Here is a 72,089-nt window from a genome sequence, read left to right on the forward strand (position 1 = left end):
CTAACAGATATAGGCATATATGGAGATGTGTGTGTCTGTCAGTCCTTGTCCCTTTTAAGGCCATTCTGGAGATCTCTGTATTTGGCAGTACTTATTAGTCAGATCCCTGATGTCATGACTATATGCCAATGTGCCCATATATGGGCATGCTGATGGCAAAATAGCATATCACGTTTGTTTGTGAGGCAGAATGACGATCCACGATAGTATCACAATTTATCTTTCATGTTGGTTTGTAGGATTACTATTTTTTATCATGATCTTAATGTTAATGAAATATATGATGCTGCATTATATGTATATGATCAATAAGAATATTGTTATTGTTATTGTTATAAGATGATATATATATATATATATATATATAGCGGAAGGTGTTATGTTGTTGCTAAACAGAGTGATTATAGAATAGAATAGTCCCCACTCCTTTGGGGTGTTATTTTGTCACATTATGTGTATATATGTATATATATGCCCATAGCGTGAAATTCGTCCTCTGCTTTCAACCCATCCTATAACAACTAGGAGCAGTGGGCAGCCTTCTCCCTCCATTGGCGCCCGGGGAGCAATTAGGGGTGAAGAGTCTTGCTCAAGGAAACACACAGGTGGTTAATAATTTAAAGGGCATGTTGCTTAGCATCCGGTTCCGACGGAACCAAATGGAGCGGGACTATTTGGTTCTATATAGATTACTTGCAATTATTTGTTTACTAACATTGCGACTGGACGCACAGGTGATTGTTTCACGCAATCAAATCCCAACCTGTTGTTTTGGGGTGCGCTGAAACGCGAAACGTTTCAGCGCACCCCAACCCCCTCTTGTGTGTTGGCTAGTGAGGCGCGTCCTAGCGAGACCTGACAGAATGGGTTTCATTGCGCGCATACTGGTTGCGCGCATACTGGTTCTTATCAGTGTGACGTTGTCTGTTAAGGGGTCTATATGGACCTGTCCACTGGCCGCTGGCGCATAGAAGAGGATCTGTGTGGGTCATGGATTGTATTTTATAGGGGTGCTGCTCGTTGGACTCACCCAAAACGGCAACCAATGGAATCCATTATGATCCTTTTTTTTTCAGCCAACAGGTAGGGAACTCCCATTCAATCTGCTGCAGCTGATGCTTAAATCCAATCCAAACAGGGCTTGTTACTGTGAAAGTGTTGTGACTGACCGCTTGTCTTAATGTGGACATGGAAGTGCATGTGTTATTATGAGGAGTCTCTCGTGACTCCTGCAAGTGGAGTTGTGCATCATATGCGCATCCAATAATAAATTAATAGTACCACCATGCTACAATGAGGTAGGAAATCTCACGTTCTAAACCGAGTCATTGTAAGAGGATAAGTGGTTAATATTTTGAAGTGCAGTTGCTTATCGTGAGGCGTTGTGAGCTTAGATCGGCTGTTTTCAAATATAAATATGAATATCACATTTACATCTCAAATACTTTGTGTAAAAGGTCCATCCAGAAAGTCCTTGTGGTGTTGTTTCCATTGAGATCCTTGGTATGCAATTCATTGTCAATGTATGTGTTTGAAGGGCGAATGGATCTTTTTTTTGGGATTCTTTTCATAGACCTGGGTGCTTGTTTCTCTCGCAGAATGTGCCAACCTCAGTTTTGGTCACACAGAATAGACGTCAAGACGATAGTGTGGGTAATAATGTCTTGTTTGGGATGTACATGGCACTTAAATGACGGACATATTAGCGTGACTGTGTTGGCAATAGGGACATGACCGCGGTGGCTGCAAAGACATAATGTGTAAGTAGCCTACTATGAGGCTTTTGGCTAACGCTAAATGGTGTGCTAAAGGTTTTCCCCTTCCGGTGTGGTTGCTAATGTGGCGAAATGGTGTTGGACGAAAATGATTATGCTCCAAAGAGGCAAATGTGTAGTGAGCAATGAAAAGTAAACAAAACTATGTGTAAATGAAGCGCGCACGTTGTGGCTAGTGTTCTGGTGGCATGTGATATGTTGTTGTTTTGTGGATACCGAAACAATGGACTGACATCAGTTACACCAGTGAAAACCACCGGAAGGGCTGACTTATTTTCTCTAAGTAGTATAAGATGTGTAAATTGGCTGAGGTTTGGTGGGTGGGAGGAGCTCCCCTGGTGTCTTTGGCAGTGACCCAGTCAGCCTCATTCTCCTGGGTGCTTCCCACTCAACCTTCATATCCCCCCTATGCAGATGGTTGTCGGTAACATGCTCGTTCTGGTTGATGTTTGGTACTGCACGACATTCTGGTGTAGCAGCAGCACCCTGCAGGGACTAGTGGAGGACAGAAGAATGTAAACATACAATTTGGGGAGTTGCTTCCTTGGCCTCTGGCAGCATGCACAATGTTATTATTATTATTTTTTTTAAATATATTTTTGGAGCTTTTTCTGCCTTTATTTGAGAGGAAAGTAGGCTGACAGGAAATGGGGAGAGAGATGAGGGGGGTGACACACAGCAAAGGCCGTCGGGATCGGGAGTCGAACCCGCGACACGCTGTCAGGCTGGATTTGTGGTTTGTCCAGTGGTTTGTGAAAGGAGTCCCAGTGACACAGACAGACTCACACACACAGACCCTTTTCCAGACAGCTTGGCCCCTAGGAGCCAGGGTGTAAAAAGCTCCCTGAGGAAAAACTCTACTCTTTTTGTGTTCCTTACTTTTAAGCTGCTGGATGAACTGTGCACAGCTCAATAGCTTTAATATGTGTTTTGCTGCATTAGAATCGAGGAGCTTCATTATTGTTACCTTTTTTCATAGTTTTGGGCCATTTTCAAAGCCCATTCCCTTTTTGTGGATGACACAATGTTTTATGCCTTTATTATTAATTGTGCTTATCACTGCCTTATCTTTGGCAACATTTTATGTAAACGTCTGGTGACATCTAAAATGTAATGTAGGGGCTAGAACAGTCTGAAACAATTCAGAGATTTAAAAACATAACTGCAGAGCAGAACCATTGCAAAGACTTTAGGACGGGCCTTCATATTGGGAGGGAACGATATCAGGATTGGCTTCCAAAGCATTATGCATTATGGTCGTTGTTCTAATCTAGTCCTAGATTTGTCTCCAAGACATTTCTCTTGGCGGAGAGCCCCAATCATCTGGCTGTGAGACTAGTATGTTTATGACCGTGCATTTATTTCATTCTTATTTCTCAGGTCTTTGGTTAGTGCATGTGATTCTCAAAGTTGGGTCTGTGGATCCGCAGGGGTCCTTGAGGGGGTTCCACGGGGTCCGCAGCAAAATTTGTTCATATAGTCTCAACATCTGTTTAACCACTTTAACCCTATATACACTGGCTATTTGAAAATAGCCGATCTACAAGCTCACAAAAAGCCAAAAAAAAAAAAGTCTTGAAAACTTTTGAAAACGTCGGAATATTTTTTGAAAGATTTTAACAACACAAACCTTGTATGGAGTATCCCTGGCAAAATCATTTATTCTGAAGGGTTTCTGTGGCCAAATACATTTGGGGGACCCTTACTCCTTGGCATGAAAAAGTTAGAGAACAACTGGGTTAGTGTGTGCTTGCACAAGGCCATGCCCTGTCACCTCTATGATGATCCTATGATAAAAAAAAAAAAAAAAAGATCCTGATTGAGATCTAGCGGTCAACTAAGGTCAGATGACCTCTGAGAATCATCAGTAAACTGGACATCTGGGTTTCCAAAAGAATGTGCCTTATCTCGGCATCTGGGTATGTATCTGGGTTTGAGAGGCTTCACTTCAGAGGAAACTAAATGGAGCTACTTCAGAGATGTTTACATACCCCTGGAATCTGTTAGAATGGTGGAAATAGAACAATAACAGCCAACGTGAGTACATATAGACCTTCTGGGAGGTGCCCCAGAATACCAAAGTTTGCGGGGGAACGCCTCTTGCCTAGTCCTAAATCAGATATTAGTGTGTTTAGCAAACTCGCGCCTGAATAGAGCGGTATTATATTGTAATGTGAGGGCATTACAAAATGGCTACTGGTATATTAGTGTATAATGGTATATGATATTATATATGGATGCATGTATGTAAGTACAAAGACCATGTGCTGTTTAAATGACTCATTAATCATCAGAGATTTCGGTGTGTGACATCCTGCGGGGGATGAGTGTCTCTAGGTCTGTTCTTTGTGTGGTTCAAACCCGGCCCTGTAAGTCCTTTTTTGTGTTCATATCAGGCATTTCTAGAACTATGCTATTTTAATATACCACACTGGTAACTCCATGAACTGTCACAGAGAATAGAGTTAAGGCCTCACCTTTTACAGCAATGAAGACCCATTATGCTCACTTCTGAAATGTAAGTTAAGCTTTAATAGCTTTTTGCTGCCATTCGCTAGTTAACTGAAATATACAGTATGACTGACTAAAGAGTCTAAAAGCCCTGCTAGATAGATATCTTATGTGCAAGTGGAAATTGTGTACATGGGAGGGACATTACCAAACCTGTCTCTCTGGCCATGTCTATAATGTTGTTTAACTACTTGCTCATACTTAATTGTACCCTATATAGCAAAAATACCTACATATATAATATCTACAGGCTCAGAACGTGACTTTTTTATTCACGCATGGGAGCAAATAGGGCAAAATGTTGTGGGCCTCGAGGGGACGTGATGAGCTAGCTGGCAAGCTGACACGGCAAGGCAACTGGCAGGCAGGCAACAGAGCAGGTGGGTATGGATTCTGAGGCACAAGACAAGAGTGAGTTGAAGGCAAAAACAAGGAGCAAAAAACTAAAGGGTTTCACTGGAAAAACTACAATTCACTAAGAATAGTTTCACTAGGAATAAACTGGTTTAAGCGTTAGCCTACTACCACAGCAGGATGTACAACGATCTGGCCTGTGCACACACACACACAGCCATACACGCCCATACGCAGAAAAAACATAGACAAACACAAGGGCACTGACAGGGACCATGACCAAAATGACATGCCCAAAATAAGGACACCAGGGGGAAGCCGTTAACAGAAACTACTCTACTAGTTTTTATACTTCCAGCTGTCTGAAGCAGTTCTTGGCTGACTCCCCAATTCTCACAACCGTCAAAACAGGCCCTTAAGACAAGTTTCATACTTCACCACGCTTGCTTTGATATACTTCAGCGTGACCTAACCTCACCGCCGAGGGGACACGACAAGATAGACATTAACATGTTCTCACGTACCTTGCCTTAGATGCACTGTCTTGTAAAGGAATAAACCAAAAGGGCTACAAATGTATATGCTCAATAAGCATGTGTAAAATAATAATATTATACCTTGTATTTTTACAGAGCCTTTCAACAGACCCAAGGACACTTTAAAAAACAAAGTACAAATAAACAAATAAAACCAAAAAATGAAATATTTTTTAACTTTTTCATGGCTGACTTAAATGTGCCTGGGCAGCATTAGCAGATCTCTGTCGGGAGAGAGTTCCAGAGGGTGGAGACTGGCACACTGAAAGCTCTGTGGCCAAAAGTTCACAAGCTGATGCGGGGGTGGATAGGAAACCCCTGTCTGAGGGCCGCAAGTTCCCTGATGGATTGTATTGATGGAGGAGATAAGATACATACTGGGGGGCAAGCAAGGGCATGGAGATTTGTAGCTGAGGAGGAGGACTGATGCAGAATTTAACTGGAAGCTAGTGTAAGTGCTGGTGGATGAGGGTGGGGGTGATGTACTGCCAGAGGTTGGTGTGGGTGAGAGCCCTGACAGCTGACTTCTGCTCATACTGAAAGGTTGTCTACTGAAGCGTTTTTATAGAATATCTAGCATGTTAGGGCTTCAAGGCATTTTAACTCATTCAGTGCCACATGACGTCTAAGACGTCACGTGGCCTGACGCCCTGAGCGCCACATGACGTTTAGAATACGTCATGAAAAAAAAAAAAAATCTAAATGTTTTTTTGTTTTTTTTGGAAAAACATGTTCAGAACCCAAGATATGATGATTTTGAAGATTTGCTGCTCCATTCACTCTTTGTTAAACTTCTTACTGAAAAAGGCTGTATCTCGGCTCCTAAGCACTTTTTTTTTACAATGAATTTTGGCTGTGGCCAAAATTCCATAAATAAGCTTGGCACTGAATGAGTTAAGAGTATGCTAATTAATGATAATAATGATAATAATAATACGTTTTTGCAAATCACAAAGTGCAACAGGCTTTAAAAACAATAGCATAAAAATAGCAAAGGCAAAACAAAAAAACATTCAGCAACAACATAAGACCCTTCTTGGGGTAAAAGGTAGAATAACAACTAATTAAGGCATAGAGTAAAAGACAAGGGGGTAAGACTAAGCAAAAGCTTTGTAAAAAGGTATGTACCGATTTGCTTCATGTTTGGACAAAATCTGTAGAAGTAATATTTTAAAAAAAAGCAAGGCATTGTACCGATCAGCACAGTAAAAATCCTCAGTGTTAACTTAACCCAGACTCGAGAGCGTAAGCACACTGTTAAACAGTGGTCTCCGCTTTGTCATTGCAATACTATAGGAACAAAGATTGCTGCCAATATGTATGGTTTTATGTTACTGTTGGTTCTGCTTGTGGCAATAAAGCACATCAGGCAAAATAGCTTGGTTTACCTGTGGAGCAGACCTGTGGGCGTAACAAATAATCAAATAATGAATCACAGGAAAGAAATTGATTCAAGCACACTTTGAGTCTTGAGTTTATATCTATTCGAAAATAAAAATGTGTCTGCATTTGCCATTGTCTGTCTCAGTTCCCACCACATCTACCGGCATCTAAACAGGAAGGAGCAGTGCGACTTTGCGCCTCGTGCTGAAAAGCTGAAAATATTTAAAAAAAGAAAGTTTAACCACAAGAAACCACTAGACAAATGTGATGAAAGAGAGGAGTGCACACCAGGCTATAGTACCATAGGAAAACAATAGCTTTGCTTTTGACACGTTTCTAGCGATTCATCTCGGTGTGATCGCCCCCTTACTTTGTGGAGTTCAGGAGGAAACCAGTGGAAAACTGGTTCAGCCGTGGTTTAGGGTATGCCACTTGAGAGTGTCATTAACTGACCCATAATATGGGTCAGTTAATGACAGGGTATCACTGCGACATATTATGTCGCAGTGAGGGCAACAGCCACTTATTGCTGTGAATACCTACAAACGTGCACACTTGCCCATAGGACCCTCATGGACATGCAGTACTGTACACAGAACACAACTAGATCTCTGCCAGCAGTTGATATGCAAAGACACTTGTAAATTAAATTTGTGTCCTTACTTGATGCAGTGCTTGAACATGTATTTATGGGCAGCATCTAGACTAGGCCATTCTCTTAGCATGTGCAGTTGTAGTTCACCTTCACTTTAGAGCCTATTTAGCTTTTGTTGAGACCAGGTTAGTTCTGTCTGTTAGAGTCTGTCTGTCTCCCTCTCATGACTATTGAAATACAGTATATTGTTATGTTTATGCGGGACTCAGGACAAACGTTCCATCCCGTGCAGTGCTGCAGTCTCTCTGTCTCTATTTGTTTAGCCAGGCCACTTGCACGGGTGCCATAGCTAAAGGGGTATTTTTCCACTTTAAAACACTGGCCCCAGAAGTGTTTTACAGTGAACTACCCCTTTAACTGTGTTCAGTGTATCTTGTTTTTTGTGTGTGTGCTTGTCACTGAATGTATGTGTCTATATTTGTCTGAAGAATTGTAAAACTGGTGCCGGAATGTAATCTTATATAACCCTATCCCTAACTCTAAACTAAAGGTAGGGTAAATGACATGATCATGGGCCTCTCCTTCCTATTGTAGTCAGAAGGGACGGTAGATCTGTGTTAATGCATTCACAAAACTATTAAAAATAACATACTTGTTGCTGACGGAATGGACGAATATTCAGGTATTGTCTTCCTGGGATGACACCATGCACAAAAGCTTTGCTACTGATTGTTTCAGTGGTTTGCCAGATTAGCCAGCCAGACAGACAGACAGACAGACAGACAGACAGACAGACAGACAGACAGACAGACAGACAGACAGACAGACAGACAGACAGACGCACGGGGGAAAACATTATATGTCGCCCCGCCTTCGGCAGCTGGAGATAACAATGACACTGGAGTGGTTTACTGTACAGGGAAAATAGATCAGGTAACTGAATCCATGACACATCCATGGCTTTTCTTTTTACCTGCTATTTTACTGTACGTACAGTAGCACACCATGACAGAACTAGTGATCTGTTAATGAAGGGCATTATATTCTATCACTTTTCTATGAAAAAAGTACATTCATCATATGTAAACATTTACACCCCCTGCTGCCAATTCGCCAGATACTTAACTTTAATTTTCTAATCACGATAACACACACCCTCTTGTAGTTTATTTTAGTTTTATTATTTTATTTATCAAAATGCACCAACAACCAATCTACAAACTTCACAACGCTTTGCATCGCGACGCGTTGTGAAGCATGTACAGTAGACCAATGATTTTCGCTATTTTGATTTAACGTTTTAACCTATATGGCATGTTCAAGATAGGGACACCAGGTTGAAAGCGGTTAACTAAGCTGCTGAAATATGAACCTCTCTTGAATGCAGCCTCACAGCTTGGGTATCAATGTACTGTAGGCTTCCAGTCTTTATTGGTAGCCTGGTGCATGTGCACAGGCCGGAAGCAAGACATTTGCAGCTGGCAGGGCTGTATAAAAAGAAGAGGTTTTGGTCTCTGTGGCTATATTTGGAGAAGACGCTGCTGCTTTGATATTGTCATGTGTTGCTGTACCCAGTCTGCTATTGTGACTTGTTAAGCCAAATCTGTGATTATGCCATGAACTTGAAGTGCAATGTTGCTATGTGACCACAGTTTTTGTGGCCTTTGCTGGTTTACAGTAAAGGCATGAATAGACATGGGACATTGTTGGCTCGACGGTGATGGGAGGGAAGCGGGCGATCTCTGTGGCTCCCACGGACTGGGAGCGGCGCCTGTCAGCGGGGTTGTTGAATGGGAGGAGTAGGATGGAGACCCTCCGTCCATTGGGGGCACCTCACTGGGGTGCGTGAGTGAGTGGCATTGCTGTAACGGCGGCGTGTTTGTTTGTGTGTGTGTGAGTTGTTGTGGGGGTGGGTAGGAGGACATAAATGTTTTCATGTGGATGGGTGGAGTGTAGAAATGCCTTTTTGGGGGGGTAATGTACTTGGCACATCTGTTTGCACTTCTTTATTGTTGAGCCACAAAGCTATGTGAAACTTTGTATTGTGCTGTTAGTTTGTACTCATGTGACTAACAGCACAATATGTCTGTACTGCATATTTATGTACCAGAGGACGCTCAACTATGCAAGTTCCATAAAACCTCATTTTTGTTTTGTGTTTTGTCTTCCAGTGTGAGCACATTGAGTTTATTTTGAATGAAATGTTCTAAACAAATACAACTGACTTGACTTACATGTCCTAACAAACAACCCAGTCATTTAGAAACAGAATTTATTTTCCTTTTTTTAATTAATACATTCCTGACTGTCGTCATTATTTTGTCCCCGACTTTACTCATTAAGGCTGACCTGAAATATAGCCGCAGGGTGTTTTGATTAACAAAGCTTGAGATACCTCTGCTTTTTCACATGCATTTTACTTGGGATGACTTCACCCATTTTCAACCTAGCTTCATATAATTGGTCCTCACTAATGCTCTTTATAATATGGTACAAATGTTGTCATCACGGCCTGTGTCTCGGCTGTTGACAGTTCAGAAACCCGCCATTGTTCTCACTTTAATACAAATAGATTTTTTTTTAAAAATCTTGTTTGAAAAAAAAAAAAAGAAACTGCCTATAATAATGATGATGCTGGTAGGCGGGTCCAACAGCCCTCCTATGAGACACAGACCGAGTAGATTTATTTTTTACCATTTTATCATGAGCATTAATGAGGACCAATTATATGAAGATAGGTTGAAAATGGGTGAAGTCGCCCTTTAATGAAACTCCAAAACTGGTAGAGCAGAGATTGTAGCCACTGTATCAAATCTGGCCCAACATTTCTGTGTCTGTATCTGCAAATCCTTTAAGCCGTATCACTCTCCGGGGTGTACTTATGAAGATAAAGCATATCCTTGAGTGTAATCTTATGATTATACAGCAGTTACCTACAAAATAAAAATCTAATTCATATTATGAAAAAAAAAAAAAAACTATATGAAATACACGGGGTCTAACTGGGACATTAACTACTCCTTGTTGTCAACCAGCCAACTTGAGCTAATGAGCCAAATAGAGATTGTTGTGAATACCACTCATAGAAACTTCACTGTCAGGTATCTTGTTGTAACTGAGATATCTGCTGAAGAATAAATGTAGCTACTACGTCTCTAAACTTTACATGCAGTCTTTAATTTTAGCTCTAGCACTGTGTAACCGACCAACCCAATTGCCAGAGAAGAAACATTATAGTTAATAATTTACTAATTTCTTTACTTAAATAAAAGTAGCAATACCACAGTATAACAATACTGTTTAAAACTGAAAACAATGCATAGTGCACTAGACTAGTCATGCAACTCCGGAATACTGTTTAAAGCAGGTGCTGGACCTACTGAAGACATGCAGCAATGAAAGCATAAAGAAAGCACACTGTAACTCCCTTAACCACTGTGACCTGCATCTCTATTTTGGGCATGTCATTCATTATCAGGTTGACCTTTTCAAATGTATTTTTCTCTTACATAAAAGAAATCGCAACTTAGCAAGATGTGAGCTTGTAGATCTGCACTTGCAAGTCTGAAGAAGAGCATTAGCTCCAAACGTCACTTGTGTATGTGCCAATAATGAATAAATTACACTAAGGGAGTTAAAAGAAAACTTTATATTTTATGTGCAGAGCCTCTTGTAAATATAGATAAGGCTATCACCATACTAATTGTGTGTGTGTGTGTGTGTGTGTGTGTGTGTGTGTGTGTGTGTGTGTGTGTGTGTGTGTGTGTGCGTGCGTGCGTGCGTGCGTGCGTGCGTGCGTGCGTGCGTGCGTGCGCGCTCGTCGCCCCACACTATCACCTTGGTACAGTTAGCTACATGAATTTGTACAGTTGCTATGTTTACTGTGTGTATCATGAGAGTCAAAAGCTAGGGAAATACCTGCCTTGATTTTCCCTTACTGGTGTGTGTGTGTGTGTGTGTGTGTGTGCGTGTGCGTGTGCGTGTGCACACGTGTACACATGAGCGCATGTGTGTGTTTGTGCACACACATGCATTCATGTGAGCAACTTTAAGGGAAGTGACCCAACGTGTTCGCATGTCATTTCACAACTATGAAAACAAGTCCCAGTTCAATTGTTGTGCTTCAGGCTACTGTGGATCGGTATGTGTTGCTTTATCTAAATAAAGTTATAATTAATTATAGATTACACAAAGGGATTCACGTGGGAACAAGACAATGAAGCAGACATTGTACAGACAATAACACCACCCAAATAAAGTTCGGGCAGGGTTAAGATTAGGCATGAAATGTTGAGGATTGTTGGAATTTGGGAGTTTATTTAATCATTTGAATAGGTATTGTAATACCTTGATATATAAAATCATGAAGAATCAAACCACCTTCTCTAGATTCACATTCATAACACGGTTATCAAACATTGTCATGTCAAGAACCCCCAAATTGAGATAGATATATCGATATAGTTTTGATATATATTGAAAAATATTTGAATAAATATTTTTTATTTATTCAATAAATCTCCGCAATTTTCATAAAGCATAAAGAGTATAGTGGTTAAGTAGTTAAAATTGTTGTAGGATGCCTTGGTTAACAGCAAACTACCTGACATGTATTTGACATGACGTATACATTTATTCCTATACTATAACATTGTGTTTTGGACTATGCTGTTATGAGGTCCTTTTGTATACGTCTCTGTATATACTACACTACAGTTATGCTAACTGTTGCTGCTGTAGGACCAATTCATGAACCTTTATTGTGCCTGCATGCTTGCAGAATAACTTAATTGGCATTAAACGGAAAAAAACTGAACTGAAATTTGAGTTGGGGATGTAGGTACTACAAGGACAGCACTATTACATGCCATCGTTCAGGAGCAGCAATAGACTAACGGTTAGAGGAGTCTGCTTGTGGTCAGAAAGGAACCCATCTTCGTGAGGAAGTGACTGAGCAACACTCACTACCCACCCTCCCTCACAACCCACAGATGACGTGACCTTGAGTAAGGACACTGACTGGCCCAGGTCACTTTGCATCTGCTACTTATACTATTTCTGAATTTGAATATATAACATACGAGATGTACAATACAGATTTCCCGACAGCGACAAATGATATATAGGCACTGCCTGAGTGTCTGGCAGTGGCGGAAAGTAACCAAGTACATTCACTCAAGTACTGTGCTTAATTTTACTTGAGTATGCAAATGTCTTGATTGCGAACGCAGCGGAAGGAGGCGCGCCAAAGTTTGTTTTGGTTTTAAAAATATATATATATATTGGTTACTTTTTTTAAAATATTTTTTTTTGCGTTCGCTTCCCGCGTTTGCGCGTCTTACTTGTACTTAAAACTTGTACTCCACTGCATCTCAGACACACTGCGTGGCACTCGGTGCTGCGCTATGAGCTTGTATATCTGCTATTTTTGAATAGCCCAAAGTGTAAAATAATGCTTTTTAGCTCAAATCTAAAAATGACAGTTCCAGGTCTAAATGGGTTAACAACCAGGCTCCCCTCTACCTCTCTGAACTCCTCAAACGCCACGCCCCCTCCTGCTCCCTCAAGTCGGGTGATGCCAATCTCCTAGATATCCCCAGGACAAAGAAACGAACCTTGGGTGACAGGGCGTTCTCATTTTCCGCCCCCCCCCACCCTATGGAACTCACTCCCAGCTCAGCTGCCCCCACCCTCGCCACGTTTAAAACCACACTCAAAACCCACCTTAATCCTAATCCAAATTCCCATTTTGTACCTTCTATTTTTTTGTGTGTGTTCTGTTTCTGTTGTTTTTGTATTTAGAAAAGCACTATATAAATTGTATGTATTATTATCATTATAAATGTATCTCCATCAAAATGATAGCTCTGAAAACAAGAGAGCTCAGCTTCGCAATGTTGCACTCTGAAACTGTGTTATTTGACTTGGGAATCCGGTTACATGCCTATGGTGATTAATGTTGTTGATGTGTCCTACAAACATTACTGATTATGAAACCATGGATGATAGGGGTAGTTGCAGTACACCCCCCCCCCCCCTCAGTTAGATGTCCCACCCACATTTTAAGTGCTTCCTACGCCCATGTAATAAACGGTAAAAGAGGCAGGATACAGACATCTGTCATTGGTTGTGAGTTTGAGTTTGGGTTTGGTTTTTCACAACTGTCACTGGGATGACTAAAACCCTTCAGTCGAAATACTAGTGCTCTTACATTTCTAATCATCCTGCTATAACTTCAGAAACGTTGTGAAATCAGTGAAACATATCGATTCTTCATTGTGTTGGGGAATCCCGGTGGGACTGATGGGGTTGCCGTAGAGTCAGTAAATAGAATACTGTAGTACTACTGCCAAAGTGATCAAATACTGCAATCTGGGAAATGCTGCAGTCTGTCTGTGGGTGGAAAGCACCAAAATTATCTCTTGTCAAGTGACATGCTGTGGCTACTCACCACATGGGTTGTTCTCGCACCCTTCTCACTGCGCTTATTTCCTCAAACCAACCTCCCCGCTGTTCTCATTCTCTTGACATTTATTATTTTCTTCAGTCAGTTGCACTGTTTTACTTAATCTGTTTTAGTGATTGAGAGACCATCTTGTAACAGGAATGCCTGTTCTGATGAGTATCTTTGAGCAACATACTGAATGTCTACCAGCTGTAGGCGATACACTGCTTTGTCTTCTGACCTCCCAGATGGCGTGTTGCATACAAAAGTTGAATATAAAATTGTATCAAAAATGTACATTTTTTTAAATAGCCGACCTTCAAGCTCACAACGCATCACATTGTGACGCATTTCTGAATAGGGTGGTTAAAGTGGTTAACCCAGGATATCAATTTAGTACACAAATTTAAAAATATTCTAATTTTTTGTTGTTTTAGTAGATCAATTATTATTGTGGATCTAGGCTCACTTGAAAAGGGGCTGGGCAAGATAAAGGATATTGTGATATGAGACAAGATATCATCTGGGATTTTGGGTATCATAATATTGTGATATGGCATAAGTGTTGCCTGGTTTTACAGACTCCATTGCAGTACAGTTATGTCATTTCACAAATTTTATCTTGACTGATTGTTCTAGCTCACCAATAGTCAAACCCCACTATACATATTGACACACATTATTTGCTGAACAATATTTGATTGTCCATATGGCCCAGCCCTAACTTGAAGTGTACACCAATTCCTCCTAACAGCATGATCAGGTGACATCCATTCGTCACACTATGGTATGTAGGCCAAAGAGATGTATCATTCATCTCCATGATGTTTCATAAAGTTGTACTGTGAGTGCACCGGTTCTTTTACCCCAGCAAGCCTTTGATGTTAACTATTTAAGCCCTTTTTTCTCAAATATTCGATAAAAAAAATGGATCTTAAAAATGTGTGGCATTTTTAACAAAAATAAAATGTCTAAGCATTTTCAAAAAAATGTAAAAGTTGAACATTTTTATAATGACATGACCAAAATAGGGATGCCAGGGTCAAAGTGGTTATGCTTATATTATGAACATGATTGGTGACAAATTTAAATTATATTCCTAAATGTACTTTTATAAATGTAAAAACCTTTTTTTTCTCCATTGAATTTGTTCAAATCTAGCCTTCCAATTCTCTAAAGTGCTAAATGTTACATAAACTATGGCTGTAACTCTTGGAGAGATATGGGACCCTAAGCCTGGTACAGGCATTCTTCTATCTCTGACAAACACAGTAAGTGGTGATATATTTGTGTGAAGATAATTGCAGTTCAAAGTAAGCTGGTAAAGTTCACTGTGCCAAGATATCATGTGTGTGTGTGTGTGTGTGTGTGTGTGTGTGTGTGTGTGTGTGTGTGTGTGTGTGTGCGTGTGCGTGTGCATACGTGTTTGTATGTCTATTAACCAAGTTGGCAGTTACTGTGTGCATAGCTGGCTCTAGAACATGGAAGGGACAGGGTGCGTGTGTGCGTGCCCGTGCGCACACACGCACTACACACACCCGTACCGTGTGTGTGTAGCTGAATGCATGGATCTAGAACATGGAAGGGACAGGGTGTCTGTGAAACGGGAATCTTGGGCCTGCCACCTGTTTCTTGCTTGGCATGTATACCCACACGCAATTCATCTGTTTCAAAATTACTTTTTTCACTCAAAGCAATAAATGTAGAGGACTTTGTCTTGGTGCAGAGGTGTAATTTATTTGCCAACTTACCTGGTGACACTGGTAACTTGGCATATGCTTAATATTTTTATAAGATGATCAGATCATCCGTGATAGTACATTTTCGGGTCATGCTGTGCTGTTGTCTCCGTTGTGCATTGTTTATGTACCCAAAAGAATAGATCTATAAGCTGTGTGTGTGTGTGTGTGTGTGTGTGTGTGTGTGTGTGTGTGTGTGTGTGTGTGTGTGTGTGTGTGTGTGTGTGTGTGTGTGTGTGTGTGTGTGTGTGTGTGTGTGTGTGTGTGTGTGTGTGTGTGTGTGTGTGTTCTAAATCTTGTATGAGGGTCAGTAAAATCTTTTAAGATTGTGGTCCGCAGCCAAATGCATATTCATTTGGCTGTTCTTCACATGAAAAGGTTTGAGAAACATTGGTTTGACTTCACTTCGATCTTCATGTCTTTGGCACAGTATAGGCTTCTTCTATCTTTTCCCTCCGGCTGTTTGGTTTCTAATTGGAGATTATACTGGCAACTATGTAATTAGGGATTAAATGTGACGATTTCATTATTCTCTGTTTACCTACTGGGTATCTTGTAGCAGTTTATTTGAGCTAGTACAAGCTCCAATATAATGCCAACACCACAAATATTTGTATGTGTTCGCCCCCCGTGTGGGTGTGAGGCGGATGCACAAATTCAACGTGTGTTCGGGGGATTGTATGCATCCGCTTCCCTAATTGGCCAACCCAAATATTTGTATGTGTTCGCCCCCCGTGTGGGTGTGAGGCGGATGCACAAATTCAACGTGTGTTCGTAACTGATTGGCCGAACTTTGCATAACATATGTGCCGCATAGCCAATATAAATGGAACAGAAAGTGGAAAAAAGTCATAATATGGAAGAATGTGGTAAAAGAATGGCAGCAGGAAAAGGAAGGCATCTTTATCAAATTCAAAGAATAATATAGCTGCAAGCAGCGATACAGGGGCCAAGGAATGCAACAGGAAATGTGGAAAATGCAATATATGCATCAAGCCATAGAAACCGAATGGATTGAACTTGAGAGAAAGGAGCCTGTTAACAAATGATTATTCTAAACAGCTGAGCAGAGTCGTGTCTCTGTAGTGTTGCTTATAATTCAGATTTCAAACTAGTAGTTCAGTTATCTTGACAAAGGTTTGCAATTTTTGTACTTCATCTAGACAACACAGATGGATTATATCATTCTAATTAGGCTTTTGCATTTTATCACCACAGCGACAATATGTGATTAGTCGGCTTCATATTCCAACAGTGGATGTCGGGGGTGCCCTTCTCACACTGTAAAAAGTTAAAGACGGGGTGCCGTGATTTTCAGTGATTTTTTCCCCCCCTAAAACATAATCATCAGGTATTATGGTTATACTAGTAGGAAGATTCTTTTCAAAAAAGTGTACAGAAAGTGTTAAAATTATGTTTTTATGTGGACACGCCTCCAGTTCATTAAGTATACCTGGTTCTCACCTTAGCACCTCCTCCACCACCTTAGCACCACCCACCTGTCCTAGTCCCTCCTCCTCCTCATGCCCACACCTGTTGTGTTATGATAATGAGGGGGAGGGTATGTTTTTACTATGTCACTAAAGCGCTGTTTTTCTATTGGCACGTTTGACCCTCAAGGTTTCAGCCTCCAGGTAGAAACTCAAAATAGTCAGAGAAGACATAAAACACCATAAAAACACCACCAGGGGGCTTAATGAAGTTCTATCAACCTCATAGACACATGAAAAACTGAAAAAGTGCAAAACCATGGCACCACCTCTAACTTTAAACCTAAAATATAGAATAAGCAACGTAGCACCGGCATTTTGTTTTCAAAGTGTGTAACATTTTATAAATGTCCATATGACAGTTCTATTTTTCCCAACATTTTGGCATTTTTATAAATGTATTCCTAATATTTTGGCATTGATTACACAGCTATCCGTGTTTATTCTTATTTAGACTAGCCTACTATTCTTTGTGTGAATGTATGCACATACTGCCTGTCAGTAAGTAAATATGATAATGTCTTAGACCTGGTAAGTGTTTTTGGAACATCATTTGTAGTGGTAGATCTCGGCTCACACATTGAAACAAAAAGTGCTCATGGGCTTCCGTTTTGTCAATGGGGGGGGGGGTCAGTTTTGTCAACGGGGGGGGGGGCGCCCAGCACCTAGGTTTTGGTGCTGGCCGTTTTTTTTCTTTTGGTGTAGGGTTTTCCAGCGCACTGAGGCCTCATCAACTAATAATTGGGCTGCGCGACCCGTTTTTTTTTTTTTTTTGGGGGTGGTGGCCCATCGGCCCACTGACCCAGCGGCCCACCGGGCATTTGCCCGGTACGCCAAATGGCAGTCCCCTGTTTCAAACGATTGCTATAGCGCTCCCCCTTTGGCCTATCGTGCGTGCGTGCGTGCGTGCGTGCGTGCGTGCGTGCGTGCGTGCGTGCGTGCGTGCGTGTCTGTGTCTGTGTGGGTTTCTAGACATCAGCTTCACCCAGCTGATGGCTGCTTAGTGCTTAGATAGAGAATGATGCATAATGACGAGTGCTTGGGGGTGGAGGGGAGGGGCAGTTAGGGGTTAAGTGTCTTGCTCAGGGACACTTGAGGACTGGGGTGCGAACCCAATAAACGTCTTTGTGTGTGTGTGCGTGTTTGTGTCACAAGTTTTAGGGTGGTGATTCATAACTACATATTTCACGTCTATGAAAGCAATCTCAGTTCAGTCTTTGTGCTTCAGGCTACTGTGGATGGATTGGTATGTTCATCAGTGCAGAGCTGGCTGACACGCGTGCGTGCGCGCGCGTGCGTGCGTGCCTCGCAGGCGCATGTCCAAACCTGAACTCTCCTTCTGGAGTCCCACAAAGCATTTCCTGCTTTTCACCCCACACTTAACACGCCACCCAGAGGAAAGCAACCAGTGACGTCATCGTCTCACACACAGTGGGATGTTTTTCCCCTGTCAGCTTTCTTTGGACTTTTTTCAGACTTTCAACAGAGAATCAAACAAAACCGAACATACGGGATTAAAAAAAGAACACTAGAAGAGAGATTCCAGAGGATAGTTCAAGGATTTAGCTGACTGAACTGTTAGTAAATAAGATGTCGTGACAAGAACCAGAGTGAATTCCACAGCTGTGTTGAATCATGATTTGGCTGTTGTCCAAACTGTCCTTAGCTTCCCTTTATCACATAGCTTTTACAGGCTGCAGCACCACAATGGATTGTGCACTGACTCGCTACATTAATGAACTGAGTGAACTGAATATACATATTGGAAAGCAAACCTGTTTTTTTGTTGTTTTTCTTAGAGTCAAATTTAAGTCGCATATTGTAAAAGCTCCGCTTGAACAGGTTGTGTGGAAATACAAAGCATGTTTTTTCATAATGCTTGAGCACCATGACTTAAGCACATCTCAAGTCAGATAACGTATAGATGTATTATATGTTATATTTGATCCTGGGGTTCAGGCTCTACTATGTACAGTATACTCCCTGCTCAGAACAATTAGAAGACAACCAATTAGCAGCAAAATACAGCATATTGCCCCCAAGGGGAAAACAACCCCTAAACAGAGCCTACTGGTGGCACCGAGGGTGCAAAGAAGCACACGTACCAAGCTGCCACCCACAGTCTGTGACGGCCATAGAAGCAACAGCGGAATGAGGTGAACTTAAATAAACCGGCAATGTCACAGTTACATAACCCGCATACGGGTGCGCGTGCATGTGACCCACATGAGTGTACCGTATTTGCCTGAGCTAGCTCGCCAGCTACGCATCGTTAACATAATGGAGCCCAGACCATGACAATAAAAGCCCAGAGCATCAGGAGATGTCGTCTTTGAGCTCAAACTTGGAATTGGTGTGTTCGTGTTTGTGGCTTGATTCAGCCGAGATAATTAAAAACACCTATCAAACCGCCCGTTTGAAGTCATGAGGTCATGACTCATGCATTTAGATCAGAATATCAACAGTCACTATGCAATAACGGAGGCAGCAGTAATTATATATTTTAATATATATATATATAATGTACAGTACATTAGACTATGTTTTCTGTTTGCCCATATTTAGCAAATCTGCTATTTTTTGCGGCCAAATGTACACCCCCAGAATATGGACACTAGGGTTCATGTGGTTAAAGTAGCGTTTGTCTCTTTGTCTGACAGGGTTTCACTCAGCAGAGGACCGCAACCCGTGATGGCCTGTTTTGTGTTCATGATACCCCACCTGGAGATATCTTCTTCACGTGTGACGCCTTGCAGAGGAAGGAACAACTTCATATAGTTTCATAGAACATATTATATACAGTACCTATATACAAAAGAAGGGTTGGTTCGGCCAGTTCCAACATGCTCCTTAATGTCTTGCATGTCTCCCTTTCCTGTCACTCTACACTCTCCTATCTAAATAAAAAATGGAGTGCCAAAAAATACATTAATCTTAAAAACTAAATACATTAAAAATGTGTTTGATCAGTCTATATAGAGGAACTACTTTATCTGGCTGAAACTTGCTAAGGAGACCAATTATTGTGGGAATTGCACAAGTGCAGTGCACATACTGCACAGTCAGCATAAAAAATAGAGAATTGAATTCTGTGGGCTGCCTTCTGTGTTAGAAAGACTTTATTTCATTATGAGTGAAACTGACTCAGGAATGTTTCATTACACTGCCTAGTGAGTTAATAATACTTGATATAGAAAGTATGTATTATTTACTGTTTGTGGTCCTCTTTCCTGTTTTTTTCTCTTCCATACAGGAAATGTTTTAAAATATTTCTATTTTTAAGTTGCCTACTATGTAAACTATGAAATAAATGGTGAAGAAAAAAATGTTTGCAATTGTCTTTTATTTGGGAAATACCTAAACCATTAAAAAAAGTCAGCACTGTATTTATTTTGTTTATAACTATAAGTGGTATTACAGCTATACTGCATGAACTCTTGGCTCTTCTTGTTACCATATCATATTGCTTAAAGGAGCACTTCACCCATTTTCAACATTATCTTTATGGTCCTCACTAATGCTCTTTATAAAATGTCTGTCTACTCACTGTGCATCTCATTGGTGGGCTCTGGACAGTTCAGAAACCTGCCTACCAATGACCTCATCGATGGGGATTCCAAGCTAATAGAAACTACAGTCTGTCTCTTCCTGGGAATTTAACATACTGAAATAGAAGCCATTGTTATTGCATTAATAGCCTGCCGGCTTGTCCTCCCTTAAGCCAATTTTAATATAAGATAAAACTATTAGCAAGAGCTTATGACTCAATAATAACATTGGATCCATTGGAATACTGGTTCTTTTTCTGAAAAGCAACAATATTATTTATAATACATGTTTATGGATTAGAACACTACAATTGGATAAGTAGGACAACTTGTAAACAAAAACGGAGTGATCAAATGTTAAAACTATACGTCTTATGGTTTTCTTATGTAATAAGATAACAGCCTCATGGCATGCCACATTCATAATACAATATAATGTATTTTGCAATATAACTACAGTATGTGATCATGACAGCTTATGGTGACTTACTATGCCGTGGCCCGTGTCACCTCATGGCCAAACCTTAATGTTATGTGTAACCATGGATTTCTGGAATCCTAAGTCACATTTGAGTGAGAATACACATACTATAAACTATGTAGTGGAAGAATGTTTCTGTGCATGTTTTGGATAGTTAACCACTCCAGTACAGAAACTAATTTATGACCAGTCAGTGCTTAGAGCTTTAATTACATGAATTATTATGAGGAGATGTGTAATCATCCCACGTATCGTATGGTTCTTCAATCCTTTTTAAGCACGTCTTTCAGACCAGAAAAGCCTAATTATGCTTCATAGTACGGCAGTGTGTCGCATGCCGATAACAACAACGATCACACGTTTTCACCTTGTACTGTTGAGATCAGTTCTTTTTTGGCGAAGCCGTCGCTCAATGGAACAGCAGTGGTGTAAAGTAACTCGCGACGCGTTGTGAGCTTGTAGATCTGCTATTTTCAAACATTTTAGCACTTTTACTTTTGGTACTTTAAAGGGTAAGACCACTTTGGTAGAGGTTTGGGTTGTGTAGTTACCTTGCCATGATGTAACTCCAAAGGTGGGCAAGAAATCAAAAATAATTGCTCCAGTGATTAGAAATTGATAATTCAAAATATGCTCCTCATTGACTTACATTGTACGGTAAAACAGCTCTCAAAGTCACTCTTTTAGCACATAAATGAACCCAAACATAGCTGATTCAGACAATATAGAACATCACCAAACCCAGTACTGTTTGTTTTTTTAATAAAAATGTCAACTTCCTGTTGATTTTACTATTTGACGATCTGGATCCGCCGATCCAGTCCGGGTTTTCTATTTATTAAAAATGGCAAAATCAACAGGAAGTTGACATTTTTATAAAAAAAAAAACAGTACTGGGTTTGGTGATGTTCTATATTGTCTGAATCAACTTTGTTTGCGTTTGTTTTTGTGCTAAAAGAGTGACTTTGAGAGCAGTTTTACCGTACAATGTAAGTCAATGAGGAGCATATTTTGAATTATCAATTTCTAATCAATGGAGCAATTATTTTTTATTTCTTGCCCACCTTTGGAGTTACATCATGGCGAGGTAACTACACAACCCAAACCTCTACCAAAGTGGTCTTGCCCTTTAAGTATATTTTGATGCCAATACCTTTGTACTTTTACTCAAGTAACATTTTGAACAGGCATTTTACTTGTAACAGAGTACTTCTACATTGTGGTATTGATACTTTTACTTAAGTAAAAGATGTCAGTACTTTTTTCCACCACTGTGGAACAGGCGTCTTGAGTGCCATTCAGCAGCTGCCAATTTCCTTCCCGCTACAATGCTACTGCAGAAATAATGTTCTGCGATGATAGTAGCATGTCTCATTCATCATCACATATTCATGTCTAGAGGAGATAGCATCTCTGTGAAACCAACACTTTGTTGTGGCTTTGCAAGCCTGGACACTTAAAGGACTTCAGGGGAATGCATTACTGCTTGTTCTACTGTCTCACTCTAAAATTACTGTGGATATGCGGAAATTGTTGGGTATATTGCTCAAAATATAAAAAGCAATGTATTAAGATTTCTTATTTTTTTCTTAATTAATTAACAGTCCTTAATATTATTAACACGTCTGGTTTTAGAAGAACCTTCTAAAACCTCTATTTTGTAGCATTCAGTTGGTAACCATGGGCACTTCTCAGTTTACTTTTAAGTTTACAATAAATATACTGTATATAAAATAGTATAATATAATGGTTAATACAAAACTCGTTGTTTTTTCTTACAACTCACGTTTTTATTTTGTAGAAAAACAAGATGAAAACAATCACAAAATGGAACATTATATACAATAGAACTTTGTACAAACCCATGACAAAAGGTCATAAGAGGAACTTCAACCAGAAACAAAGCAGTTAAGTTCTTGATAGCCAGGCGTTGTTGCTATGATACATTATTCAGAGTTTTCGAACTGAGATGAACAATTAACGGAACAGTTTATTCTTCTCACAATCATTGGAGCTTTTGCTGTATTAACTGATGGCTAACGTACCAAAAGCAATGAAAACCAGAAACTATGTTTAACCACTCTCACCTTAATATGTGTGTTGATCAAAGTAATTACATATGAAACTATTACATGTAAGGTTTCTATTGTGCACTGCAAAAACACATTTATGAATCAAAATGTTATAGCATGATTGAGCATGGCAAAAACGGAATTGTAATCCTGTTACAATTCACAGTAAAATAAAACCTGGGAACTGGCAAAAAACACCTGAGCTTAATGATGAAGACACTGGTGACTTCGGAAAAAAAGTGATGCCATCGGCCTGCTGCCGAAAGGGCTCCAACAGCAAACTCAAGACAGTACGGCATTGGCATTGGCATCGGCATTGGCGTGGTGTGGACGGTGGTGGGTAAAGTCCTTGGAATAGTCCACGTAGAAATCAGGAAAGGTGCATGAGGAGCTTTGAGGTCTTTTTGGTGTCTATGTACAAAGTAAAGTCCTGTCCTGTGGTCCTCAGATTGAACAGCTCTGTATCTGTTGATAAAAGCTGTTGTGGATGCTCCAGAAATCGTCTGGCGTTGCCGATAGCGGGACCCCCAGGTCTGTGTACATGGGCAGGTCTAGTTCATCTGAAACTAAACAAAGCAGAAGAACGCGGTCAGGATTGCACACAAAATCAACAGACACTTTTTGATATCATGGAGATCACAGATCAGCCCTGCAGATGCTTCACACTCGTTTTGCTAACAGGAGTACTTTGACTAACAAATTAGCCTTTGTAGGCAAATCTCTGACGTCAAGCAGTCCTACAAAACATGTGTGTGATGTAACCAATCACAAACCGCTAATTAACCACTTTCAACCTGGTGTCCCTGTTTAGGCCAAGTCATTAAGTAGGCCAAAAGTTTCAAGTTTTTCAAAAAATAGCAGGTCTGCAAGATCACATGTCAAAAAATAAAACACGCTGTGAGCTTGTAGATCAGGTATTTTAAACTATTTGTCGTGCGACACCAAATCTCTTCCTCGAAAATAGTAGATCTACAACCCCTCACAACGCATCGTGAGCTTGTAGATCGGCTATTTTCACCCACATGAATATTACAATACGGACACTAGGGTTCGTTGGTTACTTTATGTATAATTGTCCTATCTAATTGTCCAACTGTGAAAGAGACTTTTGCCTCAGATCACTGCACCTCCGACCAATCATCTAGCAGCATTATTTACCTGAGGAAGTGTCACTGCTCCCTTGGCTCCCAGGGCTTGAGTAGGAATATGGATCTATGCATGCTTCATTGCTCAGGAACCCCTTGTCGTCTAAACTGCTTGGCCACTGCTCTTGTTCCAATTGCTGGCAAAGCTGAAAGAGCAATGCTGGAGTCAGTATGGTTGCATTTTGGTTGGGAATTGACCAATGTTTTGGATTAGTAACACAATGTAAAAAAGCAGAATATTAGGCCAACATGGGCATTCCTGACAACGACAAAAGCATGCTAGTAACCAGGAAGGAGAATAAAAGCCAAACCTACCTTAATAATTTCGTCGGTGTCATCGTATTCTGGAAGATCGGAGGGGGAGAAGGAGAGACAAACAAATACATGAGTATGGCACGTTTATGACGATACAGTTTTCAAATGGTGTTAGATCTCCAAGTACCTGGAGCTTCATGACTGCACACGTTTTTGTTTGCGCTGACCTTAAATAACATTTCCATCAAGCCAATAAATGGCACTGTATTTGTTTTAATCTTAAAACTTTACTTGTAAACGTTTTTTTGTTGTACAACTTAAGTATCCCTATTGGTTACAACACTAGCATGCTAACCATCCAAGCTAAGCACAAGATACTGTGTGACTCTGAAAACACCTCCAGTGACAAAACAGTAAATATATAATTTGAGTTTTTTTTTATCCAAAGCACTCTTTATGGGTAAAATAAAACACATCTGGCTAGGTTAAGGTGGAATTAAAGCCTCTGCCAAAACCAACTGTTATAATGTGTGGTATCACAGTAAGGTTCTACTATAATCTTACCGGGGCTGTGTTCTGGTGACACTTCGAACCGTCGGTGGTACAGGTCATTCGTGCTATCTGGACCGATCTCCACTGACGTCGCCCACTCAATCTCAGACTCCAAGTATTTGACTTGATCTATGAGGCAGATAAACATTAAATTAACATGGTGACTCCAACTTTCTCCACAGAAGCACACTTTAATGAATGAAATTGTTTTTGCCTTTTGCTTTAATCTAGTTTATTTTTTTAAGAACAGAAAAAGACTACGCTTTCATAAATACAACTCAAACGCATGCTTGAGAAAGATCATCTTTGTCTTTTGAAGGTGTTGTACAGTAAGTAAACATTACTTTAAAACTGTTTGGTATAACTTGACACTGATTCTATATTTTCTTCATTTTGGTGTGGTATATACCGTTGGTTCTCAAAGTGGGGGCTGGGGACTCCAAGGGTCCTTGAGGGTGTACCAGGGGGTCCCCAGTTAAATTTGCATCACAATCATTTTAACTACTTTAACCATATTTTATACTTTGGCTTTTCAAAAATAGCAGATATACAAGCTCATATTGTGACGTGCTATGAGATTGTAGATCTGCTATTTTTGAAAATCTTTCAAATTTGTGAAATCCTTTGAACATATATATTTTTTCAAATGGGGATCCGCAGCCAAATACATATCATTTGGGGGTCCTTGACATGAAAAGGTTTGAGAACCAATGTTATACAGTATAGCGTGCTTTATTCCAGTATATATATCTTTCTTACCTTGGTGCTCTGTGCTGTCCACCGTGTTCTCCTGTGTGGAGGAAGAGTCCTCATGCATCTGTGTATAGCGAGGAGAAGGAGACTGGACGGGACTGCAATCCTCAACTTCCTCTGTCTTGATCTTCTATCAAGAGGAAACAGCAAAAAGGGACATGCAATTAGTTTACACTGATAAGTAAAACAACAAGAAATATGCTTCGTTCTACTCATTGAAAGCTGAAACCATGTCTGTAGAGTAAGTGTGTCTAATCGTTTGCACTGTCCCTTTGCACTTTATTATCTGGTCTCTGTAGCATGCTTGTCAGTTATATTGGTACTATATAAATTGTTTAGGTGGTTTCTGCACCAAGACACATTTCTGCAGATTTACTGTAACTTGATTCTAAAATGGTTTTGATTCAAGACCCCTGTGAGCTAGATTTTTGGGGTCAGGGACGTAATTTCAAACATCTCACAGGCTGCAAGCCATGGACACAGGACAGTTGTCAGTGAGCCAATGTATTGAGGATACATTCCCAGAGATATTAGCCATAAGCCATAGCCTGTCTCATACAGTATAAACTAGGCTTAAACTAGGCTTTGTGTCTAAATAATATTTAGACACATTTTACAATAATTTGTCTACATACGCAGTACTGTAATCATATTATGATTACAGTACTGTATGTAGACAAAGGATTGTAAAATGTTCCAGGTGCTCTGAAAAGGGACACGGTACAATGCTGAGGTCATAAAACATCTATTTACCTTGTTCTTTCCTCGTCTGGCTTCCCGCGCCTTGCAGCGATCTGCGCCGATGGGGTGGAGGAAAAAAAGTTGATTATTACACTACACTTAATTTGTTCAGTTAACTGTTAGTCACATGCTACCATATGGTACTGGTTCATATAGAATGAAAGCAGGCACACAATTGACATTTAAGACTTGCATGTTGTGCATGTTTACTTCCTGCTAGATATCTCACCTTTAGATTTTGCGGTGGCTGCCAGCATCCTGTAGACACGTACCGCCTGGTGGCCTTTATTGACGCTCTTGTCTTTTACCTCCTCGATGTCAGGCAGAGAGTTCATTGCACAGCGGAAGTTGGCTTTCCATGTCTTGGGGTCAGGAGAGCTCTGGCCCTCGTTGTATTTCCCTGTGGAATAGTAAAGTTGAATATGAATAATTAAGCCCAGGCTGCCGTGTAGGCCTTGTGTCTCTCTCTTGTTTGTTGTGTGTGTGTGTGTGTGTGTGTGTGTGTGTGTGTGTGTGTGTGTGTGTGTGTGTGTGTGTGTGTGTGTGTGTGTGTGTGTGTGTGTGTGTGTGTGTGTGTGTGTGTGTGTGAGAGTGTGTGCACTTGTAAATGCACGTCACCAACCCACCTGTATGGACGGCCCACAGCTTGAAGAGGCAGGCGTCCTTGTCCACCTCCCAGCCGTGGCGTGCAGCATGCTTCCAGGGAATAGAGAACATTCGCTTGTCCTGAAACCATAAGCAAGTACTTTGTCAAAATCAATGTTGCAAAAAATATACATTCAAACATTTACGGTAGAGACTGAGGCAAGGCGCCACTCGACTGAATCAGAACAGCAAAGGAAGACCATCTCTCACCTTATCAACCCACATCAGACCAGAGACAATGTTAGCGTCGATCATGTTCTCCAGCCAGGGCCTCATCCTCATTCTTGACACAGGCATGGTTTCCTACAGGGGCACATTAAACACACATTAGACATATGTAATGGCATCTAATGTACACGAGGAATGTGAAAACACTTTTAAGGGCGACGCCTTCATCATTTATGTGTTTAGATTTAATGTGTATGCCAGCCGCCCACCAAGTAATGTCCTTGAGAAGAGGTTTAAAACCACTTAAACCCCAGCATCGGTATTGTGGGGAAAGCTTTCGCTGAAAATAGCAGATCGACAAGCTCACAACACAAAAGCTTTGCCCACAATAACAGAAAAGACACTAGTATTGAGCCTTGGAGTTTAAATGGTTAATTTGTAGTGGGGAGGAAACGTCTCTGATTGCAACCATTGCAACCGATGACGATAAGGCTCATTTTACAACAGCATGGTTAAAATGTTTTGAAAGGAGGCTACAGTTGTAGTAAAATGTAACTTTAGAAATATGGCTTTCAAAACTTATAGCACTGACTATAAACCTTTCTTTTCAATACAATAGAAAATACCACAATCAAAAAACCTTTCCAGAGCATTTGGGGAGAGCAACTGTCCCAAGGACTTTTTTGTTTGTTGTTTATTTGTTTGTTTGTTTTTTCCATCGTCACATGCATGACGGCGTCGCTTGCCGACAAGTAGTACAGATCGTCAATCTGACAGACGTCTTGCAGATCACTTCTTGTCGGCACGCGATGCGGTCGAGCGATGGAGAGAGGCACACCAGCCACACCTGTCACTCAGTATCACTAACATGGTATCCTATGCAGTGGTGGAAAAAGTACTCTTTTATTTTTTTTAAGTAAAAGTATCAATACTGCAATATAGAAATACTCTGTTACAAGTAAAGGTCCGGAATTCAAAGTTTACTTGAGTAAAAGTAAAAAAAAAAAAGTATTGGTATCAAAATGTAAAATAGCAGATCTACAAGCTCACAATGCAGCAAGGCATTGTGAGCTTGTAGATCGATCGGCTTTTTTCAAATGGCCAAAATATATATAGGACCGAAGTCGTTAATGCATGTTTTGTGATAATAATCTAAATCTGCAAAGTAACCAGTAAAGCTGTCAAATAATTGTAGTAAAAACACAACATTTGCCTCTGAGATGCACCTAGTGGAGTAGAAGTAAAAGTATAGAGAATTGGAAATACTCAAGTAAAGTAAAAAATTACCTCAAAATTAAGTACAGTTCTTGAATAAATGGACTTAGTTACTTTACACCACTCAGCCAGTAAGTAACACAGTATCTGTTTAAACACGTGAAATGCAAAACACATGTTCTCCGCCTGGTAAATAAATAGTAGCCTATTCTTTAGTAGTAGTTGGCGTGTGTGCACCGGGTCTAGCGGTGCCAAAAAGGCTTGAGGGTTGCAAACATGCAACTTTAGAAATAGTGATCAGAAACTTACAGTTGCAGTGTGGTGGTCCGCTTATATTCCAATATGCCCAAGGGGGGGAAGAAGAAATGACAGGTATTCCGTCTCTTCTTAGTATATTCAAGAAGATGCTGTTGTTGCGATGTCTGATTGATTGTATCCAGTGAGAGCTGTGCAGAGGACTGTAGTTGGAGAGCATCAGAGAGCTGACTTTATAGGATTCAGGTGGCGGGTTTTTCCCCAGTGAGCCCTGCTCTTCTACAGCCAAACACCATTCAGTGCAGTTGTGAAGCGCCGAACAGCGCCAGCTGTGGCCAGTCGGCGCGGCGTCTCATTTCCCCGAAATCACACGACCTAGTAGAAGAGGCTGGAGGAGGAAGTCCCGGCTGCAACAATAATAATAAACCATGGCATGGCATGCATGCAGGTCCAACCTGCTTGCACGTAGTAGAAAGGTTGGGTCCAGTCTGCTGCAATTTACTGTAAAGTCTTATCACATAGGTAGGTAGGTACAGTTAACCTTTTGCAAACTTTTTTTTCCCTCCCCACCACATAGCCTATTGTACTTTGTAGGCCACTCTGGCACATGCCATACTTGTGCAAAATTCGACAGACGAGATTGTTTTTACTAATGAAATAGCCGGCCACGTTACAGTTGCCTACATGATAATTTATTTGATATTTGTATTTTCTATATTCTTATTAGGCCTATCTATTATCCATGTAATTGCGATTCGTGGGTATAGCTTGTAGCCTACAGAAAATAGTTTTACCCACTCCACTCCTATACACCTTTAAACGTATGTGAATTAAAAATAAACTTGAAGTTGACGTTGATTAGACGGACAGCAGTGCATGAATTAAATAATTTGTTGTAATAGCCTGTATCATTTTTATTTTATTTTTTAAATAATAAAACATTGTGCATATTTGACACTGATACTAATCTGAACAAACATCTCTTTCACAAACATCTCTTCCAGAAAAGCCAAAGTCCGTCCTGGCACTGTGTGGTGGTGATGATGATGATGACGACATCATGTGTGTGTGAGACACACGAGACAAGCCTTTTAGAATAAACTGCAACCCAACAGAGAAACCTGGCGTTTACAAGAAATGCTGTAGTAGCCTACCAGCGTCCGATAGGGGGAGTCCAAAGCTGTCTTTAATCAACCTGCTTGCTGTGCTTGGCCTGGGGACCATGACACAGCTCCAGTGAGAGAGAGAGAGAGAGAGACACATGCGCACGCGCGCGCGCGCACACACACACACACACACACACACACACACACACACACACACACACACACACACACACACACACACACACACACACACACACACACACACACACACACATACATGCTTTGGTGACAGTGCTTTGCTGCAGGGCAGGCTGCTGTGTGAGTGACAGTGACAGACAGTGACACTGCCATGGCACCACCACTGTATATATTTCACTTGATTAACCGTCTGCTGCCGAGAAACAAAGACAGCCGAGCTGGTATGTATGTATGTGTATATGAAAGCACGACGTGTCCTTAAAAATGTGGCTGGGTGGGATTGGTGTCACTCAGTAGTGTAAGTAACTATAAGTACATGTACTCAAGTACTGTAGCCTACTTACGTACAATTTTGATTTTTTTTTTTTTTTTACTTTACTGGAGTATTTCCAATTTTCAGTACTTTTACTTCTACTCCACTAGACTACATCACGGTACTTTTACTCCACTACAATTATTTGCTAACTTCTTGAATATTATTACAAAACGTGCATCACCCACTTCAGCCCACATTTCGGCCATTTGTAAATGGCTGAATCTGCTATTTTCAAAAGATACATTTGAAAAGTTGTGAAATGGGACATTCTGCATAATGAGTACGTTCTACTTTCGGTACATTTTGATAACACTTCTTTTGTACTTTTTTTATTATGAATACTTTTTATATTTTGAATACCGGACTTTATATGGTATTAATACTTTTACCAAATAAAAAAAAAGGGAGTACTTCTTCCACCATTGCACATAATTAGTGAATTTCTTGCACATGGGAATCTAGGCGACACCGTTGTACTTGCGGGGTAGCCCTATAGTATACCTCTATGGGGTAGCCAGTAATAAGTGAGGTTTAAATGGACAGCATCAACATGGTCGCTTGTCACTAGTCTATCATGGGAGTTGGGAAACTCCACCGTCTCCACGTGAAACGTCAGACTATGCTGCCTGCTTCCATATTGGGACTTCCCATGCCTGAAAGCATGAGAGGGGAGGGGGGAGAAGAGAAAGGGAAAGGGGCGTGCATGTGTGGGTGGGTGTGTGTGGGCTGGCGGAACTGTGGGTGTGGGTGTGCCTGTGTGCATGTGAGGAGGAGGAATCCAAGGGAGTTTTGATGCTGGAGTTTACCAAATGAAGTATATGTATATCTTTGGGATTTTCCAGCGACGACAAGTCTCTGGATGTAGGATATTGTTCAGGGAAATATTAACCTCTCCAAAACAAACTTCATCACAATTTATTTTATTTAGGAGCAACCAATGACATAGATATAGCAGAGTGAAGTGCAAGCATTTACACTTTACACTACAGTACCATATGCTATTGTTCTGACTCTTTATTCGTTTTTAACGGATTGAATCAGCATTTACAGGAATTCAAGAGATTAGGCTTTTGTCTTGAGCCTGGAAAAGAGATAATCCTGTGTATATTAGATAAGATAGGAAAACTGTATTGTCCATAACATTTGCATAACATTGCCTGCGGCACTGGCTGGCACAATGTAAAACAGACAGTAAAAACAACCAACCAACCAAACAAACAGCTAAAATACATACGATTCTATATACTTGTTAAAATGGATAGGTGATGGGTTGTGTGTCCCACCGCAGGGTGCCGACAAAAACACACAGGTATACACACATGATATTTGAATTTCCTTTGTGCACGTGGTTCTGAAACAAGCAACATGACATGGCATACAATCATGACAGTAATCTCACGTAACATATAATAATGCACACAAAAACTGTCAAACACACTCAACATGTATTTCACTGGCAAAGACCATACCATCAAACAGAGAATCGATTGGGTTGTATTTATTGAATGGAAATTGGAAACAGAGGAATGCATTGGTTATGTGTATGTGTGGTGCCACTGTGGAAGGAAGAGAAGGTTAGAAGGTTGTTGGGCTGAGGGGAAGGGGCGCCTATCGTGGGAGGGGGGGGGGGGGGGGGGGTTAGTTCAACATTATACAGTGTGGTTAAGTTAGCCAATAGAATAACTGTTTCCCACCAGCCCCATCAGCCTCACATTCCCTTAATTTATTTAACACATGTAGCCTATTGTACATGATGAAAGGCTGTAACCATGAAAACACATTTCATACTTACTCATCCGTCATCCTTTCATGACAGCATGTGGCATCAGAATTTACAAAGAGGTCCTTGTGCCATTTTCTACAAGTCGAGTCACTAAGCATGTTGCATACTTACTGTGATTGTTACAAGCAGTTAGACTTTTTTTCTGCCTGGTGTAGGCCACCTTGCTATTTCCAAAATGCAGATCCTTTATTTTTCACTTACTGTGCATAGAGTTTATGCCAGCCCATTATATCTAGCATAGTTGTTCCCTCTGTTGAATGTCATGCACTCTCAAAATGTATCTCCTGCTAACTCCCCCCCCCCCTCCGTCTCACAGCGCATATATCGTGATCTCTGCACTGGTTCCTGTTTTTCTTTTTTTTGTGCTTTTATAATAAAGTGATATTGATTCTGTTTTATTGCAGGCCTCCGTGGATGTAAAATAGAGGGCAATGTGTGCACAGACTGGGTGCTACAATCTTTAACCAGTTTCAACCTGGCATCCCTATCTTGGGCATGACATTATAGGTGAACAGTTTCCCCCCAGTTTTTGTTTTGTCTTCTGATTTTCTGAAAGTTCTAAATTCTCAAAAGTTTCAAAAATGGCAAAAAAAAAGGCAGTTTGCAGATCGACTATTTTCGCTATTTCGCTAGCGGACAAGACAGGAGGTTGAGGCTTTGGGGAGACGCAAGGCCCAAGCGGCTTGTAAGCACAATCTCCCCTGGACCATCTGCCTGTGACAGATCAGTTGGCACTGGATCAACGCAAAGCTGTTGCCGGTGTGTCCTGTAGCTACTGTTACTGTTTCCACTTCCTGGTGGGGGGAGGAAGGTGGGGGGGAACAGGGAGGGGAGGGGAGCGGGGAAGCCATGAGTAAGGGTTGAAGACTGAATGAGTGGTAGATGGATATTTACTTTATTGATGCCCAGAGAAATTCAGGTGTCATAGCAACACCGCCGACACTTGAAAAAAGTTAAAGCTCTACATTCAGATAGTAATCATTGCTATATAATGTTTGTTCAATAGCAAGGGCCTCCTTGTTCTCTCCAGCTCTTTAATAAACAGGAAATTTCAGATGGTTTGCCAATTTCATCCATTTAGGAGAGAGTACACATTGAAACTGTGGTTATAACCACAAGTCATAGTACAGTATTTCGCTAACCTGCACTTACAGTGTATAGTACAGTATATCACTAACATGCAGTTACTATAATACATTATATCACAACCTTCAGTTATATAGTACAGTATACAGTATCGCTAACTTATGGTTATGTAATACAGTGCGTCACTCACAATCTTTTACAGTAAGACAGAGGGCTTATGCTTTATTTCAGACAGCAGAGGGCAGAGAGAAAGGTACTGTAACCAAGGCAGTTGGAGACAAGGGGCATGCGAGACAAGACGGGTCGGAATCTAACCCGGGTCCTTCTTGTGCTCACACATATGATATGATTACATTTATGAAGGATCATATCATGACTTGAATTAATCTTAGATGAACAGTTAGATGAACAAAATTACACTGTAGTCTATAAGGCCAGTGCTCTGTGTCAGACAGCACATACCGTACGGTCACTAACAGGCACAGTTAGATCTCTTAAATCACTATCTGTGGTGTATAAAGGTTATCTACTACATAAACTACCTTAAAGCAAAGAGCAGACATGGACCAGGAAGAAGAGCGTGGGATTGGAGTTAGATTGATGCACTGCGGCTGAGATCTATCTTATCTCCGGTGTTGTAAAAAATAAAAGCTCTTAAAACATGGGCAGATAAAGCACCTGGGAGAGACAGGGAGGCCAGTGCCCTCTGCCTTTTCTCGTGGTTTTGAATACGCTTTTTAAACAGGTCTTTTGTTTGTAGCTCGACAGGTTTATTTTCTCTCTTCAGCACAGCATAAGTGAATAACTTTTAAGTAATTTGGGAATCCCTTTAAAAGGTCCTTTAGGTATTAATCACTTAGTTTCTTGGTTTAACTTTCCTCTCAGGCAACATAATATTGTCTGTAATTTGGTGATGATCATTGCATTGATTGGATTAGCACTTATTTTGCAATATCTACAGAGCCAAATCTCTCATGGGGGAACAGTATTCCTCCATTTAAAACCTTTAGATGCACCCATTCCTCATCTCCTTGTCTTCAGAGGTATATGGAATGTTAAGCTTTTGACCTCTTGTGTATGAAGGAATGAGAAATATTGACATTCATAGCTGAGAATGCCCATTACGCCTAATTTATGCTCCATTGTTCGGCAGTGTCACTTGCCAAAAATAACCGTTGCATCTCGGAGCTTGTAGATCTACTCTTTCTGGCATGCAACGCCGGTGTACAACAAAGTATAAATCGGGCTATACAGTGCACTGGTATTGTGCATGTATTGATTTCTCAAAATGGTAGCATTGGGAGCTTTATCAAGTACAGTACCTGCTCTGCACCAAGGGTAGGCACCATTTGTCAGACATCCAATAGTACCATGGATACATATGGTGTAACTAGAGGCAGGGCAACAGTGCCATGTAGATTTAAGACATAAAATAACCTTCTGTACAGGACAGTGGTAGAGTGGAATAGACTTCCAGTAGACGTCAAATCGAGTTAGTCCTGTCATTGGTTTAAACATGCAGGTGGCAAATGGCTATTTGACCATTATGAGAGAATGCATGAGGGTGTAAGGATGTAGGTACAATACGGAGGTGACCGCTAAGTGTACTGTGAAGGGGGGCGCATGCTACCATTTTCGGTGATCACCCTCTCACCGCGGTGGTTTGAAAACTACAACATAACGTCACTGAGCCGCGGTGATAATCGATTCACCGCTCACCTCAACACATCTCTCTGTTTTTACTAACCAAAATCACCGGACTATGAGCGCCTAGTATCCAAACCACCGTTTCGGTGGTCACAAACCTCATTCACCACCTCATTTGGTAGCATCCTGGGCCTTAAGTGTGTGTATACATTAACGGATGTAATATGTGGGAGTGAGGGAAGGTATATACTGTATGTCAGTAGCCTATGCATGCAGGAACAGTAATTGTGTATCCTTATAGATGCAGTAGATACAAATATATTAATTTTATTTTGCCTTGTTTAAGTACAGTAGGTTATGTTAATGCAGCCTATGTGACAGACTGACAGTACGTGGCACCGTGGTCATCTGTGACTTGTATTGCAGTTTTTGACTTCAATGGAAATAATTTATCTTTTATCTTTATTGAAGGTGGCAGTAGCTGAGTGGGTAGAGAGGCTGCCTGGGAGTGGTAAGTATCCCTTAGCAAGACACTTAACTCCTAAAAGTGTGTGTAATATTTACAGTTTGCATTATTTGCTCTTATCTCTGTGTTTTACAATTGCATTTGAGCCAAGTTAACACCCCTGCATTGCACCATTATACATACATACACTGTACGTAATTAATCACACCTATGTAAACAATTTCAATATGCAACTGCACTATAGGCTATTTTATTCCCTGACATTCAGGTGACAGATCTGGGATCCTGTGATTTATGACCAGATCTCCCACTGCACCTGTAATTATCCAACTGTATACCTGTCATCATTATTATTCTGTTTAGCTAGTTACATTCCTGTCTTCCTCATTTGCATTGTGTGTGTCTGTTATTATCGACTGCTTCTCTTTCGTCTCAGTATCATTTATTTGTCATCAAGTTATGAAGGACTATTCCTTTTTTTTTTTGCCAAATTACTCAAGGCAACGAGTCTGTCTGGATATTAAAGGGGAATACCACTCATTTACGTCCCCTCAGACAAAAGTACACCCTGCGTATGTCACTGAACACATGACCTCAATTAATTATCCAGTTCTAGGCAACATAGAAGGGGGGTGGTCTTTTTTCTTATTTCCACGCAACAGCTCTAAGGTGTATTAAAGACATAGTTTAATGTTGAAAATGAGTGGTATTCCCCTTTAAGTCTCACACATACTGTATATAGGCCCATACACATTATGCAATTGATTAGAGAGGTTGTGGTCTCTGGTAGTGCAGGTCTGCTGGAACAGTTGAGTCTCGTTCATTTACTTTCTATCTGAGCGATGGGCTGGAGCTTCCAGTTGCAAGACAGAGAGAACGGCAGCCGGCCAGAAGCGCGATGTGGTCTGAAATAGCCATTGACTAGGTTTACTCACGAAGGTTACACTGCTGCTATAGTGGATTCAGCATAAAGTGGGCGGTTTTGGTTTAGGAGTCCCCAGCAAAATGAGGAACATTACCTAACCCAAACACTATTTTTCATTCAGAAATAGCGACAAGCTCACAACATGTTGCGAGGTGATGTGGTGTGAGCTTGTAGATCTGCTATTTTTGGGCGGTGCAACCGCCCCTATATGTGGGGTTTGGACATCGACCCAATTGCACCCCCCCAACCCTGCGCTGTGATTGGCCACCATTGTACCCCCCTAACCCTGCACCGTGATTGGCCACCATGACTCTATTCAGGACTGTGATTGGCTAGAAACACATGACACATGTGCATAGCCCTATAAATAGGACTATGCACTTAAAAAAAAACACTTTTATGTTTTTTTTAAGTGAATCACTTCCATCACTGTGATGACCACTGTGACCACACCGCCCACTTCACACTGGGTGTGATTTTTGAGTGGTGCCGAAGGCAACCACTCCTATACATGACTTTGTCCGTGTGTCCGTATGTATGTATGTATGTATGTATGTATGTATGTATGTCCACAAACATTGATGACAACATCAATACGGGGGTCAATACGGGGCTTCAAATGGGGCTTCTTAACCGGTTACCATTAGTCCTTACTGGTTAAAGTTACGGGTTGCGGTCGTTACACTGTTACCCAGGAACCCAGTATAATCCAAATAAACAAAATAAACAACAATAAGCAACAAAAAGCTACAAAAAGCAACTAAAATATTGATTCAGATCATAATTTTATAGCAAATTATGATGTGAGAAGAAAGTTTTGTAATGTAAATCCCATGGCTACCACTTCCTGTTTATTTTTCGCAGCATAAAATCAGTACCATTGCCAGCAATATAGCAGTTGTACCTTTGTACCATGGTGGCTGCTTCCAGGCCTCATTTTAGGGGTAACCAAAGAAAGTACCTTTGCACCAAAAAAATAAAATAAAATAAAATTGACCGTTTAACCGTTTTAACGGTTACCTGTTAAAAGGGTTAACCATGGCCATCGTTAGGCTAAATACACCAATTTTGGGGTCCTTGACATGTGATGCGATGTGAGAGTGCGGACTAGCCAACACCAACTTGGGACTCCTCAATCGCTGCCCTCCATACCCTCCTGTCTAGCATTAGGTTCTTGAGCTCTGCAGTGTTCTTAGCGCTGCTGTCACTGGAACCCCTGGGGGTACCTGGGGATACAGGTGAACTGGGCAATGGGAGAACTGGGATTCTTTTCCCCGAAGTGGGCACTGGAGAACTGTATTTGGATAACTTCCCCACTAGTCTTACACCCATGATTCTGGGATGTGTTCATTCCCCAGTTTACCAGTAGCTAGTTGGTGAGGTAATAATTAACTGGACACATGTACAGTATGTACACCGTTTTGATAACTCAAAACAATTACGGAGGGCAGGTGTCAGCTAGGCCTACTATGTATACGTTTAATTATAGTAAGTGCCCAGTTCATTAAAAAATAAGATAAAAAACACTGGCCTAATTCAATTCTCTCAAGTGCCCATGAGTCCTCTGGTATACCGTCCTGGACCCCCCACTTTGACAAATGACAACCACTGCCTTTCTGCACGATGACAGCCATCTTTACTCTTACTGTCTGTTTCCGTCCTGCTGCTGCCAGCCGCAGTCTCATTTGTTTACTGTGTGTCATGGGCTTGGCAGGAGGGGTGAGGAGGGGGAGACAGACAGACGGGCATGGATGGTGGAGTGGAGGGAGCCCGGGGAGGAGGATGAGGGCATGACTGCAGGCACTGGAAGGACGTGACAGATGGGACGTCCTGACTGACCACGACCCCACTTGATAAGGTCAGTCACGTGACGGCACCACAAATAAGGCAATTAACACACATTTAGCAGACTCTAGAGGTGTGCATACTGACACACAGAGAGGATATTAGACACGTTTGGGGATCTCATCTTACAACAAGCTCAGTGCTTAATGAGTCTCCCAGTTTAGTAGACCTTGTATTGTGAATTTGTACTTCCATGTACTGATGTTCTCATGTCTTACTAAATAAAGTACATCAATTAATGGTCGTTTGGGGGTGTATGTTATTTTAAATGAACGTCGTGCTAGTAGATTGGTTAGATAAATGCTGCAGTCAATGAGAAGGTGCGTTTTTTTTGTCATAAGTGCTCTGTACGTCACGCTTTTGCACTACGTAATGAGCGGACTCTCTCTTTTGCTGGTGTTTTGACCAGGTGGGCGTGGTTTTGAGGTTAGGCATAAATCCTGTGAGGTTGGTTAGGGTTAAGGTTAGGCATAGTTTGTGTGAGGTTATGTTTAGGGTTAGGTTTAGGCATAGTTTTAGTGAGTTTAGGATTAGGGTTAGGGATAGCTAGGCATATAACCGCGCCCACCTGGGCGAAACACCAAAGAAAGAGGGAGTCCTACGTAATGAGAGGGAGAGAGAGAGAGAGAGACGCGTTTCTCAAGGTTAAGTTAGTTCAGTGGGAGTGTCTTACAGCACCACGTGACAGTGGTGCGAGGTTACTGTGTGTCAGAGCTGTACTCAGTGTTGCCAGGTCTGCTTATTATAAGCGACTTTGGGCTTCTTTTTCTGTTAAGTCGCTTTTAAATATTGGCTTGTTGTGTGTAGTTGCTTATTTTTGGCATGTTTCATAATGTTGTTTAAACCAGTTGTTCTAAAATATTTCATGTCAAGGACCCCCACATTAATATGTAATAATTATCCAAGGACCCCCCCCCCATCTAAAAATATTCTACATTTTCCACATTTTTTCAAGATTATTATTTTTTTTGTAGAGCTCATCCGCGTTGCATCGTGACGCGTTGTGAGCTTGTAAATTATTTTCAAACAGTCGACTTATATAAGTTTAAAAGTGCTCATGTGACATATATATTTATTTTGGGCTTGTTCTTATAGACCTGGTTGCTTTTTTCTCTCACACAATCTGGCAACACTAGTTGCGCTCTCCTTCTGAAGGGACGATCAGCTGCAGAATGACGGTCTAATGTACACCCTCATGTCTGCGGTGGTCCGATCACCACTGCGACCGCAATGACCCCAACAAAACATCGTTTATATGGTGTTTTATTTAGACTTATAGCGGCTGTCGTTCGTAGTTTTCAGTAGAATGATTTGATACCACTTGCCTAGAATTGCATCTACAGGCAGCATATTGTACCGTTGCCAAAAACAGCACTAGCGGCCGATTTTATTCATTTCAAGTTTAATTAAATGTATAGCCTACCGTTTGTTATATCACAGTAAAATCATCTATGTAAGGATATTGGTGACTCTGAGACTATACAAATGTAACCAAATGGACCCTCCTTCGGCCATGCTATGGGTCATTTGGTTACATGTGTAGGCTTACACTCAAAGTCAAAAGAACCCTCGGGATTTGCTAGCGATAAGACGTTTTTAAAATAAGCATCAGCCATATATTTCCTTCTGGTAACCTTCATGGCTCCCTCCTCCGTACCGTGCATCATCCCACGTCCATCTAGTCCTGAAAACCCTGACTGTCATATATTATGCGACAGTCATGGATGAACTTCAACCTTGTGTTTGCACGTTCTCCCTTTTTGGCCCGTACATCTACTTAAACGTTCATATTTCAAGTCTAAAGTGTTGACCCCATGGTTACGGATGTTACAATTATGTACGGGCCCTCATAAGTACCCGTATCGTCCGTATTGTTCAATAAAAAGCATTGTAATCTGATCGGCAGCCTTTTTCTCCGTATTTTCTCCATGTGCTTTCAGTCACGTGACCCTATTGGTTGGGAGGTGTATTGCACTCTGATACATTATAACTCTATGAGAAAATGGCCACTGATCGGATTAAAATGCTTTTTATTGAACGATACGGAAGATACGGGCACTTATGAGGGCTCGAACAGAATCTTAATATCCGTGGCCATCGGGTAAGCACTTCATATTTGAAATTTGAACGTTTATGTAGATGTATGGAGCAACAAGGGAGATAGTGCAAACACTATGTTGAAGTTCATCCATGACGTTCGTGACAGACTACCGTCGTGCATCCATTCCATGGCTGGTGCTGTTCTGTGAGTGAGACCTCCATGTGAGTGAGACCTCCATTACGCACCACATAGACACCCACCAGGTGCAGGTGGACGGATCACCAAGGGACGCTGCTGCTTCTATTTTCTAAAACGCTGTTGGAACAATTTCTATAGGCGACACACACACGACACGTCCATTTGTTTTTCATGCAAAGCCAGCAGCAGTGTGTGAAGCGGTTGGACGTCGTGTGTGAGAGAGAGAGAGAGAGAGAGAGAGAGAGAGAGAGAGAGAGAGAGAGAGAGAGAGAGAGAGAGAGAGAGAGAGAGAGAGAGAGAGACACACACACACACACACACACACACACACACACACACACACACACACACACACACACACACTGAGGAGCACAGCAGCTCTCTCTCCCGCTGTGGCTCGTCTCAGATATATTGTAGCTGCTCTTTATAATCTCATCCCAAAGCTCGTCGGCCGAGTCGCTGCTGCTGCTGCAGAGTCGATGCTGCAGTTCTGACTCCTGCAAAAAAGGAGCGCGGTGGGTTGCGCTGCGACAGACACACACACACAGACCCGATGAGAAGAAAGACATGCTCGCCTTCGTTCTGGTGTCTGGGTCGCTCTGGATTATATTAGGTGAGTTCTGAACAAAATGCCTTTTTTTCCTTCTCCGTTATAAGCTTCGGTCTTCTTGGTGATGATGTCATCTAAGCTTATTCTTTGCATATGGGTTGATGATGAGGCGCAGTGTCGCTCATTCATTCATTGCCGGCTTCTTATTTCCTATACAGACCGTTGGTGGATTATTGTTATTATCTCTTAGCATCCGTGAATTAGCTTCGGCCATTCCAATATAGGCTAGGCTACACAGTTGTTTTTGGCAGATTGCTTAAAATTGCCACGTTTTGCCTGGAAATGTTGCGGTTGGGTTACATGGACACACCAACCGGTGACATTTTGATTTAATCCACGATGCACGTGTAGCCCAACCTAGTTTCAACAATATGGCATAATAATAATGATGATGATGATAATAACAATAATCATAATGATGATAATAACAGTGGCGGGCAGCGTCTGCTAACCTGCTACAATGTTGACTCTATAGCTTAGCCTTAGAGCAATGCAGCCTACATTTTCTTTCCATAAGCTATAGGGATATTTGAGATACTGCCTTCCTCAAACCCTTTACTGCTTTCACATAATAAAGGCATTATGTGCAATGTGCTGGCTGGTTACTGTAATAAACATATAGTTCTATTTATCTTGGCAGATCGATGCTATTATTTTCATCCCCGTGGAAGTAGAGGATTATAATGCTGGTGGGGGGAAACAAACCACGGAGGCCCGTTGCCATTCTAAGCCAAACGGGATAAAGTGCCGTGTGTCGGCCAGCTGCTATAAGGTCCTGTGACATTGTGCATATGAACCGAACCGGACGCACGTCAAAAATTGTATGCACGCATGTCTGCCAATGACGCGACGGCGTCGCTTGCCAAAAAAAAGAACAGATCTACAAGCTATGGGGTTGCTTTGCTAGGTTTTAACCACTTAAACCCCAACATCGGTGGGGAAAGCATTAGCTGAAAATAGCAGATTGACAAGCTCACAACATCGATCTGCTATTTTTATATGTCGATCGGCTATTTTCAGCTAAAGCTTTCCCCAAAATAACAGAAAACGGAAAATACACTAGTATTGAGCCCTGGGGGACTCCGGTTACCCATATGGGATTTAAGCGGTTCTTTAGCTTAATTTGGAATGTACAATATAAACGTGGCAGCAACAACAAGGCCAGATAGCAGCGAGGACATGCCATGGTTTGCCGGTGGATGTGGGGTAACAATATTTTGTCCTCCATCACTGATGGAGAGGAGGAGGAGGAGGAGGGACGGCCCTTTATTATTCTTCTCATGTGCTGATTGGTTGAAGGGGCTTGGCTCCTACCAATCAGCCGCGGGAGCGCTGCAAAGGCCCGCTGGTGATTGGTGGGAACTGTCCAGGGGAGAGGGGTGCTGAAACCATAACGGCCTACCGGCAAACCACAGCATGTTCATCATCTCCAGCCTCCATCTTTTCCCTGAAGCAAATTCCTCTGTGTTTATGAAACCTCTTTTTCTATACATATATATATATATATATATATATTTTTTTACAACCAGACATATTATTGTGCCCTTAGTCGTTTTATAGATGTAAATAATAGTTTGTTCATTTAAAAAAAAAAAAAATAGCAAAGTGATTTGATTGGGGGTTTAAGTCTCCAGTGGGACACATTTACAACACCCCCCCATGAGGACATGTGCTAGCAGTACCGCTCAACATTCAGCTAGTCATTGTACCCTGACCTCACCACGCCACACCTCACTATGAATAATACATTTTAATCACCATCTGGTGTAGCCTACTACAACACACAGACATGTAAACTTATTCCTTTTCCTCCTTAATAATTAATACAAAGGACAGTCGTGAAGCTCCACCTTAGAAAACCACACACATGCACCTAAGAACAGGCTGTACTCCTAAAAAAAGAATTGTATAAAGTATCAAACAGACAATCATTAAAATGATCGTAGATTGAGTTACCTGACACCTAATCATGTTGACAATAGGGAATGGGAGGGTTGCTGTGGCCAGGCAAGTTATTCAAAATTGTTTCCAATAATTAGGACAGGGATGCCAACCCCATTATTGAAGATGACTCAACTAATTTAAAGCACATTTGGATGCCCATATCATGGATGCCAAGTAAGGGAAAAACTATAGCTGTCAGTATTAATCACTTCAACCCTCTAGATTTAGTGAAATGGAACTGAGTTGGCTCTGTACTTTGGCCGCTTTTTTCCCTCTACACCAAATCTCTTCAGCAAAAACAGCCAATAGACACAACTTTAGAGCTTGTTGTGAGCGTGTATCTGCCATTTTTGTCCAATATTCCCCCCAGAATATGGATGCTGGGGTTAAGATAAAGTGGTTAAAGTGGCTAAGATATTAAGAACGCATAATGTTGACATCAGGTCTTTTTACTAGTCGATCTCAATACATGTGTAATCAATAATAATGGCCTCACAGTGTGCACTCAGATAACACATGACATCCGTCTCTTTGTTTCTCCACTACCGACTGAGTGGCTCTTAGCTGTTTCAGCATGCAAGTGTGTTCTCACTTCTCATTCTTTTGTTGTGCTCTATTGGGCTCTATTGACTTATTAAGGCAAAATGCTGAAACAGTGATTCTGCCTCTTCTGATGCATATCACATGTTCAAGTGGTTTTCTTTGGTCATTCTTCTGAGAACATATTGTACTGGCTGTGTAGTAAACGTGCACAGTGTTGTGGTTGTGGATGGGAGTCGCACGGCCCTCTGTGCATTACCATGATAAATACCCCAATTCAAATCCCTATGTATAATTTTAGCATTTTTAAAAAGTCACGGTTGACAGTTTAATAAATACATTTGGCTTGTTTTTTCCACTTTCCCGAAAGCTGACATTTTGACGAGGCCCCCACTTGACAGCAGTGGGATGAAGTCTGACCACAATCCCTTTTTAACAGTCAAATGTATCAGGGAGGGGCATTAAGAGCTGTGTGTGTGTGTGTGTGTGTGTGTGTGTGTGTGTGTGTGTGTGTGTGTGTGTGTGTGTGTGTGTGTGTGTGTGTGTGTGTGTGTGTGTGTGTGTGTGTGTGTGTGTGTGTGTGTGTGTGTGTGTGTGTGTGGTTACTTTGAATATGAACACATGTCCATCATACAAACCACCAACAGCCATAATTTGCATATGTTCTGTGGGTGTACAGTAAACATGTATGTCATACCAGGTATGTCTGTACTGCATTTGTGGTGTGTGTGTGTGTGTGTGTGTGTGTGTGTGTGTGTGTGTGTGTGTGTGTGTGTGTGTGTGTGTGTGTGTGTGTGTGTGTGTGTGTGTGTGTGTGTATTAGTGTATTTGTGGGTCCATTATAGTGTAAGCTGAGAGACCTGTGCATCTTTTAGCGGTGGATGAGATGAGATGACACTGTGGGTTTATAGGAGGGGGGAGGAGGGCAATCAAGAGATACAGGGAGAGAGAGAGAGCGAAAGGGAGGGGGATAGAGAGAGGGATGGAGGGAGGGAGGGAGGGGGTTAGCGTACAGCGTCTGCTGAGCTGAGGGTGGTGTGATACGGAGGCCTGTGAGGTAGAAAAGAGGCCGCGGCGCTTCTCCCTCGTTCGCCTCGGCTGTAATCTCGCCAGTGGCAGTACATATAAGAAGGTAATCACCGGTTCTCCCAGGGTGACGTGATAACCGCCCGAGGCCCCCTAGACAATACAGACACACACCACCACACCGGCTCCCAGCTGGCCTGCCTCCGACTCCTTGTAAGTGCTAACCGGTCCCTGCTAGCATGTACCGTATAGCATGCCTCTCTCCACTGCCTGGCCCACAGCTGCTGCTCTGCTGTAGTGGTCTCACTGCAGAGCGTTCGCAGTCTGCATCTCGCTGGTACACTTCCTCCTCCTCTCTGCTCCCTTTCTCACTCGCTTTCTGCTCTCTCGCTCATTCTCGCTCTATCTTTTCACACGTTCTGCTCTCCCTTTCATTCCATCTCTGTGTTTTTTTCCCCTTCTCTCTCTCTCTCTCTCTCTCTCTTTCTCTCTCTCTCTCTCTCTCTCTCTCTCTGTCTCTCTCCCCCTCTCTCTCTCCATTGGCAATACGATGTATGAAGCTACCATCATCACTGCTTTCCATTGTCACACTGTAGCAGTGTCATGTGTGGCTCATTTAACTTCATTGTTAGTGACGAATGATCGCATTTAATATGACATAATAGTATTAAAATATAGTATAGCCAAGGTATAGTATTGTATATTAATGATAACTCAGGTACTTCTCAACATGGGGTCCGATGACCCCTAGGGGTCCTTGGGGGGGGGGGGGGGGGGGGGTTCCAGGCGAGCCCCAGGCTAAATGATTGATAGATAGGAACCAATTGGACCCTTATGGGTCATTTGGTTTCCATTTGTATACTATCAGAGTTAAATTAACACTGAGGATTTTACAGTGTAGATTGGGGTCCCAGAGATACGAAATAAATCATATCAAATGGGGGTCTGTGAACTAAAGTTCCACGCAGCACATAGACATACGTGGGCTGGTGGTTATAACTGAGGCTCCTAGTGACAGTGACAGGAACAGTGGTGACAGGGGGAGTGGGGTCTTATCTCCTGGAGGGTGGTCCCACTTGGGGGGGGGGGGGATAAAGAGGTCAAAAGGAGAAGGGTTGCACAGAGGGCTTTGCGAGACAGATTTATAAGAACACACACTTGAATGCAGATAGAAAATATGTAATATCAAGTTTTTGTTCCTGTGACAAAACGGGTGACAAGAAAGAAAGCGAGCAAGAGAAAACGCACTCAGGATATCTTTAAATAGAGAGAGGAAGTGGCATGGAGGTGGGGGGGGGGGTGGGTTACTCTTGGCCATCCGTCTCTCTGGGCTAATAGGCCTGTAATCTCCAGGCAGGTCTAATCGCCGGTGACGCTCCGCAGATGGGGAGAGGGGGCGGGACCAGCGGACCGTGTGGTGACGTTTCATCCTCACTCGAGTCACTGAGGACACAGGAAGTCTGGCTCGTCCTGTGCACAAAACGCAGCTCCCTGAGAGACGCTGGGTTTCAGTGGCATTCAATTTGTGACATTTTACAAGCCGTCCCTCTGGGGGACGAGAAACTGAGCCCTCAGAAGCACTTTCCATTTTGATTAGTTAAGTCACTTGTGGGAATCCTAATGCATTGTGGGTGGTTAGACGTCCTCTTTATCGCATTTCTAAACACATTTGCTTCTGTGAAAGGCTTGACGATCCCACCCGCTATTAATGATTCATTGTCAAACTCTAAGTTTGTCGTTGATCCTACTCCATTCATCATCTTTGCTGTCCAATTCAAGAGCATCTGTTGCCATTTCAAGCGTTTCCCTACACTGTAAAATCCTGAGCTTAATTTAACGCTCTCAGTGTTAAATTAAGCTCAGGATATTATTGTGCAGGATCTCAGGTAGGCTTTGAACATTCAGGGGTCTTGCATGGATTGCTGTAAAGCTACAGTTAGTCATTCAAATGTTCATTCAATTCAATGTTCATTCATTCCAGTGCACAGTATATGTGCCCTAAATGTTTATCATTGAGGACATTAGATATTATATTCCATCAGTGTTTGACTGTACACATATGTAGCCCAGAGTGTGTGTGTGTGTGTGTGTGTGTGTGTGTGTGTGTGTGTGTGTGTGTGTGTGTGTGTGTGTGTGTGTGTGTGTGTGTGTGTGTGTGTGTGTGTGTGTGTGTGTGTGTGTGTGTGTGTGTGTGTGCGTGCGCGTGTGTGGTGTGCGTGTGCGTGTGCGTGTGCGTGTGCGTGTGCGGTGTGGTGTGGTGTGGTGTGTGTGTGTGTGTGTGTGTGTGTGTGTGTGTGCACGCACGCGACGGTGCACATAACACAAACACACATTAAGTGCAACGTGAATTCAAAAATTAGACCATAACCATAATTGGGATCATGAGAAAAATGCTTTGCATTGTAAAGAGCATGGTCACCAGTATCCACATTACTCATTCTACTGTAATGCCGTTTTTTCCCACAGATTGATGTGCCCACTAGCTTGCCAAAGGCCACTTCAGATAAGGGGTTGTGCCTAAAGTTTAGCTGATATACGTCCGTCTGTTTCTCTTAGTTTGGAAAAGCATGATAGAGTGAGACAGCACAAATCAGTCACAGAGACGCAGTGTCTGGTGAAAAGCCTGACCATTGCCAGAGTTTGGCGTCTGATGCTGATCCCAATTTTGGAGAGTCTACTATTACCAATGTTTTGACTGATATTTTGTCATAAGAGTATAATGTTCTAAACTATTTGAAAAACTTTGATTGAAGTTTCTATGTCAGAACATTTAACTATAATATACACGTAAGTAAATATACATGTAAACTGAACTGAACCGATCTACAAGCCTGTAGATAAACTCTTTAAAAAAAATCTTAACCTATAATGGCATGCCCAAAATAGGGACGCCAAGTTGAAAATGGTTAAAAATCGTGACACATTGGCTGCATACTTGCCGAAACTGATGTTGTTAAAAACTCAAATAATGACAAGAAGTGCGTTCGGAAATACAGCACTGAGCGCACTGGCCACTGGTGCGCAATTTCCGAACGCACCCAATATATATATCGGCCGGACCAATATATCGCTCTGGCTGTACTGGCTCGCTCAGTCAGTTATCTCACAAACAACATCCCAAGTTTTAATGTCTGGACAATATCCTTCTGCAGAGGCAATTTCATAGTCAATGAAATACTGCTGAGACGTGATTATTGCTGGTCGAAGACCTTACTCAATACCCCGCCAGGATGACTTGAAATATAGCCAGCCTTGGCAATTGTTGTTGGTTTCTAAGGAGACTTTATCAGTGTGAAATAGAATCGATAAGGTTTTGAAATGATTTCTTACGTGGCTGAAATTTATCTGATCACAGATGCTTGTAAAATGTGAAGCAAGGTGAAAGGACTTTTAAGATGAGCTAAAAATGCTATCTTTGTGTTTCGTGCCCGATTTCTAACCTGGCAATGTTAAACCCCATACTAACAATGTTTCTTGTTCATTTCCAGCTGCAAACCTGTGTTAGGTGACTTTTCCCCTCTGTGGCCTCGGTCTCATTACTATAATATCTACTATAATTAAAGAAAAAAACGTCCCGAGGAAAAAGGCATTAAAAGTATGTACCTTTTGACAATGTTAAATCTTTTAAACCGACCCCTGTCATGTCACTTAAGTATATCTTCTCTCTGACCTTGGCTTCCGGTCTCTCTACACCTAATTATAAACAAAATCATCAAATCAATCACCGAAATCTAAATTGTCCTCGTAAGTAATTAACCAAAACTTTGCTGCAAATTAAAGTGCCTCATCAAAATGTCCAAATGCAAGGAAACTACAATATGACCATGAAGACTCTCTTTGCTGAGTAAACATTTGAACTACACTGAACACAAATCTTTGCACTGGGGCACCATAAAAGTCGTTTGGATTTTCTTTTATTTATTCAAACCTCTTTGAAGATCTGTACTTTAGACTTACAAAATTGTTTTTCTTATTACTCATAAATAACCCACTATTCAAGTTTCAAAGAGATTGTATTTGTCACAAGGTCATACTGTACTAGTATGTGCAGTAGAATGTTGGTGTGGCATACTGTACACTGCCACGCTGTGCTAAAAATTACTAACATAATAAAAACCAAGGTATAATACATAGTATTAAGTAAGTAATATAGTTATAAAAACCTAGGGTATTCTAATAGTATAGTGTAAAGTGTTGAAAGAGACCTTATTGTTGTGCATAAATACAGCATCAATATACACAGACATTGGTGTAGAGAAGGACCATAGACTATATATAGTACAATTTAGTTGGAAATGCAACTTCCCTGGGTTACTGAGGTAGTATATACTGTATATGCAGTATATATATATTGAAGCCACAGGACAATATACAGAATAGAGAACATACAGAATATAAGTGGAAGAATAAATGAGCAACCGGGATATACAGAATGTACATTCATACAGTAGAAGTAACCGTACATGTTATAACTACAGCAATTCAATCGGAACTAATACAACCCAAAGAATGTACAATTTGTGGAAGAGATGTCACAATAGCAAACGAAAATGTGTGCTGTTTTTGGAGCTGTTGGAGGAAAAGCAGAAGTGAGGACATTTCCTCAGTGCTAATTTAAGAGAGTGTAAAAATGGTCCTGGTAGTTTAGGAGTGTAAAAATGGCCCTGTAAGGGAACATTTGCACACACTCTGAGTTAAATTAGCACAAAGGTTGTCACCTTTTTGATAGATGCTAGTTATACTGTGCAGATAGATTTACAGAATGTTGGTTACTTGTTGACATGTTTTGTTATTTAGATTTCTTTTTGCTTGAACACAAATGTTAAGAATATTATTTACATAGCATGTTGTTTAGACAGATACTAGGTTTTATGTTCACCTGGTATCCTAGTTTCTTTGAAGCACTACATTGTTCTCTTTGCACTCTATTTATGAGGCCAGTCGTTTGTTAACTAAGGTTCATGCCATTTAATCTGATTTTGCACTTGCAAATAATTCTGGATAAGAGCGTCTGCTAAATGACTGTATTGTACATTGTAAATGAAAAGGTTCTATAGGGACAGTAAAGAAAACTTAACTCGACTTCTCTTGCCTGCAGTGCAAAGCCCTGTTGTGTGAAAATGGATTGGATTGGAAAAAATAGAGAGTGAAAATACTCTCTCTTCCACTTAAATTAGCACTGAGGATTTTGCAGTGCAGGAGGATGTGAGCGAGGTCAGTGATGCCGTTCTCGTGCAGTGGTTCTGTGGGTCATTGTGGGATGCTGCTGTGCTGACATGCTGTTCTCACCTCAGCTGTAGCAACAGTCCTTGTGCACTTAAAGACCTGCATGTGTGTGTGTGTGTGTGTGTGTGTGTGTGTGTGTGTGTGTGTGCGTGCGTGCGTGCGTGCGTGCGTGCGTGCGTGCGTGCGTGCGTGCGTGCGTGCGCGCGCGCGCGTGTGTGTGTGTGTGTTGTGAATGAGTGTAAACGGCCGTCCACACCAAGAAAATAACTATGAAGATATACTGTAATGATGTGAGCACCACACTGATGAACGATAGCATTCTGTAAACATGTTGGAACGTGAGAGATGTGTTGAATATGATTCCCTGTACATTTGGATGGATTCAGTTTGGCTGTCAGTGTTTCTACTGCTCATCAAATCTCTCTGAAAGCGATCCCCAACCTTATCATTCACCATTGTCATTGTCGTTATAGATTTAGTGTGGACTCTACCATCCACTTGAGTTGGAACCATTTTTAAAACAATACATTTACAGTTATCATTATAGTTATCGATCTTGGTGTAGACAACCCTTAATGCTTACTTTATATTCCGTGGTACGAAAAAGTATGAATCAGGCACAAGACAGGTAAAGTCAGAGAGAGAGAGAGAGAGAGAGAGAGAGAGAGAGAGAGAGAGAGAGAGAGAGAGAGAGAGAGAGAGGGGAAAGTAAGCCAGGTTACTATCGAACAATGAATTTACAACAGGACACTGGACACTTGCACCCCCCATAGAGAATGGCTGCTGCCCCACTGTGCAGCAGAGGATGACACAGCAAGACTACTCTGCCACATTGTGATTGTCAGTCAAAGGAAAAGAAGGACTATGTTTATCAAGGCAATATTATTTTATAGCATGAATACAGCATTAAAAAAGTGCAACGGCATGAATAATGAATTGGGGGGGGGGGGTATTACTAGTTTCACCATTAAGGCAGCATAAATTCACATACTCTTAACTCTGAAAACATTAAGGGTCCATCAGCCATGTCATCTAATCTAATCCACTTAAAGACCTTGCAAATGTATCCTTGGATTAAGGGTGAAATAATAATAATGATTATTATAAATTGATTGATGTGACACTTTCAAAAACAATCATTTATAACCAGCTTAACACAGCCTCTATATTATTGCGTATTTTTTATAGCGTATTAAAAAAGCAATCATTATTAAAGCAATTCTAAACAAGGTACACTTTCAATTGTGTTACAAAACAAAACATTGACATTATGAGGTAGGCTGTGGCAATGTCTCTTTTTGGTCAGAGCTTAGTCAGCTTGAGATGAGGCATTTTCCGAAGAGCTTGAAATGGTCACATGAGGTTGGCTTTAGAAGCCTGACACTGCATCTCAATGTGTGAGCTTGTAGACCTGCTATTTTAGCTTAAGCCTTATATACTTTGATGTATGACAAACAGATGATTTACTGTACAAGCTCACAAAAATTAAGCATACTAGGGCAATGGGCGCTGGGAACACACATCCTCCAGTTATGTACAGTACCTGTTGTACCCGTTGTCAGTACTGAGTACTTAGTGCAGTTGTGAGCTTGTAGATCGGCTATTTTCGACAAAGACATTAGTGGAGCGGGGAAAAGGGGTTGGGTTAAGGGGGCCTAATATTAGTAGTAGGGGTGCCCTGGGGGACCACGGTCAATAAAGTTTATAGGGTTTAAGTGCTTAACACACACTTTGCCGATCATTTAAATCATTGGAGTGCACACACACACACACACACACACACACACACACACACACACACACACACACACACACACACACACACACACACACACACACACACACACACACACACACACACACACACACACATACATACACACACACACTCAAACATACACATGCAGAACAACAGAACAACACATGCAGAACAACAGAACAACACAGCCTGTGTGGAACCAATGAAGGGTTTTCATTGCTCTTGTATCTTTCTATAATAGCATTTTTAAAAAGAAGTTCTACTTTGCCATAAAAGGAGAGAGCCAACCCCAATAAGCACCAAAAAGCTATTTTATAGGACAATAATCATCTATATCCTACTATCCTACTTCATACTAGCCTACTATAAAATTAAGAAGTCATGCTGTCCTGGTGCATTTTTCACCCTCATGCATGCACCCTCAGTGGGTTGGACAATCATCTGAACACTTTCCCCACATTTATGCTGTTTATTACCATTTTTGCTATGGAATATGTATTCTCATAATGCCTAGAGTAGACCCATAGCCCGGAACGCCATGCAGGGGTTTTATTGGTTGATGTTTGGTTGTGAGGGTGACAGTGGTGCGTGATTTGGGACCGCACTGGGGATTTGGGGAAACCACAGAGAAATAGATGGAGACGTCTTGTGCATCCGTTCGCTGTCAACCTTTGTGGTGAAAATACGCTAGTCTGTTATATAGGTTAATAATTGCTTGAATGGCCGTGCTCTCTCTCTCTCTCTCTCTCTCTCTCTCTCTCTCTCTCTCTCTCTCTCTCCCCCTCTCTCTCTCTCCCCCCCTCTCTCTCTCTCTCTCTCTCTCTCTCTCTCTCTCTCTCTCTTTCTCTCTCTCTCTCTTTCTCGTCTCGAGCTGATGATGATGATGATTGTTAAAATACGCTACGCTATAACAATTTGAGGTATTTTTTACTTTATTGGAGTATTTCCAGTTTTCTGTACTTTTAGTTCTACTCCAAATACATCTCACAGAGACAAATATTGTACTTTTATTCCATTACAATTATTAGTAAACTTTAGTTACTAGTTACTTTGTAGATTTTGATTATTATTACAAAACATACTTCAGCCCTATATACTGTATATTTTGGCCATTTGAAAATAGCCGATCTACAAGCTCACAATGCCTTGCGATTTGACGCATTGTGAGCATGTAGATCGGCTCCGGGCGCTTGGTTTCCCCAAATCCCCAGTGCGGTCCCAAATCACGCGACAGTGGTAGGGGTGTGTGATTTGGGCTCTTGAGTCCCGCCCCTCTATGAGTCCATTGGTTGCTGTTGCTTAGTTGGACAAAAGTCCTCTCTCTCCATCCACTACCATTGAGAAAAATGTGTTTTTCATTTGCCTCGTAGTATGGAGCTCAACATTGGGGAACTTTGTCTGGGCGTCAACCAATAGGAAAGACACACCGTGGTCGACCCTATTTGGCAGGCATTTCGCTTATAGTTTTCTTTTCGTAAGCCAACCATCACATATGCAAGGGATAATGCATGGGGAGGTAGTCATTATTGAAATTTAAAGCCCGACAGGGCGATTAACCACCGAGGCGCAGCCGAGGTGGTTAATCGCGCTTATTACACGGCTACTTAATAAATACATTAATACATTTACCCAAAAGTAACAACAAAACGAAGTATTTCCTTGCTTACGGCAATGAAAGTATTCCATAAGTATTGGGCTGGGCGGACAAGTTCGCCTCGCAAAAACAAATGACAAAATGGAAAAAAACTCGCCCCAAAACACACTCGCCCCCCATTCTATTTACTGCCGATTTGCCTGTAATACCGCCGGATTTGCCCCGGGGCGACTGTGTTTTGGGGCGAGCGTTTTGGTATTCCCCCGTTGTTGTGCCACGATAAACAAGGAAGCGCAGTGGATCAAATAGAATGACTTCTCGGTTATTGCATCGTCTATTTCTCACTTCAAATGTTTTCAAAAACATTCTTGAGAGCAACGTTTAGTTGTAAATGACATTGTTTGTTTGTTTACATGGCTGTCATGTTGGATAAAGCATATAACCAAGCAGCACAGGTTGACATGAGCAGGTGTTCTGAGTCTCTGATTACACAGCGGTCCGTTATAGAGCTCATCGGTCATTATCAAGAAATAATGACCGATGACTGACCAATCAGAATCGAGCATTCAACCAAGCCGTGTAATAAAAGTATATAAGAACTACATACCAGAAAACTGGCACTGCCCACAACCTGGGAAATGTAGGGGTTTGACGCCTTGACATGCGTTGACTACTTGACTTCAACATTTATTATGCAAATGTGTGCGGTCACACATGTATTAATGCAGGGGAGTGGCCAACACCTGCCAAGGCGAAATACCCACATCAAAGTTCACCAAAGGTGAACTCCACATGAGGCACGTGGCGCGAAATTGCTTTGCCGCCGGAAGCTCCCTCCCCTTCGCCTGCATAGAATGGAAGTGAGCGGGAGGCAAATATTAAAATTGTGTATGTGTGAGTGTGACCATATCCATATGCTGGATATGGCCCCGGGGCTATACTCACACATATCACACGAGAGAGAGAGCTGGCTCAACTGTGCAAAGTTATAAAGGACTTTTGATTTAAACACATAGCAAGCAGCGGGCCGTGCAAGGCTGGGCTATATACTGTAGACTTTGCACATTAATATAAACCTGTGTTGTTGTTTATGTGTGTGTGCGCCAATAAAGTGCAGAAGTTTTAATTACAAAACGGTCTTGTTAATTGTGTCGGCAAGAACCCACATTAGCACTCATTGTTATCCTACTATAATTCTAGTAACCTCTGTCTGTAGTGGGTCTGTAGTGGGAGTAGGTGAAGCTACCCGGTTCTCCTCAGTGGCTGGACCAATTGCTCTGATTTTGCACACAGCCATTGACCATTACCATCTGAACTTAACTGTGAAGCCCGTTTTTCAATTTCATCAAATCTCAGCTTCTTATTAGCGTTTATGTGTAAAACACTGTCGCCATGGTTACGGGGCTGCCCAGCTATGGGACGAACTGCCTCCCGGGTTGCCAGATCATGTGCGCATATCCCCCCACGGATGCGTCGACCGGGTATGGTCTAGTAGTAACTAATTGGCAGATGGGGCATTTACAGTATACAGTTACATGGGCAGTATCAGTGTGTTGGTCAATTATTTTATAATTGCACATGGGCATTGACCAATGTAAGCGTTTTAAGTCTAGTTGGGGTGCATGCATATCCGGGTATGGATGGACTAGTGAGGAGATTTATTAATCTCGTATAAACCTGACAGAGTAATTTTCATCAAGGTCTACTCTAGTGTCATTTGATTTAATTAGGAATACTTCACTGCTGTAAAAGTATGGTACTATAATGATACTATCAATAGAGATCATAATCATAATAATAATGATAAAGTGAATAACATGACATTTTGATGTGCTGTCAGATATACGATTTCCTCAAGTCGGACAGTCTCCTGTCTGCTGGCAATCGTGCTGGGGAAGCAGTGGTTCAGGAGGTAGAGTGGCCGTCTAGGAACTGCAGGTTCCCGGTTCGATGCCCAGCTTTTCCTGGCTCTGTGTCGAAGTGTCCTTGAGCAAGACACCTAACCCCTAACTGCTCATGATAAGCAGGTTATTACCTTGCAACGGTTTCCTCCATCGTCTGTGTGTGAATGTGTGAATGTAACACACACTGTAAAGAGCTTTGGATGAAGACACTATAGAAACCCAGAGCAATTAACCATTCAGATCCATTCATTACAAATCGACCTTTGGAAATAATAAAGTTGACCTTGACCTGTAAGAGGCACAGTGACCAAGACAAGTGACAATATATATAAAGAAGAAAACTACAGTCTCTCCATATTTCCCATTCAGTCCTTCATCTGCTCACCTTGTCTCGCTCTGCCTCTCTCTCTCTAGTGTATGTACAGTATGCATGTATGTGTGCGTGTGTGCTTAAGGCTGCATGTTACCCTAATGATCTGAATTCGTAAATCAGTGGATTGTCTATAGGTCATAGGTCCCCTTAGGTCGTCTTGGGCTGGCCTACTTGTTGTCCCTAGAGTTGCAACAAAACACAGTATGCAACTCTACGGTATGCGCCATGGGATGAGGAGAGTGTGGAAATCAGCCATGGGAGAAGACATCAAGAGGCGGCTGTTTGTAGTCAGTACTGCTGTATGGGGCTGAGCCATGGACCCTTACAGCACAACAGGAAAGGGCCCTGGATGGAGTCTACACAAGAATGCTACGAATGGCACTAGGCGTCACATGGGCGGACCACATCATAAATGTGGTTCTCTGGGGACTTACCATGGGTCACAGAGAAAGTCAGAGAGAGAAGGATGAGGCTGGCAGGGCACTGCGTCAGGCACCTGGAACTAGTGGCAAGCAAACACACACTATGGGAGCCAACCCAGGGCAAAGCCAGGAAAGGCAAGAAGCGCACCAGCCACATAGACGCACTGCAGTGTTGTTAGCTTAGCTAACAACAGTGTATAGCTCAAGACCCTGATGCTAGATAGGAGAGTGTGGAGGGCAGCGATTCAGGAGTCCCCTGTTGGTGTTGGCATTGATGCGTTCTTTCAAATCCATCGCTTGTGTGGTGCAATTCAAAAGATCGCATATATGCGTTCTTTTGAATTTTCATTGTTTTATCTGTGATCGCCCTGTTCTGTTTATTTTTCATCATAGGTTTCGTTTTCCACACACACACGGGGATACGGTTTCATGACGCAGATTCCGTTTCCGGTTCTCTTTTTTTTCCCCGGTCATTTTAGGCCAGAATAGGGAAAAACACGTTTTTTCACACGGTATAAAAAAGCTCCACTTCTATTTTCTTAAGTCTGGGTGCCGAACAGTCATCGTAGTCGTGTATCACATCGTGATACACGACGTGTATCACATCGTGATACACGATGTGATACTGATCGGACGTTTTCGCCCGATCAGTGATTGTCGAAAACGTCACATCCGGTTATGACGTATTGACAGTTTGAGCCTCTTTGGGGGGGTCGAGCGAGTCAGCGAGTTATCAAGGTGTCTATTTGCTGCTCTCTGCTGGTAGATCTGTCGTATGTGTTTAAAACCACATCCAGACAATTTATTTGAATGAAAAATTACAAAATAAAATAATAAAAAAACACGCAAATCGCTGGCACAGGGGTGAGTACATTATGAATAAACTCTGGCAGTCAATGTGTTAAGACTTTGACAGGGGCCAGTTTGTAATTGCAGCCTCTTGAAGGTGTTTTTTAGGGCGGTTTTGAAAGTGAGTATGGTTTTACACTCTTTTACTCCTTTAGGTAGGGCATTCCACATTTTTGTTGTATAGCATGAGAAAGAGTTCATTCCCTTGTTTGTGCCAAATCTGGGTTGAACATGATCAGTGAGCTGCCTCTGGCGTTATGATTATGGACTTAATTTACGTTTTTTGACAGTTACATGGGTATCCCAATGTTGTGGTGTATCTTGTAGACCAGGCCCATTGCATTGCTTTACTCTGTCCTCAACCCTGAGCCATCCAACCCTGGCAGAATGAGCAGGGGTCTATACTTGATCCCCTCCTTTTTTCCCTCTACCCCTAATCTCTTCGATCTACAATCTCAGAAGGCATCACAGATCTGATATTTTGGCCAAATCTTCACCTATTTTTGCTGAATATTCACCTGTTATGACATGCCCAGAATAGGGTTAAAAGGGGTTACATGGGGCATCAAAAAGTTGTTTTGGGTGCGTTTGAATAGAAAACCAACTAAAGTGATTGGCGTTAAATGTATGCATATGCACAAATGTCTTCAATTTAAGACATCTGTGACACAGCTGTCTTAAATTAAAGACAACATTCTTGCTTTGATCTATATTGGAGGCCATTCTCTCTCTAGACACTGTAGACCTCTCCCTGTGGTGCTCTGTGGAAATCGTCAGTATAAATAACTTGTATTTATCATTCAGCAGCCGAAAGTTACATACAGAAAACACAAATAACACCCGACAACCACCAGTGGACTGTTGTTTTGAGGCTCTCTAGCCCAGGGACATTGGTGTGTGGGTATATCTTTACTGCTGATCACTATATATAAACCTGGCACAGTGGCACAGTGTTATTGCTGTGCCCAGGTGTACCAGGACACTGCCTGTCAACATTGTAATACAATAAATATACACTTCCACTCTTATACTGGGTTGGTCCTGCACAGTAAAATCCCTAGTGTGAATTTAACCCTGAGTGTAAAAATAGACCCCCATTTGGGTGAATATGCTAGCGGTATGAACGTCTGTCCCACAGCTATTAGGGCACAGGTTTGATACCTCTTGTGTCCATCATGTGTTCAGTATAAGCAATGTTTACTGTTAACCACTTAAGCCCTATATGCTGTACTTCGTCATACAACAATTACCAAAAACAGCAGATCTGTAAGCTCACAACATGTTGCATCATGATGTCTTATACATTTATTTTATCTATTTTTCAAATATATTTTTTAATCTGAGAATTTTGTTAAAGTGACCCTTCGACATTGTCCAATTAAATATGAATGTGTAAACAAGTAGGAAGCCCGCCATGGTGCGGCAGTTTGTCCCACATCGACGTTTAGTCCTGCACATGCGCCATTCATGTAGCCGGCCATTCGCCGTCCCCTCTATGATGACACAGCAGAAACCTGTCCCCTCTATGATGAGTGATACACAGCAGAACAGCATGAGGCCATTCCCTGTCCCCTGTATGATGACACAGCAAAACGTGAGGCCATTCCCTGTCCCCTCTATGATGACACAGCAAATCGTAAGGCCATTCCCTGTCCCCTCTATGATGACACAGCAGAACAGCATGAGGCCGTTCTGTAGCAGACAGCCAATTGGTAGGGAGGCCGTCTTGGAATCAAAAGGTTCCCGAGTTCGCCCCCCCCCACCCCCCTAGCCCGGCCCGTGTCCCTAAGCAAGATACATAACCCCTAACAGCTCCCCACCGAGCCCTCTTCAGCGAGCAAGCCATCTGCTGGGTCAATGCAGAAAAGTAATCCCCCTCAGGAGGACAATATACAGTAGTACTCTTTTCCCCCCTGTCCCCGTTATTATGACATAGCAGATCAAAATGAGGCCTATAGCAGATCCTGTCTTCATTTGAGTGGGTCATCTCCTATAGGCACGGTTCCCTGATGTTCTGTGTGTATACGTCCGTGCATGCGTGCATGCGCGCTCGCTCGCGTGTGTGTGTGTGTGTGTGTGTGTGTGTGTGTGTGTGTGTGTGTGTGTGTGTGTGTGTGTGTGTGTGTGTGTGTGTGTGTGTGTGTGTGTGTGTGTGTATGCATGCATGCATTGCATGCATGTGTGTATTGTACTGTATGATCTCCATGACAGCACATAATATCAAGCTAGGGCTAAAAAGAAACAGGACAGATGACCATGTGATTCAAACAAATGCAAACCAATTAACACATTATGCAATTTTGAGGGACATTATAATCCATTGTGGATATTTATATGCGTCATGCTTTGTGTGGAGCATTCTCTTCTGTAAACGTGTTTTAAATGTTTCCCTCTTCTCTGAAACACAAAGTTCACAAAGCACACACATCCAAACCATAACATCGCTGTTGCTTTTTAAAATAGAAATAGAGTCTGCAGACTGGATCATGGTGTATTTATTAAAAAAATATATATATATCTTTTGTCAAAATAAGTGTTACATAGCTCTTTATTTCCATAATAAAAATTGTCCCAGAGTATTTGTTCAGTAACAGGGGTCTCCCTGTCTCTATAGCTCTTTAGTAAACAGAAAACACATTTTCAGGTCGGGATACCAATTTCATCCAATCAGGAGAGTGAACTTATACAGAACTAGAGGTTCGGGCCGCTACACAGCCTTCTCACCCTTACGTCGCACTGTCAATCCGACCAATATGTCTGAGTCATAGTGGTGGGGGCTATACATTTTAAAAATATAAAAAAATCAATACATTATGAAAAAAAAAGAAAATTGTAAGAACTAGTAAAAAATATCAGATCTGAAAGCTCACAACGCATCTGCGTTGTGAGCTTGTAGATCGACTGTTTTCACTAGTTTTGGTCCCGGGGAGAAATCAGTGATTACTATCACAATATCAGTCTAAGGAAGAGCAGAGACGCTTGAAATGTTAACTAAATCAATACACTGTGGGAGCATGCATGATCCAGTTTGCAGACAATATATTTCTATTCCTTTTTCTTAAAAAAGGTCAGTATCAGTTCCCTATTAACACATGTAACTGACCTGGGTATAATACGTACCAGACATTGACGGGATGCAGTTAATTTCTCATTTAGGGTTACTGGAACTGACTGTAAAAAAAAGTCCGGAATTAAAAGTACCAAAAGTAGAAAGTACTCATTTTGCAGAGTGTCCCATTTCACAAGTTTTCAAATGTATAAATTGTATACAAATCTTTTGAAAATAGCAGATCTACAAGCTCACAATGCGTCACATTTTGACGCATTGTGAGCTTGTAGATCGGAGCTCGTAGATCGGTATATAAGGTTGAAGTGGTTAATGTATGTTTTGTAATAATAATCAATATCTACAAAGTAACTAGTAACTTAAGTTTTCAAATAATTGTAGTTGTATATTTGCCTCTGAGATGTAGTGGAGTAGAAGTAAAAGTACTGGAAAAAAATGTTTTACTTAGTTACATTACACCACTGTTTTGGGGCCAAATCACAGTCCAGTGAAACTACGACAGGGAATTGACACACATGCAGATCGGTGGTGGGAATTATGAGCAATCGATTATGAGCAATAGTAGTACTTTCATTTCATGGTATAGAGCGATGTTATTTCGCAACACATTTACATATGAAAGAGGAAGTTGAGGTTCTCAATACCATAACTATTTATCTATATAGAGAGAGAGAGAGACAGAGACAGAGACACAGACACAGACACAGACACAGACAGAGAGAGAGTGAGAGAGATGAGCAGGCTGGTAGTTTTGATATAGCACTGTCATTGCTACAGTATGCAGAATTCTGCATGCTTGCTGGGAAATGCATGCCTCACGGTTGTGCCAGTAACCACCACCATGCACCAACTGGAAGAACCACCACATATACAGACAACAACAACTGTCTGACTTTTCTCATATCCCCCTCTGAGCTCTCATCTCTGGCAGCCTGCGGATCTGACTCAAGGTGAGGAGGGCCACATCCACATTCTGCCCAAAATGAGAGCACATAGACAGATAGGAGAAGTGCAGATACTCTGTGGTGTCCATATCTTCTTCATTTTCTTTCGGCTAATTCCCAACACGTGTCGCCACAGCGGATCATCTGTTTGCATCTGTTTCTGTTCGGCATAACACCATTGGTCAGATGATGTGGGTTGTGGTATGAGTCAATGGCTTTGCTGGGCAGAAAAATGAATCATCACAGCTAACCATTGTTTAACGGTAACCTTATCTGTCTGTCTGTCTGTCTGTCTGTCTGTCTGTCTGTGCGAAAGAGAGGGAGTGGAGAGAGAAAGAGAGAGATCTTGGTCAGCATCAGTCAGTGCTTCAGTTAAACACCACTCCTCTTCCCCTGTGCTCTCCAGAGTTGAGTTCCACACTGATGGAGAAGATGCAGGCCCCGGAGCTGCTGAGTGGCCTGAGGATACCAGAGCTGGACGAGTTCAGCCAGTTCTTCCGCTCCCTGCCCACGTCCACGCTGGTGGGCATCGGCGCGCTGGCCGCCGTGCTGGCATACTGGCTGGCCACCCGCCCCCGCCCCATCAAACCCCCGTGCGACCTGCTCCACCAGTCTGAGGAGGTGCCCGTAAGTGTCAACGCTCACCTCCAAGGGAGAATGTCCTGCAAGGACTGCATGCATGCAAGATAATAATAATAATATTATTAATAATAATATAATAATAATAGAAAATAAGATGAGAATAATACAAGTTAAGAAACCGTAGACACCAGGGGTACAAACCCTTTATCGGCATTGGGAAGTGTGCAGAATATGGGGGGGAGAATAATTTAGTAGCCAGTTCTATAGAATATGCAATAAAATGTATAGGCTACACATATATATGCAGGGGTGCACATAACTGGTGCGCAGGTGCGCATGCGCACCCAAAATAAAAAATGCGCACCACATCAGGCGACGTGAGGCGCTTTTGCGCACCAACAGCTGGGACAGGAATTTCGAAGCTTTTATTTTTTAGCAAAAATAAAAAATAAAAGCCTGGAGATCGAGGCTAGGAATTTACTTTCTGAAGCCACACTCACACAATCACTCTAAAGCACCCGTCGGCTCCATGTACAGCCATTAGGCACAGGGGTACATCGCCTCGCATTGCCTCGTTGCGTGCACGCAGCCAGCAGCGGCTGTTAGAGGCACTCGTCACCGATGATGAACGCACCGTAATGGTGCAAAATATGCCGTGAACGTCCCAATCTGGCGGATAAAATCAGCGCAGCAGCACAGGGCACCAACCTTGGGGGCTTTATCTAACAGCGTGAGAAAAAAAAAACGGCGAAAATCGGCGGAATTTAGAAGCAGAGCGTCCTTTTCTTCTCCCCCGCCCCCCCCCCCCCCCCGTTGACAAAACTGTCCGGTGGGCACCGTGCTGACCCCCCCCCCCCCCCGTTGACAAAACTGTCCGGGCTCACCCCCCCCCCCCCCCCCCCGTTGACAAAACGGGACGGGCGCCATGCGCACCAAGTCACATGTCCAGGTGCTCTTCTGCGTACCAGACCTAAAAAGTTATGTGCACCCCTGTATATATGTATGTACATACATACACACACATACATTAATGCAATGTACAATATGTGAAAACTGCAAAGGGGTGTTTACAGATCGAAAGCATTTTTGTTTGGTTTGGTTTGGTTTGGTTTGTTTAGTTTAGTTTTGTTAGTTTAGTTTTGTGTTTTGCGTGTTCTCTCCTCCGCATCATCAGTGGACATACCCTAGGTGGGGTTGGCGAGAGGGCCTTTCCGTGTGGAGTTTGCATGTTCTCCCTGTGCCCCCTAGGGTAGGTACCCTCATAAAAAACATGCAGTAATACTGCATCTCTATACTGCCTCCCCATGTCAGCTGGGGCGCCTGATGGAGGGGAAAGGAACTGGTTAGAATAACGTGTTCCTTCCACGCGTTACGTCCTACCGGGGAAACTCCCCCTGCCAGGTGATAAAGCGGCCTGCTCACTCCTCATGCATTGAAGGAAGCATGAGCCCAGTTCGGGGCTCTCCCCAGGCTGGCAGAGGGAGAGTAGCGCCCAGTACAGCTTAGGCAATTGACACTGGGTGAAAAAGTCGGTCACAAAAATCGTGGGCTAAAAATTATGGGGTTTATGTGGGGTTTATAGTCAATCAACAGAGCATACTACAGTAGTATGTAGGGACACACCTCTACTGCCATGCTAGCCAAACCAAACCCACCCAGGCACCCACTGTGGTTTGGTTTGGTTTGGTTAGCAGTCACCCGTCACACTGTCCTGCCCTCTGTGTGGAAGCTGTGTGAAACTCCTTTCAACCTTTTCGGTAGCGTGCCTGTATTTGACATTTTTAAGCGTGTTGACAGTAGCTACAGTAATTGACGGGCCAGTAATAGCAACCTGACCTAGTTTGTGTACAAAACCACACGTGCACGGAGGCACGAAGGCACACGCGCACTCACACGCGTGAACCCGCGCACACACACACAGAGCAAGGACTCACATCTGCTTTGTGTGTCATGGTTCATTTTTTCTTGCAGCTCAAGCATATCCACATTTTTCACTTAATGCCCTGAAGCCTTTTATTAATGCTATGAACTGTTGGTCCCTCTAGGTTTTAACAATCCCCCCTCAATGCAACATAACAACATATAATGGATTCCAATGCATGGTGTTATGTTGAGGAGGGATTTTGCATTGAGGAGGCATTGTTATTGCTGGTCCAGCATTTTTCAGGACATTCCCAAAAATGTAATGAATGTCCCCAGGCACACCACGTCCCACGTGAACAGAACAATGTCCCGCATTTCAGTGATCATGGTTAGAGAGAGAGAGAGAGAGAGAGAGAGAGAGAGAGAGAGAGAGAGAGATAGAGAGAGGGAACACTAGTGTAACATCCGTGTCATAAATCAGTGCACAGTTGTGGTGAGGTGTGCTGAAGCTCTATACATGAGCAGCAAACTGGAAATGGACCAGCTTTATGATGAGTTGTGTGTTGCCATGGGTGCCAGAGATCTCAACAACAAGAGAATCCTGTCTCTTGTTGCTGAGTGCTCAAGCATACAGCCAAACATACTGAACATAAATACATACCTGGTATATTAATCATCCTATCACCAACACTTTTGTCAAGATGCTGTTTTCATTGATGAACCGATCAATGGAACCACTGCAGCGTTGCTGATCTAGTCAAAACTGAAATATAAGCGAAGGTGAACTACAGCTGCACATGCCACCCATTTAGCTTATCTTACTGTAGTTGCGTGCAGGTTGAAAATAGCCGATTTACAATCTCACGCTGCGATGCGTTGTATGAGCTTGTATATCTGCTATCTTGCTATATCACAATGGGGGGGGGGGGGCCAAGTTCCGCCACACCTCAACTGCCATGCTAACCAAACCAACCGACCCACTGTAGATTGGTGTGTCCATACATTGTATGCTCTGCAAGTAAGGAGCCTTTCGCGCTGTGTGGCCCATAGGGCAGAAGCCTATCTTTTGCTTCTGTAGCGTGAGTACTTGTGGTGTACAAGTACATTCCCTGGACATGACGCTAGTATGTCGCAGGGACATACCCCCAATCCAATCCTTGATGCTGAGTACCAAGCAGGGAGACATTGGGTGCCATTTTCTCATAGTCTTTGTTATGATCTGGCCAGGGGATTGGACCCCTAACCTCACAATCTCAGGGCAGACACTCTAACCACAAGGCCACTGAGCTGGTGGATAGTCTGTGGATTGACCATAAGCCCCACAAAACAAACCAAGCAACATGAAGTGCCAAAATATGAAGTGCCCAAATAATGACGGCAAAGCACACATTCTCGTACAATATTGTCCTTATGCAATGGTTACCAACAAAATAAAATATACAATCCAAATATATTCATATTGCACTCGGGTGGTGCAGTGGTAAGTCGCCTGCCCACCACCACGGAGGTTGTGGGTTCAAATCCACAAGGTTCATCCGCCTTTATCGCGTGTTTACACGAACACAATTGGCACGTCTTCAGGGGAGGGAAGCCAGGCAGAGAGGGTGATAATTGTCACTGCACATATTCCTACTGGCTGGGGCGGTGCCTGTCAGCAGGGAGTGTTGGGTGGGAGGAGTAAGACGAAGGCTCTACGTCCTCCTGGTGGGGACTCCTGGGGAGTCAGTAGGATACAACAGTGTTGTATCCTCCCCACACCCCACACTCCTCCCCACACAGTGAGTGGGGAGGTATAACGACTAAATTGGGGAGGAAAAGGGGTAATTTATTTTAAATGTATTCATATTGTTGGGCAATTCGCTTTCCTTTTTATTTTTCCTTTTTTTTGGGGGCTATTGTTATCTCTATTTCCCTAAAAACACATTTCTAGGCCCTGTTGAATCAGCTAGCCTTAACTAATGCTTTCTAGAGATTGGGGGATTTCCAAAACTGAATAAATACCACCCATATAAAAACAAAACCTGCCTTTCTAGCTCAATCGTGTTCTAATGAAGACACATGCTGATTTTTTTTCTTTTTCCAGTGTACAGATGTACACAGATGTAGTCACTGTGTATGCGAAATTCACATGTATTTTAAGTTAGTAGGATCAATGACGGAACCAATGTTTATAGCAATGGTGCATAAATCATTTGATCATGGTTAGGTTTGCTGTCATGCTGATTTGAGCACATTCTAAATGTCAAACAGTTCAGTTGGCCAATCAGTTTCCTTAGTCAGAACTACCTGTGGTAGAATACAGGTAATATAACCACTTTCAACCTGGTGTCTCTATTTTGGGCATGTTCTTATTTTGGCATTTCTAAAATCTTCCCTATACACGGGTATTTAAAAAGGGGGCCTGGACCCCGAGGGGGTCATCGGTGTTACTATAGGCCTGGGCACCACCCAATTTTTGTATGATAGGAGCTTTTTCCCAAAAAAAATACACATAGCCATTAATCCAACATATTAGCAATGATAATGACTGTGTAAACGAACAAACAAATTTAAAAAATATATACTGATGATAGTGCTGTCAAATGAATCTATGAAGCCATCAAAGCTGCAGCATCACTTGGAGGCAATCCATAGTCACTTAACCCAATGCTGCGTGTCACTTCCCTTCTCTCTCTCCCCAATTCTACTGTATTCTATCAAACAATGGCAGAAAAAGCAAAAAAAATATTTAAATCTGCTATTTGTATAACGTTTTTGAAAAATGTTGAAAGCGTTGTAGTTGTTGGCATTTGTAGACATCGGCCTCAGGTCTTAATGGGTTAAAAGAGCCCATCCCACTGGGAGGAGGCCAGGGGGCAGGCCAAGGACCAGATGGGGGGGATTAAATCTCCATGCTGGCCTTAGAACTCCTAAGGATCCCTCAGTATGAAGAAGCCAATGTGACCTGAGAAAGGGAAGTCAGGTACTCTGCTGGAACTGTTCCACCCGCGACCTGACTCTGGATAACTTGATGAAGATGGAGGGATGTAGTGGGGGTCCCTGCTTCGTCTCTCTTTGAGCTAAGGAGTCCTTATGTACTTGCTCCCCTCCTTTTTTCCCCTCTACACCAAATCTCTGCCGAAAATAGCCGAGCTCTATGCGTTTTGAGCTTGTAGATCGGCGATTTGGGCCTCTTTTTAGTGGAATGTTTGCCAATGATATTCCCAGAATAGGGATGCTAGGCTTCATGCAGTTAAGTGGCTAACAGAGACTATTATGCAAAGTAACCTCTCTCTCTCTGTCTGTCCGTCTGTCTGTCTGTCTGTCTTTCTCCATCAGCATGAGGGTGGATGTCGTAGGTCAATGATGGGCGATAGCTCCAAGCTGCTGGCTCACTACCATGACGATGCAAAAACCATGTATGAGGTGTTTCAGAGAGGTCTGCATATATCTGGTGGGTAGGACTGCACACCCGCACGCACAGACACACACACACACGCACAGACACACACACACGCACGCACGCACGCACGCACGCACGCACGCACGCACGCACGCACGCACGCACGCACGCACAAGCTATTTCCACTATTTACGCTGTATGACAAAATAGGACATTAAAGATGTAACTTTTCTTTGTGAATAAAATGATATTTTGTCATATGGTAGAGTATGTTAATACAATATAACTTACAATTGGGGTGGTTGTATTTGGTCTCTCTGCTCTTCTATTGTGACGTTTAGATCCTGCTTCTGGTTTGACACAAAATGTGATCTGAAATTTCAATTTCTCCCTCGAGCAAGCAGGCAGGCTCTATTAGCTCAGTGGTTAAAATGTCAGCAGACCCGGGTTCAAATCCAGGGTAGAACAGGACAGTTACATAGTGCAGCTTTAATTTAGGAAAAACAAAAACAAAAACATAAAAAGTTGAAATATGGAAACGCAAAGTTGCTGCCAGAAATTAAAAGGCGTTATTATTGTCGGCAAACCATGAATCAGGTTTGTACTACTGTGGTCTGAGTGTACTTTCTCTGTCCCGAGGGAAAGTGAGTCGTCTGGTCTCCATGGTGATGGCCCACACCGCTAGTCACCGCTGACTCACAATGCACCTTTTTTTTATTGATTTATTTTATGCATCTCGTTGCTGTCGGATGGAAACCTCACATGTCCAAAAGCGTAACTTTTCAGGAAAAAAGAACATGTGTTCCAAATGATGCAATGTAGGTATTTTAGTCACAAGCTCTTGTTAATAGATACTTTTCCAAAATAATACAAAAATAGCAGATCTACAAGCTCACAACACGTCGCATCACGGCACATTGTGAACTTGTAGATCGGCTATTTTTGCTACTTTGGTGTGAGTGACACTGTAGTAGGGAAGGGAAGTGAAGTATTTGACGAAAAAACATGAAAAGTTGAAATATGGAGATACAAGGTTTTCTATCTGACATCGACGATTTGCTCCTTTATTTAGAAAGGCTAGCGTATAGAGACTGGACAACTATTCCACAATCTACGAATGCTAAGTAGAGTCTGGAACTACACCTCCCGAAAGCCGAGAAAGGAAGCTGTCGTCTGTTCATAATTTCCGTTCACGAAAATATTTTCTTAACATCTTAAAAACATATCTTTTAATTTCTGCTTAGCAGCCAGCTGTATATGCTTCGTCTAATTTACAGCAGGACAAATTTACCCGGACTGCAAAGACTAAACGAAAGTGGGGAGGGGGCGGTACATCCCCTTCGCCCCCGGATCGTTTTCACCTCTTCCTTTGCACATGACTGTATGATGGAAGCATTTGAAACTTGAGCGAGTCGACAGTCTGGCTCGAGAGACTAAATATTACCCAACTCCAATGAAATTTGCTCAGTTTGACTGTACTGTGTATGTGTACTTAAAGTTAAAGCACTCGTGTGCCAAGCCCTACCCCCTGGGGGTCCCTTCCTAGAAATGTAGTAGAGTCAAAAGTACAACATGTCTTTGAGTGAAAGTTATAAGCTTCCAGAAAGAAAAAAAAAAGTACAGATACTCAAAAAATCAACTCAAGTACTGTATTCGAGTAACTGTCCACCACTGCATGCAAGATAAGACGGACTTGGGTCCTCGTAACTCACAGCGGTCACGTGGTCACTGGAGGAGTCACCAGGCAGGCACAACAATGCACGTTTTAACACTTTCGCACGTGTCTTCATCATACTACATTGTCATGCATGACTCATTGCCAATTACTTTCTTAGTTGAGCAGAAAAATGATTATGAAATTATTGTAGCGAGGCTGAGTGTATATCGTCGGGCGGAAACCTTGTATGTCCAAAACAGTTACTTTTCAGGAAATGGTAAAAAAAAAAAAAAAAAACCTTTCTTCTAATAGATCCAAAGTAGTTATTATTGAGTCACAAGCTCTTGTTGATACTTTTCATTGGTTCAATATTTATAAAACATATGTAGATTAGACACATGTAGACACATGCTATTTTTGCTATGAATAGGCAACAATAAGCGATGCAAGGAATGAGGAGAGTTGGGGGCGGTGAGGTGGAGAGTTTTGTCTTCAGACTGCGGCGCAAAATTAGGAGTGGGTCTACAGTCCTGACCGAAGGGGGGGTCAGTCCACAGCTTGGGAGGGAGAAGAGTCTAGGATGTTGGCGCGTAGGAAGGCAAACCACCGGCGTCCTGCACTAGCTCATTTAAGTGGGCAGGAGGATGCGATCCGTCGAGATCTAAGTGTGTGGGAGGTTCAAGGCCGTGAGCAATATTCAAAACAATGAAAAGCTTTGAAGCAGGATCCAAACGCAGGAAAGAGCAAGGCAGGAATGGAGGAGTGAAAGCTTATGTACACAGACTCGCGTGCAAGCAGGAGACAGCAGGTAGACAAAGACCTTGAATACAAGCGGGTTTCACATGCTATAATAGGCTCTGTGCATCACTAGTCCGCCAGCTACCGCATGTAGCATACCCGGTTCCGGCTCAGTTTCCGATAGCGCTGCTTCAAACCTGAAACACAACCTTCATATCGTCACTGTCGGGCAGAAACCTTGTATGTCCAAAACCATTGCTTTTCAGGAAATGGAAAAGGGAACCTTGTTATTTGGTCACACGCTAGAGTTAATACTTTCCATTGGTAAAACATTTTTTTGGAAGTCTGACAGATACAGTAGACTTAAAGGGGAACAATATGAAACAAAAATCAACAATCTGCAATTTATATCCTGTACCATGAAGCTGATGTATGAAAAAATTAAAAAGTTCCCCACCTTCTATGCAGCAGAGAACCTGAGAATCGATTTTGGGGGGTCATGTGATCAGTAACAATTTACAATTTAGGCATTTAGCAGACGCTCTTAATACACAGCGACTTACAGTAAGCAAGGAACAAGGTAATACACAAGGTAATACATCAAATGCATGGAAATAGTAATCTAGGATCATAGGTAAACCAAGAACCAGATCAGTCTAAACAGTATAATATTTAAAAAAAACAATAATCTGTACATTGAAGCTATACATTATATGATCTACAAATGACCTGGCATCTGTCTACATAACATACAGTAACATGCTATCTAAATTACATATTAGCCTTTGCATAAGGCCTGCAAGGCCTGTGACGACAGCAAGAGCGGCCCGTGGCCCGCCCTCTAGGTAGCCTGCAGTCTAGAACAGGGATTTGACCTCCAGCGGAAACAGCATGACTCGAAAATAAACTAAAGAATTGTTCGAGCCTTTTCAGCCAATTCAGTTATATTATGTACAAGTACTATGTCTTGTGAATCAGAATATATAATCATATCTGCCATAATAAACCGCTAATATTTAGTCGCAGAGCGATTATATTGAACATAACATAACAGGCTTACATACTGTACACTAATATCACCAGGCTTAACATTAATTGACTGGCATTAACAGACTATCAGACAAAGTCTTAAAAGAGCAGATATAATATGCACATGGGAGGTGATTACAACTGAGAAAGGCCTGGGGCAGACAGGAACATACCGTAGGACTAAGAAACCTAGACCAGGGAACATAATACACATAGAAATACAGTTAGCTTTAGCCTGATCCACAAGTGTGCATGCCAGTTTTTTAAATGTATTTCCATAGAATTACTGCTGTAGGCAGGACAAAGATGAAGACCAAGCACCTTTCTGTCATTCTAAGTAAATATTTTAAAATGTTCAAAAACAATTGTCAGTACAGTACTATCAACAAGCTCACATTGTGTCTTGATGCGTTGTGAGCTTGGAGATTGGCTGGTTTCACTATTTTAGAAACACAAAATACCTGTAATGACAGGATTATGGTTAAGTGATCGTACCAGTTGACCACCAATTGTTCCCCATCTCTGTTCTCAGTTCTGTGTTTTTTCTGTCCCCCCTCGCTAACTTCTTTTCTTTTACGTATGCATTCAACAGGTGATGGTCCTTGTCTAGGCTCTCGGCTACCCAACCAGCCTTACAAATGGATTTCCTACAAAGAGGTTAGTTAAAAAAAGTGTGTCTTTCTCAAGCCGTTTGACGATGTCATGGTCTAATATGACAGACTTATGCAAGCACAGTTACATTGGTGACAATAATAGAACCTTAACCCATTAACGTTCACATGGGCAGATTAAAACATTGGTTCTCAAAGTGGGGTCCGGGGACCCCCAGGGGTACTTGAGGGGATACCAGGGGGTCCCCAGCTAAATGATTTATAGGAACCAAATGGACCCTTATGGGTCTGTAACTCTGAGAGTGTACAAATGGAACCAAATGGACCCTAACGGGTCCATTTGGTTCCATTTGTACACTCTCAGAGTTAAATTAACATTCATTTTACAATATGAATTGGGGTACCAGAGATAGAAATGCCATTAAATGGGGGTCCGTAGCCTACTGCATGTCAAACTGGGGGGGTCCTTAAATTACAATGATTGAGAATCACTGCTAGAGCCGTAAAAATCTTCTCTTATGGGGGTCCCTGGCTTATCTTTTCAAATGGGGGTCCGCGGGCTAATAAGTGTCAATTTGGGGGTCCTTGACATGAAAAAGTTTGAGAACCACTGGATTAAAAGATACAAAGCTACAAAAATACACTGCATCTTTGTCGCTGTGTCGCTTTGTATCTGTGTTGCTCAAAGCGGTCGCTGACGTCATCAAACGTGAGGACATCGGAGCTACAGTTGTAGCTTTGAATCTTTGTATCTGGAAGTTGAACCCAGCTCAACTTGAATGTGTAGCTTTGCATCTTTGTCGCTAGAGCTACAGCTACAAACGTCGGATGTATCTTTGTATCTTCATGTCGCTGTATCATGTTATGTTGCTATATCAGTCGTGCTCAAACCTGTTAATTTCAAGGACCCCAAAAATGTATTTGCCCGCGGACCCCCCATCTTAAAATATTTGGTTCCAGGGACCCTCAGAAGTAAAGATTTGACTAAAATCGCGTTAAAAATAAATATATTCAAAGGTTTTCAAAAATGTTCACGGTTTTTCAAAAATAGCAGCTCTACAACTTGTATATCTGCTATTTTTGAATAGCTAAAGAATTCTAAAATGGCACAGATGCTTTCCCGGTTTTAATCAGTTAAACAATAAGGTTGGTTCATTAATGCATTTCCCAGAAATGGGTCAGTCACCTTGTCTATTTAGAGCACTTTCATGCCATTATTTTGAGCAAGCACATTGATAGCTGCAAGCCTACAGTATAGTGTTTTAGTAATAGCCAGCCAATTGCCAGCGGTATGATATTGATAGATTAATGTTCCTTTCCTTCCTGCCCTGACTGGCTGCATTGGTTGTCATGACACATGAGGCGTTGGGGGTTACACAACCCACAACATGTCCCCACAACATGTCCCCATGTCCAACATTGTCAAACTAGAGGTACAAACATCACATCTCACCCTCCTGTTTTGTAGGTCACAGGCCGGGCGGAGTACCTGGGCTCTGGCCTGCTGCACCAGGGCTGTCTGCCCAACCCTAGTCAGTTCATAGGGGTCTTCGCTCAGAACAGGCCAGAGGTAACTGTGTGTGTTTGTGTGTCTGTGTGTTTGTGTCATTTTTGGAACCATGAACTTTAGTTACATTTTTTGAATTATGAACTATGACCTGAACTACTTCATTTTAAAAGTTGTGAACTGAACTTTGAAC

General features: G+C 42.1%; 2 protein-coding genes across 6 annotated transcripts in view; one reads left to right on the top strand and one right to left on the bottom strand.

Moving 5' to 3' along the window:
• Window positions 1-22,622: 22,622 nt before the first annotated feature.
• On the bottom strand, window positions 22,623-28,877 carry irf1b (interferon regulatory factor 1b). Of its 3 annotated transcripts, none has more exons than XM_084074033.1 (10): window positions 28,713-28,876; window positions 27,231-27,323; window positions 27,002-27,101; window positions 26,605-26,775; window positions 26,388-26,428; window positions 25,641-25,761; window positions 24,894-25,010; window positions 24,390-24,418; window positions 24,088-24,220; window positions 22,623-23,495 (listed from the first exon to the last, which is right to left on the bottom strand). In XM_084074033.1, the coding sequence occupies exons 2-10, from the start codon at window positions 27,315-27,317 to the stop codon at window positions 23,374-23,376; spliced, it is 921 nt and encodes a 306-aa protein (XP_083930159.1). In that variant the 5' UTR covers window positions 27,318-27,323; window positions 28,713-28,876; the 3' UTR covers window positions 22,623-23,373. The 3 variants fall into 3 exon arrangements, with proteins under 3 accessions (XP_083930159.1, XP_083930158.1, XP_083930160.1); XM_084074032.1 differs by having other exon boundaries at window positions 25,641-25,764; XM_084074034.1 differs by lacking the exon at window positions 24,088-24,220 and having other exon boundaries at window positions 25,641-25,764; window positions 28,713-28,877.
• A 9,078-nt stretch (window positions 28,878-37,955) lies between these two features.
• acsl6 (acyl-CoA synthetase long chain family member 6) overlaps window positions 37,956-72,089 on the top strand; it is a 65,050-nt gene continuing 30,916 nt past the window's right edge. Inside the window, exons 1-6 of one of the 3 annotated variants that reach the window (XM_084073362.1) lie at window positions 37,956-38,043; window positions 40,713-40,882; window positions 60,934-61,154; window positions 66,291-66,405; window positions 70,371-70,435; window positions 71,858-71,959. In XM_084073362.1, the coding sequence (XP_083929488.1) occupies window positions 40,837-40,882; window positions 60,934-61,154; window positions 66,291-66,405; window positions 70,371-70,435; window positions 71,858-71,959 (549 nt within the window). In that variant the 5' untranslated portion in view covers window positions 37,956-38,043; window positions 40,713-40,836. Of the gene's footprint in view, window positions 38,044-40,641; window positions 40,883-60,933; window positions 61,155-66,290; window positions 66,406-68,683; window positions 68,820-70,370; window positions 70,436-71,857; window positions 71,960-72,089 lie in introns of those variants that run through there. The other 2 variants (XM_084073361.1, XM_084073363.1) reach the window with 2 other exon arrangements.

Source organism: Gymnoscopelus microlampas, assembly GCF_963454915.1.
Source record: "Gymnoscopelus microlampas genome assembly, chromosome: 12".
NCBI classification, from domain to species: Eukaryota; Metazoa; Chordata; class Actinopteri; order Myctophiformes; family Myctophidae; genus Gymnoscopelus; species Gymnoscopelus microlampas.

Coding starts and splice junctions, on each gene's coding strand:
- irf1b (XM_084074032.1), bottom strand. CDS start 27,317: ATGCCTGTGTCAAGAATGAGGATGAGGCCCTGGCTGGAGAACATGATC. Junction 26,429..26,604: donor AGCCACCGCAAAATCTAAAG/GTGAGATATCTA, acceptor CCATCGGCGCAG/ATCGCTGCAAGGCGCGGGAA. Junction 25,011..25,640: donor GGACAGCACAGAGCACCAAG/GTAAGAAAGATA, acceptor TCTGCCTCATAG/ATCAAGTCAAATACTTGGAG.